The sequence below is a fragment of the Ranitomeya imitator genome, chromosome 3 (assembly GCF_032444005.1).
Source record: "Ranitomeya imitator isolate aRanImi1 chromosome 3, aRanImi1.pri, whole genome shotgun sequence".
NCBI classification, from domain to species: domain Eukaryota; kingdom Metazoa; phylum Chordata; class Amphibia; order Anura; family Dendrobatidae; genus Ranitomeya; species Ranitomeya imitator.
In genome coordinates this window covers 227,130,921-227,203,009 of record NC_091284.1, presented here as the reverse complement: position 1 = coordinate 227,203,009, position 72,089 = coordinate 227,130,921, and the positions used below count along the sequence as shown (strand labels likewise).

At 43.1% G+C, this 72,089-nt stretch overlaps 1 protein-coding gene across 1 annotated transcript; it reads left to right on the top strand.

Moving 5' to 3' along the window:
• The first annotated feature begins 26,956 nt into the window (after nt 1-26,956).
• NUAK2 (NUAK family kinase 2) lies at nt 26,957-51,410 on the top strand. The gene is made up of 7 exons (XM_069756213.1): nt 26,957-27,225; nt 35,720-35,840; nt 37,802-37,953; nt 38,042-38,107; nt 41,899-42,018; nt 47,891-48,023; nt 48,924-51,410. The coding sequence occupies exons 1-7, from the start codon at nt 27,076-27,078 to the stop codon at nt 49,886-49,888; spliced, it is 1,707 nt and encodes a 568-aa protein (XP_069612314.1). The 5' UTR covers nt 26,957-27,075; the 3' UTR covers nt 49,889-51,410.
• Nucleotides 51,411-72,089: the final 20,679 nt, after the last annotated feature.

Here is a 72,089-nt window from a genome sequence, read left to right as displayed (position 1 = left end):
CTCAACATTGGTTTTCTTTGTGTGACCTCATAGCAAGGAGCTCTGCGTTCTCAAGCAGCATTGCCTGAAAATCGTTCTGAGGCACCGAGGGAGATAGATGGGATGTTGTTGGCCTGGCTGCCATGTGCTGTGAGTTAATAATTTATATATAGGATAATGCCTAGTTCTACACTCACTACCATTAAGTGCCCTTAGGGTAGGGGCCCTCATGCAATTTAACCCCTTAAGCCCCAAGAGTGGTTTGCACGTTAATGACCGGGCCAATTTTTACAATTCTGACCACTGTCCCTTTATGAGGTTATAACTCTGGAATGTTTCAACGGATCCTGATGATTCTGACAATGTTTTCTCGTGACATATTGTACTTCATGATAGTGGTAAAAATTCTTCGATAAGACTTGTGTTTATTTGTGAAAAAAAAACAGAAATTTGATGAAAATTTCGCAATTTTCCAACTTTTAATTTTTATGCCCTTAAATCACAGAGATATGTCACACAAAATACTTAATAAGTAACATTTCCCACATGTCTACTTTATATCAGCACAATTTTGGAACCAAAATTTTTTTTGTTAGGGAGTTATGAGGGTTAAAAGTTGACCTGCAAATTCTCATTTTTACAACACCATTTTTTTAGGGATCACATGTCATTTGAAGTTATTTTGAGGGGTCTATATGATAGAAAATAACCAAGTGTGACACCATTCTAAAATCTGCACCCCTCAAGGTGCTCAAAACCACATTCAAGAAGTTTACTAACCCTTCAGGTGTTTCACAGGAATTTTTGGAATGATTAAATAAAAATGAACATTTAACTTTTTTTCACACAAAATTTACTTCAGCTCTAATTTGTTTTATTTTACCAACAGTAACAGGAGAAAATGGACCGCAAAAGTTGTTGTACAATTTGTCCTGAGTACCCAGATACCCCATATGTGGGGATAAACCACAGTTTGGGCGCATGGCAGAGCTCGGAAGGGAAGGAGCGCCATTTGACTTTTCAATGCAAAATTGACAGGAATTGAGATGGGACGCCATGCTGCGTTTGGAGAGCCACTGATGTGCCTAAACATTGAAACCCCCACAACTGACACCATTTTGGAAAGTAGACCCCCTAAGGAACTTATCTAGATGTGTGGTGAGCACTTTTACCCACCAAGTGCTACACAGAAGTTTATAATGCAGAGCCGTAAAAATAAAAAATCATATTTTTTCACAAAAATGATTTTTCGCCCCAAATTTTTTATTTTTCCAAGGGTAAGAGAAGAAATTGGACCCCAAAACTTGTTGTGCAATTTGTCCTGAGTACTCTGATACCCCATATGTGGGGATAAACCACTGTTTGGGCGCATGGCAGAGCTCGGAAGGGAAAGAGCACCGTTTGAGTTTTCAATGCAAAATTTACAGGAATTGAGATGGGACGCCATGTTGCGTTTGGAGAGCCACTGGTGTGCCTAAACATTGAAACCCCCCAAAAGTGACATAATTTTGGAAAGTAGACCCCCTAAGGAACTTATCTAGATGTGTTGTGAGAGCTTTGAACCCCGAAGTGTTTCACTACAGTTTATAACGCAGAGTCGTGAAAATAAAAATTATTTTTTCCCCACAAAAATTATTTCTTAGCCTCCAGTTTTGTATTTTCCCAAGGGCAACAGGATAAATTGGACCCCAAAAGTTGTTGACCAATTTGTCCTGAGTACGCTGATACCCCATATGTGGGAGGAACCACCGTTTGGACGCATGGCAGAGCTCAGAAGGGAAGGAGCGCCATTTGGCGTTTGCAGAGCCCCATATGTACCTAAACAGTAGAAACCCCCCACAAGTGACCCCATATTGGAAACTAGACCCCCCAAGGAACTTATCTAGATGTGTTGTGAGAACTTTGAACCCCCAAGTGTTTCACTACAGTTTATAACGCAGAGCCGTGAAAATAAAAAATCATTTTTTTCCCACAAAAATTATTTTTTAGCCCCCAGTTTTGTATTTTACCAAGGGTAACAGGAGAAATTTGACCACAAAAGTTGTTGTCCAATTTGTCCTGAGTACGCTGATACCCCATATGTAGGGGGAAACCACCATTTGGTGCTTTGTAGAACTCGGAAGGGAAGGAGCACCATTTGGAATGCAGACTTAGATGGATTGGTCTGCAGGGGTCATGTTGCATTTGCAGAGCCCCTGATGTAACAAAACAGAAGAAACCCCCCACAAGTGACCCCATAGTGGAAACTAGACCCCCCAAGGAACTTATCTAGATGTGTTGTGAGAACTTTGAACCCCCAAGTGTTTCACTACAGTTTATAACGCAGAACCGTGAAAGTAAAAAATCTTTTTTTTTCCCACCAAAATTTTTTTTAGCCCCCCAAATTTTTATTTTCCCAAGGGTAACAAGAGAAATTGGACCCCAAAAGTTGTTGTCCAATTTGTCCTTAGTACGCTATGTTGTGGTAAACCCCTGTTTGGGGGCACGGGAGAGCTCGGAAGGGAAGGAGCACTGTTTTACTTTTTCAACGCAGAATTGGCTGGAATTGAGATCGGACGCCATGTCGCGTTTGGAGAGCCCCTGATGTGCCTAAACAGTGGAAACCCCCAATTCTAACTGAAACCCTAACCCTAGCCCCAACCCTCACCCTAGCCTTAACCCTACTCCTAACTCTAGCCCTAACCCTAGCCCTAACCCCAACCCTAGCCCTAACTCTAGCCCTAACCCTAGCCCTAATCCTAACCCTAATGGGAAAATGGAAATAAATACATTTTTTTAATTTTATTATTTTTCCCTAACTAAGAGGGTGATGAAGGGGGGTTTGATTTACTAGTTATAGCGTTTTTTAGCGGATTTTTATGATTGGCAGCCGTCACAGACTAAAAGATGCTTTTTATTGCAAAAAATAATTTTTGCATCTCCACATTTTGAGAGCTATAATTTTTCCGTATTTTGGTCCACAGAGTCATGTGGGGTCTTGTGTATTGCGGGACGAGTTGACGGTTTTTTTGGTAACATTTTCTGGCACGTGACTTTTTTGATCGCTTTTTATTCCGATTTTTGTGAGGCAGAATGACCAAAAACCAGCTATTCATGAATTTCTTTTGGGGGAGGCGTTTATACTGTTCCACGTTTGGTAAAATTGATAAAGCAGTTTTATTCTTCGGGTCAGTACGATTACAGCGATACCTCATTTATATCATTTTTTATGTTTTGGCGCTTTTATACGATAAAAACTATTTTATAGAAAAAATAATTATTTTGGCATCGCTTTATTCTGAGTACTATAACTTTTTTATTTTTTCGCTGATGATGCTGTATTGCGGCTCGTTTTTTGCGGGACAAGATGACTTTTCAGCGGTACCATGGTTATTTATATCCATCTTTTTGATTGCGTGTTATTCCACTTTTTGTTCGGCGGTATGATAATAAAGCGTTGTTTTTTACCTCTTTTTTTTTTTTTTTACCGCGTTCACTGAAGGGGTAACTAGCAGGACAGTTTTATAGGTGGGGTCGCTACGGATGCGGCGATACTAAATATGTGTACTTTTGGTTTTTTTTATTATTTAGATAAAGAAATGTATTTATGGGAACAATATATATATATATATATATTTTTTTTTTTTTTTGTTTAATTAGGGATTTTGGTGTTTTTTTTACACATGTGAATATTTTTTATTTTACTTTCTAACATTGCCCCAGGGGTGGCATCATGCTATAGGGTCAGATCGCTGGCTCTGAGCAGGCGCTTGTAAGCCTCCTCACTGCAGGACCCGGAAGTAGCCCCGCAGCCATTTTGGATCCGGGGCCTGCAGGGAGGAGACGCTCGGTACAAGGTGAGCACATCGCCTTGTACCGAGGGTCTCAGGGAAGCACGCAGGGAGCCCCCTCCCTGCACGATGCTTCCCTGTACCGCCGGAACGCTGCGATCATGTTTGGTCGCAGTGTTCCGGGGGTTAATGTGCCAGGGGCGGTCCGTGACTGCTCCTGGCACATAGTTACATAGTTATTAAGGTTGAAGGAAGACTATAAGTCCATCTAGTTCAACCCATAGCCTAACCTAACATGCCCTAACATGTTGATCCAGAGGAAGGCAAAAAAAACCCATGTGGCAAGAGTAAGCTCCACATTGGGGAAAAAAATTCCTTCCCGACTCCACATACGGCAATCAGACTAGTTCCCTGGATCAACGCCCTAGTGCCGGATGTCAGCTGCGATAGTCAGCTGACACCCGGCCGCGCTCCTGTGAGCGCGGCTGATTGCATATGACGTACTATCCCGTCACTGGGAGTTAAGTCCCAGGTCACCTCGACGGGATAGTACATGATATGGGATTAATGGGTCAAAGGTGATAAAGGGGAGGGGTCCCAATGTAAATTTCTAACTTCCTGTGGGCCCCTCCCCCACTTCTGATTTCATGTGGGCCTTCTTCCTCACTGTAAGGAGGCCCACAGTTAATGAGGTGACACAGTGGGGGAAGGGACCCACAGGAAATTAGAAGTGACAGTGGGGAATGTTGTGAGTTCTGTTTTTGGGCTCCCTCTGGTGGTTACTGATGGTACTGGGTGATTTGTGTTCTGCTGTCTCTGGTGTCCACCTGTTCTATTAGCATTTGGGAGTTTCCTATTTAACCGGGCTTTCTTGTCATTTCCCCGCCGGCTATCAAGGTTATCAGAGTGTTTTGTTACCTCAGCTTCTGGCTTCAGTAATCTTCAGGACAAGCTAAGTTTTTGATTTTCTTGTTCCACGTTTTGCTTTATTTTTGTCTTGTCCAGCTTGCATATAATTGTTTCTTTGCTGCTGGTTGCTCTAGTGGGCTGTAATTGCTCCTCATGTTCCATGAGTTGGAACATGAGTTCAAGTAATTACAGGATGGTTTTTTGAAGGGTTTTTTGCTGACCGCGCAGTTTACTTTTGTATCCTCTGCTATCTAGTTTTAGCGGGCCTCATTTTGCTGAATCTGTTTTCATACTGTGTATGTGCCTTCCTCTCATTTCACCGTCATTATATGTGGGGGGCTGCTATTTCTGTGGGGTATTTCTCTGGAGGCAAGAGAGGTCTGTGTTTCTTCTAATAGGGGAAGTTAGATCTTCGGCTGGTGCGAGACGTCTAGGACCAACGTAGGCACGTTCCCCGGCTATTGTTATTTGTGTGTTCAGGTTTAGGGTCGCGGTCAGCTCAGGTTCCATCACCCTAGAGCTCGTTGGTGCTTGTCCTTTTGTGATTCCCTGCCATTGGAATCATGACAGTATAGCCGGCCCAAAATGTTTGGGCTGAAGTAGGAGGAAAAGTAGTCTGAGGAAGTTTTTTTTTTTTTTTTCTCTCCTCTGAGGTTGCTGCCTAGCCTTAATTGCAGCGTGGCTGATTTTTTTTTTTTTTTCCTCCTCTTAATCCTTGAATGGCTCTGACCTTAGCTGTTTATCATGGACGTCCAGAGTTTAGCTTCCAGCTTGAATAATCTTGCTGCTAAGGTTCAAAATATACAAGATTTTGTTGTACATGCTCCTATGTCTGAACCTAGAATTCCTATTCCAGAGTTCTTTGCTGGAGATAGATCTAGTTTTCTGAATTTTAGGAACAATTGCAAGCTGTTCCTTTCTTTGAAATCTCACTCTTCTGGAGACCCTGCTCAGCAGGTTAAGATTATTATATCTTTCCTGCGGGGTGACCCTCAAAATTGGGCATTTGCATTGGCACCAGGGGATCCTGCGTTGCTTAATGTGGATGCGTTTTTTCTGGCATTGGGTTTGCTCTATGAGGAACCTAACCAGGAGATTCAGGCTGAAAAAGCTTTATTGGCTCTCTCTCAGGGGCAAGATGAAGCAGAAATATATTGTCAAAAATTTCGGAAATGGTCAGTGCTTACTCAGTGGAATGAGTGCGCCCTGGCTGCAAAGTTCAGAGATGGCCTTTCTGAGGCCATTAAAGATGTTATGGTGGGGTTCCCTGCGCCTACGGGTCTGAATGAGTCTATGACTATGGCTATTCAGATTGATCGGCGTTTACGGGAGCGCAAACCTGTGCACCATTTGGCGGTGTCTTCTGAACAGGCACTTGAGACAATGCAATGTGATAGAGTTCAGTCTAGAAGTGAACGGCAAAACTATAGGCGGAAAAATGGGTTGTGCTTTTATTGTGGTGATTCAGCTCATGTTATATCAGCATGCTCTAAACGCACAAAAAAGGTTGATAAGTCTGTTGCCATTAGTACGTTACAGTCTAAGTTCATTCTGTCTGTGACTCTGATTTGCTCATTATCATCCATTTCCGTCGATGCCTATGTAGATTCAGGCGCTGCCCTGAGTCTTATGGATTGGTCATTTGCCAAGCGATGTGGGTTTAGTCTTGAGCCTCTGGAAGTCCCTATTCCTTTGAAGGGAATTGACTCTACACCTTTGGCTATGAATAAACCTCAGTACTGGACACAAGTGACCATGCGTATGACTCCCGTTCATCAGGAGGTGATTCGCTTCCTGGTATTGTATAATTTACATGATGTTCTAGTACTTGGTCTGCCATGGTTACAAACTCATAATCCAGTCCTTGACTGGAAAACAATGTCTGTGTTAAGCTGGGGATGTCAGGGGGTTCATGATGATGCACCTCCGATTTCTATCGCTTCATCTACTCCTTCTGAGGTTCCTGTATTTTTGTCTGATTATCGGGATGTTTTTGAGGAGCCTAAGCTCAGTTCGCTTCCTCCTCACAGGAATTGCGATTGTGCTATAGATTTAATTCCTGGTAGCAAATTTCCTAAAGGTCGTTTGTTCAATCTGTCAGTGCCAGAGCATACTGCTTTGCGGGATTATGTTAAGGAGTCCTTGGAAAAGGGACATATCCGTCCATCTTCGTCCCCTTTGGGAGCAGGTTTTTTTTTCGTGGCCAAAAAAGATGGGTCCTTGAGGCCTTGTATAGATTATCGTCTTTTGAATAAGATTACCGTAAAATATCAGTATCCTTTGCCTTTGTTGACCGATTTGTTTGCTCGCATTAAGGGGGCTAAATGGTTCACTAAGATTGATCTTCGGGGTGCGTATAATCTTATACGAATAAAGCAAGGTCATGAGTGGAAAACCGCATTTAATACGCCTGAGGGCCATTTTGAGTATTTGGTAATGCCTTTCGGACTTTCTAATGCTCCTTCAGTCTTTCAGTCCTTTATGCACGATATTTTCCGTGAATATCTGGATAAATTTATGATTGTGTATTTGGATGATATTTTGTTTTTTTCTGATGACTGGGAGTCTCATGTTCAGCAGGTCAGGAAGGTGTTTCAGGTCCTGCGGGCTAATTCCTTGTTTGTAAAGGGCTCAAAGTGTTTCTTTGGAGTCCAGAAGATTTCTTTCTTGGGGTATATTTTTTCCCCTTCTACTATTGAGATGGATCCCGTCAAGGTTCGGGCTATTTGTGACTGGACGCAGCCTGCATCTCTTAAGAGTCTGCAGAAGTTCTTGGGCTTTGCTAATTTCTATCGTCGTTTTATAACTAATTTTTCTAGTGTTGTTAAGCCTTTGACGGATTTGACTAAGAAGGGTGCTGATGTTGCTGATTGGTCTCCTGCGGCTGTGGAGGCCTTTCAGGAACTTAAACGCCGGTTTTCTTCTGCTCCTGTGTTGCGTCAGCCTGATGTTTCACTTCCTTTCCAGGTTGAGGTTGATGCTTCCGAGATTGGAGTGGGGGCGGTTTTGTCGCAGAGAGGCTCCGATTGCTCGGTGATGAAGCCATGTGCGTTCTTTTCTAGGAAGTTTTCGCCCGCTGAGCGGAATTATGATGTGGGTAATCGGGAACTTTTAGCCATGAAGTGGGCATTTGAGGAGTGGCGTCATTGGCTGGAGGGTGCTAGACATCGTGTGGTGGTCTTGACTGATCACAAAAATCTGATTTACCTTGAGTCTGCCAGGCGTCTGAATCCTAGACAGGCTCGTTGGTCACTGTTTTTCTCTCGTTTCAATTTTGTGGTTTCATACCTGCCAGGTTCAAAGAATGTGAAGGCGGATGCTCTTTCTAGGAGTTTTGTGCCTGACTCCCCTGGAAATTCTGAGCCCACTGGTATCCTTAGGGATGGGGTGATTTTGTCGGCCGTCTTCCCAGACTTGCGACGTGCTTTGCAGGAGTTTCAGGCGGGTAAACCTGATCGTTGTCCGCATGTTTGTTCCGGATAGTTGGACCAGTAGAGTCATCTCCGAGGTCCATTCTTCTGCGTTGGCAGGTCATCCTGGAATATTTGGTACTAGAGACTTGGTGGCCAGGTCTTTTTGGTGGCCTTCCTTGTCGAGGGATGTGCGTTCTTTTGTGCAGTCTTGTGAGGTTTGTGCTCGGGCTAAGCCTTGCTGTTCTCGAGCCAGTGGATTGTTGTCACCTTTGCCTATCCCGAAGAGGCCTTGGACGCACATTTCCATGGACTTTATTTCGGATCTCCCTGTCTCTCAAAAAATGTCCGTTATCTGGGTTGTGTGTGACCGCTTTTCTAAAATGGTTCATCTTGTACCCTTGCCTAAGTTGCCTTCCTCCTCTGAGTTGGTCCCTCTGTTTTTCCAGAACGTGGTTCGTTTGCATGGGATTCCGGAGAACATCGTTTCTGACAGGGGATCCCAGTTTGTGTCTAGATTTTGGCGGACGTTCTGTGCTAAGATGGGCATTGATTTGTCCTTTTCGTCTGCATTCCACCCTCAGACGAATGGCCAGACGGAGCGAACTAATCAGACCTTGGAAACTTATTTGAGGTGTTTAGTTTCTGCTGATCAGGATGACTGGGTTACCTTTTTGCCGCTGGCCGAGTTTGCCCTTAATAATCGGGCTAGTTCTGCTACCTTGGTTTCTCCTTTCTTTTGTAATTCGGGGTTTCATCCTCATTTTTCCTCTGGTCAGGTGGAGCCTTCTGATTGTCCTGGAGTGGACATGGTGGTGGATGGGTTGCATCGGATTTTGAGTCATGTGGTGGACAATTTGAAGTTGTCCCAGGAGAAGGCTCAGCAGTTTGCTAATCGCCGTCGCCGCATGGGTCCTCGACTTCGTGTTGGGGATTTGGTGTGGTTGTCTTCTCGTTTTGTTCCTATGAAGGTCTCTTCTCCTAAGTTCAAGCCTCGGTTCATCGGTCCTTATAGGATCTTGGAAATTCTTAACCCTGTGTCGTTTCGTTTGGATCTCCCGGCATCGTTTGCTATTCATAATGTGTTCCATCGGTCGTTGTTGCGGAGGTATGAGGTACCTGTTGTTCCTTCGCTTGAGCCTCCTGCTCCGGTGCTGGTGGAGGGAGAATTGGAGTATGTTGTGGAGAAGATCTTGGATTCTCGTGTTTCCAGACGGAAACTCCAATATTTGGTCAAGTGGAAGGGTTATGGTCTGGAGGATAATTCTTGGGTGGTTGCCTCTGATGTTCATGCTGATGATTTGGTCCGCGCTTTTCATAGGGCTCATCCTGGTCGCCCTGGTGGTTCTCGTGAGGGTTCGGTGACCCCTCCTCAAGGGGGGGGTACTGTTGTGAGTTCTGTTTTTGGGCTCCCTCTGGTGGTTACTGATGGTACTGGGTGATTTGTGTTCTGCTGTCTCTGGTGTCCACCTGTTCTATTAGCATTTGGGAGTTTCCTATTTAACCGGGCTTTCTTGTCATTTCCCCGCCGGCTATCAAGGTTATCAGAGTGTTTTGTTACCTCAGCTTCTGGCTTCAGTAATCTTCAGGACAAGCTAAGTTTTTGATTTTCTTGTTCCACGTTTTGCTTTATTTTTGTCTTGTCCAGCTTGCATATAATTGTTTCTTTGCTGCTGGTTGCTCTAGTGGGCTGTAATTGCTCCTCATGTTCCATGAGTTGGAACATGAGTTCAAGTAATTACAGGATGGTTTTTTGAAGGGTTTTTTGCTGACCGCGCAGTTTACTTTTGTATCCTCTGCTATCTAGTTTTAGCGGGCCTCATTTTGCTGAATCTGTTTTCATACTGTGTATGTGCCTTCCTCTCATTTCACCGTCATTATATGTGGGGGGCTGCTATTTCTGTGGGGTATTTCTCTGGAGGCAAGAGAGGTCTGTGTTTCTTCTAATAGGGGAAGTTAGATCTTCGGCTGGTGCGAGACGTCTAGGACCAACGTAGGCACGTTCCCCGGCTATTGTTATTTGTGTGTTCAGGTTTAGGGTCGCGGTCAGCTCAGGTTCCATCACCCTAGAGCTCGTTGGTGCTTGTCCTTTTGTGATTCCCTGCCATTGGAATCATGACAGGGGAAGTGGGACCAGAGCAAATTTGAAATTTCATGTGGCCCCCCCGACCTCCACTGTGTCAACTCACCTAAAATTTCCTGTGGGCCTTCTTCCCCACCGTGTCACCTCGAATTTCCTGTGGGCCCTCTTCCTCAGTATGAGAGGGCCCACAGGAAATTAGAGGTGACACATTGGGGGAGGGGGCCCTAAGATAATTAAGTGTGATGTGTGACACTCCTTTTCCAATTTATAAAATAAAAAAAATAAACATATTTGGTATTGTTGCATTCATAAAACCCCTTACCAACATCCGCTGTACATGTACGGAGGCAGCCAATAGCAAGTGTATGGAGCGGGCTCATGGGGTGAGCTCACACCATACACAGCTGGTAATGCCAGGACCTGCCTTTAACAACTACGGGTGTAGCAAAGAGCCGCACACGATTTTTAAATGCTAAATGCCGCTGATAAACTCTGACAACTGCATGAACAGCATGTCGGCATATTGGAGCGTAATTCTATGCGCCCATAGACGCGTCGGTTACATATCTTCCAGTACGCTGTTAAAATGAATGGCGTCATTCAAAAGTACAACTCGTCACACAAAAAAACAAGCCCTCATACGACTATATGGACAGAAAAATAAAAGTTACAGCTCTTGAAAGAAGGGAAGTAAGAAATGAGAGCTCAAAACTGGAAAATGTCCCTATCATGAAAAGATTAATTAACATTAATTAACTATTTTCATAGAATCATAGAATGTTAGAGTTGGAAGTGACCTCCAGGGTCATCTTGTCCAACCCCCTGCTCAATGCAGGATTCATTAAACCAGCCTGTTTGAAGACTTCCATTGAAGGAGAACTCACCACCTGTCGTGGCAGCCTGTTCCATTCATTAAGCACCCTCATCGTCAAAAAGTTATTTCGAATACCTAATATGTACCTTCTCCCTTTCAGTTTCATTTAATTGCTTCTCCTATTTCCATGTGCAAATGAGAATAAGGATGATCGCTCTATACTGTTACATCCTTTCAGATATTTGTAGACAGCTATTAAGTCTCCTCTTAGCCTTCTTTTTTTAAGTTAAACTTTCCCAGATCCTTTAACCATTTCTCATAGGACATGCTTTGCAGTTCGCTCATCATCTTGTGGCTCTTCTCTGAACTTGCTCGTTTATCAAATGTCTTTTTTAAAATTGTGGTGCCCAGAACTGGACACATTATTGCAGGTAAGGCCTGACCAAGGAAGAGTAGAGGGAGATAATTATTTCACGTTATCTAGACTCTATGCTTCTCTTAATACATCCTAGAACTGTTTGCTGTTTTGCCGCTGCATCACACTTTTGACTCATGTGCAGTCTGTGATCTATTAGCATACCTAATTCTGTAGATGTAATTTTCTTTTTCTTGCCCAGATGTAGAATCTTGCATTTCTCCCTGTTAAATACCATTCTATTAAGGTACCGTCACATTAAGCGACGCTGCAGCGATATAGACGATGCCGATCGCTGCAGCGTCGCTGTGTGGTCGCTGGGGAGCTGTCACACAGACAGCTCTCCAGCGACCAATGATGCCGAAGTTTCCAGGTAACCAGGGTAAACATCGGGTTACTAAGCGCAGGGCCGCCCTTAGTAACCCGATTTTTACCCTGGTTACCATTGTAAATGTAAAATAAAAAGACACATACTCACATTCCGGTGCCCCGGCGTCCGCTTCCCTGCACTCCTCCTATTGTTACCTATTCCCCTATGCTTTGCATCATCTGCAAATTTGATTAGTTTACCTTCTGTTCCCTTATCTAGATCATTTATAAAAAAAAAGGTTGAACAACACTGGGGCCAGATCCTTGTCCTATGCCACTTGAACCACTCTTCCAATTGGATTTGCAACCAATTATTACTGGGTACGATCACTGAGACAGCTATGAATCCACCTAACCATAGTCTTGTCAATCCCATAATTGGGCATTCTTTCAATAAGGATAGTATGAGATAGTATATCTTGACTTCAGCAAAGCATTTGATAAAGTATCTCTACCGCATTTCCCTGATACACCTAGTCAGTGATTCCATCATAGAAGGAAATTAGATTAGTCTGGCATGACTTGTTTGCTACTAACCCATGCTGGCTCTGAATAATTACTGCATTTCTATCCAAGTTCTTACATACATGACGTTTAATAATATATTCAAAGATCATCCCTGGTATAGAAGTAAGGCTAACTGGCCTGTAATTTCCTGGTTCCATCTTCTTCCTTTTTGAAGACATTTGCCCTTCTTCAATCTTCTGCGACTTCTCCTGTTCTCCAGGATTTTTCAAAGATACTAGCTAGTGGTTTTGGAATTTCCTCTGCTACCTCTTTCACTACCCTAGGATGTAATTCAGCTAGCTAGCTGTTTCCTCACCATTTCTCTCTTTATAAATAGTGTGCTTCTTTTATTCCTTCCATGGCACCGTGAAGATCAGTTGATGTTACAATAGCTTTCTTAGAACACAGATGCAAAATAATAACTTAAAAGTCTGGCCTTCTCAGCATCATTTTTGACCACTTCACCCCTTTCAGTCTGTAAAAATCCTATAGCATCTTTGGCTTTTCTTTTGCTTTTGACAAACCACAAAATCTTTTCTTTTACTGCTTTTGGTCTCCCTTGTAAGTCTAGCTTTAGATCTTCTAACAATTGCCCTGCATTCCAGCAAACAGCATTATATTCTCTTTTAGATATGCCCCCTCTTTACATTTAATATACATTTCCTTTTTCCTCTTTAGCAAGTGTTTAAGCTCTCTGATCATCCATCCTGGTCTCTTTAAATGCTTCCGAATTGTCCTTTTTGGGATTGTTACCAATTGTTCGGTGAGAATTTCATTTAGAAAAAATCTCCCATCCTGCTTGGATGTTTCTGTCCTTTAGAACATCCAGCCATTGGACCTTTCCTACCTTCTTTCTGAGTCCATTAAAATCTGCCTTTCTGAAGTCCAACCTTAACCCCTTGCAACATGCTCTGTACTAGTACTGCACATGTCGCTTCTCTCCCTTTGATGTCTGCTCCGGTGGTGAGCCCACATCTTTCCTGGGAAATGTCATCCGTTTTGAGCAGTTAAACATATGCCCAGAATAGCCGAGGGTGGAATCATGATCCACCCGTGGCTAATAACCTGTTAAATGCTGCTGTCAAACTCTGACAGCGGCATTTAACGCGCACTTCCGGCCATCGGGCAGGAAATCCACCCACCAGTGACCATCATCAAGCGATCACGGGTCACCAGTGGGTTGGCATGACAACCGGAGGTCTCCTGGAGACCTCTATGGTTGTAACTGCTGGCTTGCTGTGAGCGCCGCTCAATGGTCGGCTCTCATAGCAAGTGAGTAATTCAGCTACATATAGGCAATCTTGTTGAGGGAGGATTTTCAAATTGATCCACAGGGTGTTGCCGGCAACTGAAAATGACCAGACAGAGATGTGTGTCTCTGGGAGGATCGAGCAGATCTCTGGCCCCTGTTTATTGTGTCGCACTTTTCATAATCTTAACAAGTTACAATTCAACCAATCAACATAAGAACACCCTCACAGTTCTTAACCTATAAGAATGCAGGAACAGTCTGTACGTCAAAGTCTCGTAGAACAATACACCCTCAGTCTCATGTCCTGTCCAGGTTGAAACAATCAAGGTCTCATAACAGCTGTGAACTTTACCTAGTAACAAAATGTATCATAAAACAGCAAGATAGAGTGGAAAAGCACAAAATGAAGCTTGCTTTAATTTTTTAGTTTAACCCTTCACATTCCCCCTAGATAAATTTTGTTAACTAATATGCAGCATCAGAGGTACTATCCCGAGCTATAAGCTCGAGGGGTACGGTCTTCACATGGCTGGTGCCATGTTACCAGCCATGGTTGTTGTGGCGCACCCATCCCCCCTGTATGCTACAATTTACAGATAACAATTTTTGATGATGGTGGAGGTCTTTTGAAGGTAGCCATGCACTTGGCTTCAACATCTTCATCAGGTAACTTTGTGAAACCGGTGTAGAGAAGTGCAGGGGTGGCAACGCTTTTGGTATCATCATTAGGTGTCCTAGTGCAGAATTTCCCAATTCATACAGAAATACACCAAAGAACAAGTTTTAGTATTACATACATGACCAGGATAAAGGCAGAGATGTGTAACAAACTTTGCAAGATTCCAGCCATCCTGCCCCCAAGTCCTTTGAACCAATTGGCTGGATTAAGAAAGGAGAAGGTGTCTGCCCACCAACTGTCCTTATTACGGTAATTGTCTTTATCATATTGATCTCTGAGTCTTTGAATGTCTTCTAACTTTAACTTCATAGTGCTATTGGGATCTATATAATGACAGCAAGCGGGTCCAATAACCTGACACATACCACCCTGTGCTGCTGTTAAGTAATCCAGTACTACAGTATGTTGATTAGTGACTATGATATGTTGGTTTTGGACAGCAACAGTAGTATCAAGTATATCCAATATATCCCAAATTTGATCATCTAGATAGTCTGTTGCCTGTTGTGAATTCTGTGGCAGAGCTCCCTCCTGTGGTCACAAGTGGTACTTCGGCTGATTCTCTCTATGAGCTTCCGTTGGTGGAGGAGAGTGGTACTGCGGCTTCTGAGTTTCCTTATGGAAACAGGAACACATGGGCTACTTGCACAGTGAACAAGTCTGTATGATCATGTTCACACACCACCAAGAAACCTGAAGACACAAAAGAGAATAGTAAAACCAAAAACACTCAGTTTGAAAAAATGTTGCAGTAATCCGCAAGTGCTAGTAAAAGATGTAAAAAACAGGGTATTTGGTTGATACGTTTTTTGCAAAAAATGTATACTAAGCTGCTCTACCAATCTTCACGGTATACCCTTATCAGAGCAGTCCTAACTAATGTATGCAATCCCTATCTGATGTATTTAAAAACCTGATCATCTGTATATAACCTGTGTGAACAGGGTTCAGAGAGGAAAAATCCATGTGTGCATACAGGGTAGAACAGCTTTTGTGCAGATAGCCCAAGAGGAGTGGTGGAACTCCCCAGTCTTGTAGACACAAGAGAACAATTATGGAAACAGGAACACATGGGCTACTTGCACAGTGAACAAGTCTGTATGATCATGTTCACACACCACCAAGAAACCTGAAGACACAAAAGAGAATAGTAAAACCAAAAACACTCAGTTTGAAAAAATGTTGCAGTAATCCGCAAGTGCTAGTAAAAGATGTAAAAAACAGGGTATTTGGTTGATACGTTTTTTGCAAAAAATGTATACTAAGCTGCTCTACCAATCTTCACGGTATACCCTTATCAGAGCAGTCCTAACTAATGTATGCAATCCCTATCTGATGTATTTAAAAACCTGATCATCTGTATATAACCTGTGTGACCAGAGTTGAACGGCAAGAACACAGACGTCAGAATGGGCTGTGTTTCTACTGTGGTGATTCCACTCATGCTATCTCTGATTGTCCTAAGCGCACTAAGCGGTTCGCTAGGTCTGCCACCATTGGTACGGTACAGTCAAAATTTCTTTTGTCCGTTACCTTGATCGGCTCTTTGTCATCTTATTCTGTCATGGCATTTATGGATTCAGGCGCTGCCCTGAATTTGATGGACTTGGAGTATGCTAGGCGTTGTGGGTTTATCTTGGAGCCCTTGCAGTGTCCTATTCCATTGAGAGGAATTGATGCTACGCCTTTGGCCAAGAATAAGCCTCAAAACTGGACCCAGCTGACCATGTGCATGGCTCCTGCACATCAGAAGGTTATTCGCTTTCTGGTGTTGCATAATCTGCATGATGTGGTCGTGTTGGGGTTGCCATGGCTACAAGTCCATAATCCAGTATTAGATTGGAAATCCATGTCTGTGTCCAGCTGGGGTTGTCAGGGGGTACATGGTGATGTCCCTTTTCTGTCTATTTCGTCATCCACCCCTTCTGAGGTTCCAGAGTTCTTGTCTGATTACCAGGATATATTTGATGAGCCCAAGTCCGATACCCTACCTCCGCATAGGGATTGTGATTGTGCTATCGATTTGATTCCTGGTAGTAAATTCCCAAAAGGTCGACTGTTTAGTTTATCTGTGCCTGAGCATGCCGCTATGCGGAGTTACGTGAAGGAGTCCTTGGAGAAGGGGCATATTCGCCCGTCATCGTCGCCATTAGGAGCAGGGTTCTTTTTTGTGGCCAAAAAGGATGGTTCGCTGAGACCTTGTATAGATTACCGCCTTCTAAATAAGATCACGGTTAAATTTCAGTACCCCTTGCCGCTGTTATCTGATTTGTTTGCTCGGATTAAGGGGGCTGGTTGGTTCACCAAGATAGATCTTCGTGGTGCGTATGATCTTGTGCGTATTAAGCGAGGCGATGAATGGAAAACTGCATTTAATACGCCCGAGGGCCATTTTGAGTATCTAGTAATGCCATTCGGACTTGCCAATGCTCCATCAGTGTTTCAGTCCTTTATGCATGACATCTTCCGAGAGTACCTGGATAAATTCCTGATTGTATACTTGGATGATATTTTGATCTTCTCGGATGATTGGGAGTCTCATGTGAAGCAGGTCAGAACGGTGTTTCAGGTCCTGCGTGCTAATTCTTTGTTTGTGAAGGGATCTAAGTGTCTCTTTGGTGTTCAGAAGGTTTCATTTTTGGGGTTCATTTTTTCCCCTTCTACTATCGAGATGGACCCTGTTAAGGTCCAAGCCATCCATGATTGGACTCAGCCGACATCTCTGAAAAGTCTGCAAAAGTTCCTGGGCTTTGCTAATTTTTATCGTCGCTTCATCTGCAATTTTTCTAGTATTGCTAAACCATTGACCGATTTGACCCAGAAGGGTGCTGATGTGGTCAATTGGTCTTCTGCTGCTGTGGAAGCTTTTCAAGAGTTGAAGCGTCGGTTTTCTTCTGCCCCTGTGTTGTGTCAACCAGATGTTTCGCTTCCATTCCAGGTCGAGGTTGATGCTTCTGAGATTGGAGCAGGGGCTGTTTTGTCGCAGAGAAGTTCTGATTGCTCGGTGATGAAACCATGCGCCTTCTTTTCCAGGAAGTTTTCGCCTGCTGAGCGAAATTATGATGTTGGCAATCGAGAGTTGCTGGCCATGAAGTGGGCATTCGAGGAGTGGCGTCATTGGCTTGAAGGAGCTAAGCATCGTGTGGTGGTCTTGACTGATCATAAGAACTTGACTTATCTCGAGTCTGCCAAGCGGTTGAATCCTAGACAGGCTCGTTGGTCGCTGTTTTTTGCCCGTTTTGACTTTGTGGTTTCGTACCTTCCGGGCTCTAAAAATGTGAAGGCGGATGCCCTGTCTAGGAGTTTTGTGCCCGACTCTCCGGGTTTATCTGAGCCGGCGGGTATTCTCAAAGAGGGAGTAATTGTGTCTGCCATCTCCCCTGATTTGCGGCGGGTGCTGCAAAAATTTCAGGCTAATAAACCTGATCGTTGCCCAGCGGAGAAACTGTTTGTCCCTGATAGGTGGACGAATAAGGTTATCTCTGAGGTTCATTGTTCGGTGTTGGCTGGTCATCCTGGAATCTTTGGTACCAGAGAGTTAGTGGCTAGATCCTTTTGGTGGCCATCTCTGTCGTGGGATGTGCGTTCTTTTGTGCAGTCCTGTGGGATTTGTGCTCGGGCTAAGCCCTGCTGTTCTCGTGCCAGTGGGTTGCTTTTGCCCTTGCCGGTCCCGAAGAGGCCTTGGACACATATCTCTATGGATTTTATTTCAGATCTTCCCGTCTCTCAAAAAATGTCAGTCATTTGGGTGGTTTGTGATCGCTTCTCTAAGATGGTCCATTTGGTACCCTTGTCCAAATTACCCTCCTCCTCTGATTTGGTGCCATTGTTCTTCCAGCATGTGGTTCGTTTACATGGCATTCCAGAGAATATCGTTTCTGACAGAGGTTCCCAGTTTGTTTCGAGGTTTTGGCGAGCCTTTTGTGCTAGGATGGGTATTGACTTGTCTTTTTCCTCGGCTTTCCATCCTCAGACTAATGGCCAGACCGAACAAACCAATCAGACCTTGGAAACATATCTGAGATGCTTTGTTTCTGCTGATCAGGATGACTGGGTGTCCTTTTTGCCTTTGGCTGAGTTCCCCTTAATAATCGGGCCAGCTCGGCTACCTTGGTTTCGCCGTTTTTCTGCAACTCTGGGTTCCATCCTCGTTTCTCTTCAGGGCAGGTTGAGTCTTCGGACTGTCCTGGTGTGGATACGGTGGTGGACAGGTTGCAGCAGATTTGGACTCATGTAGTGGACAATTTGACCTTGTCCCAGGAGAAGGCTCAACGTTTCGCTAATCGCAGACGCTGTGTGGGTCCCCGACTTCGTGTTGGGGATTTGGTTTGGTTGTCTTCTCGTCATATTCCTATGAAGGTTTCCTCTCCTAAGTTTAAACCTCGTTTCATTGGTCCGTATAGGATTTCTGAGGTTCTTAATCCTGTGTCTTTTCATTTGACCCTTCCAGATTCTTTTTCCATCCATAACGTATTCCATAGGTCATTGTTGCGGAGATACGTGGCACCTATGGTTCCATCTGTTGATCCTCCTGCCCCGGTTTTGGTGGAGGGGGAGTTGGAGTATATTGTGGAGAAGATTTTGGATTCTCCTGTTTCAAGACGGACACTCCAGTATCTGGTTAAGTGGAAGGGTTATGCTCAGGAAGATAATTCCTGGGTCTTTGCCTCTGATGTCCATGCTCCCGATCTTGTTCATGCCTTTCCTATGGCTCATCCTGGTCGTCCTGGGGGCTCTGGTGAGGGTTCGGTGACCCCTCCTCAGGGGGGGGTACTGTTGTGAATTCTGTGGCAAAGCTCCCTCCTGTGGTCACAAGTGGTACTTCGGCTGATTCTCTCTATGAGCTTCCGTTGGTGGAGGAGAGTGGTACTGCGGCTTCTGAGTTTCCTTCCTCAGGTGATGTGGTGAAGTCATTAGGTGCTGCTCTATTTAACTCCACCTAGTGCTTTGATCCTGGCCTCCAGTCAATGTTCTAGTATTGGACTTGCTTCCTCCTGGATCGTTCCTGTGGCCTGCTGCTCTGCATAGCTAAGTTGCTCTTGTGTTATTTTTGTTTGCTGTTTTTTCTGTCCAGAGGGTGTACCTCCGTGCCGTTAGTCGGTACGGAGGGTCTTTTTGCCCCCTTTGCGTGGTTGTTTGTAGGGTTTTGTGTTGACCGCAAAGTTACCTTTCCTATCCTCGCTCTTTTCAGAAAGTCGGGCCTCACTTTGCTAAATCTATTTCATCTCTACGTTTGTCTTTTCATCTTAACTCACAGTCATTATATGTGGGGGGCTGCCTTTTCCTTTGGGGTATTTCTCTGAGGCAAGGTAGGCTTATTTTCTATCTTCAGGCTAGCTAGTTTCTCAGGCTGTGCCGAGTTGCATAGGGAGCGTTAGGCGCAATCCACGGCTGCCTCTAGTGTGGTTGGAGAGGATTAGGGATTGCGGTCAGCAGAGTTCCCACGTCTCAGAGCTCGTTCTATGTTTTTGGGTTATTGTCAGATCACTGTATGTGCTCTTACTTCTATGTCCATTGTGGTACTGAATTACCAGCCATAACAGTTGCCCTAACCAATTTATCCCACATTTGTGTAATCATAGGGTAAATGAAAATAGAACTGACAATTTAAAATATACAGTCACCAATGTTAATATGGAAAATGCGAAAAACCAAAACATTATGTCCCCTTATTTGCTACTATTCTATTTGATCAGCTTGCAGTGCGATGCGTGGCTCGACGTCAGACTTCCGTCCAGATTTACTGACGTAGGAGTGATAAGGAGGACCTGATAGGGACTGTCATGCAAGGGTTCTAGTCCGCGTTTTCTGACATGCCTTTTTACGACCACAAAATCACCAGGCTTCAAGTTGTGACAAGTGTTGGTTTCTGCTGAAATCTGGAAGGGAAGAAGAAACTAGAGCATGGGTGTTAGCAAGATTTTTACTAAGCTGAATAACATATGTGAAACACGGTATACATAATAAAAAGCAAGTACAATAATCTTAATCAATACAAGTCACGACTGGACTGGTACGGAGAGAGGACCCTGCTCGCGAGGGCTCACAATCTATAAGGGCTGGGTGAGGATACAATAGGTGAGGTCAGAGCTGGTCGTGCAGCGGTTTGGTAGATCGGTGGTTACTGCAGGTTGTAGACTTGTCGGAAGAGGTAGGTCTTCAGGTTCCTTTTGAAGGTTTCCATGGTAGGCGAGTCTGATATGTTGGGGTAGAGAGTTCCATGGGGTGGGGGGATGCGCGGGAGAAAACTTGTATGCGATTGTGGGAAGAGGAGATAAGAGGAGAGTAGAGAAGGAGATCTTGCGAGGATCAGAGGTTGCGTGCTGGTAAGTACCGGGAGACGAGGTCACAGATGTATGGAGGAGACAAGTTGTGGATGGCTTTGTATGCCATTGTTAGGGTTTTGAACTGGAGTCTCTGGGTAATGGGGAGCCATTGAAGGGACTGACAGGAGAGGCCAGGGAACAGCGGGAGGATAGGTGGATTAGTCAGGCAGCAAAGTTTAGAATAGATTGGAGGGGCGCAAGAGTGTTAGAGGGAAGGCCACAGAGCAGAAGGTTACAGTAGTCAAGGCAGGAGATGAAGAGGGCATTCACTAGAGTTTTTGCTGATTCTATTTTGAAGAATGTACGGATCCGGGAGAAGCTTTTGAGTTGAAGCTGGCAGGAAGTGGAAAGGGCTTGGATATGTGGTTTGAAGGGGAGATCAGAGTCAAGGATTACCCGGAGGCAGCGAGCTTGTGGGACAGGGGAGAGTGAGCAGCCATTTACTTTAATGGATAGGTTTATTGGGAGAGTCGAGTGAGATGGGGGAAAGATGATGAATTCTGTTTTCTCCATGTTAAGTTTTAGAAATCTAGCGGAGAAGGATGAAATAGCGGACAGACATTGTGGGATTTTGGTTAGTAGGGAAGGGATATCTGGTCCAGAGAGATCTGTGTGTAATCAGCAGAGAGGTGATACTGAAAGCCATAAGGTTCTATGAACTCAGCAGGTGTAAATGGAGAAGAGCAGGGGCCCTAGGACTGAACATTGCTGGGCTTCGACAGATAGGGGGAGAAGTGAGGAGGTGGTGTGTGAGTGGGAGACACCGAATGCCCGGTCAGTTAGGTATGGCGCGATCCAAGATATTTCACCAACAAAAAAGCACTTTATACACAGAATAATTAAATATACCCAATAAAACTTAACATTTAATACATTATTTAATTAAAAATAACAACCACAAAACACATAGACCTTCAGACAATGCCGGTTTGGCTGAAAGATACAGGGTGCACAGTACCCTAATAAACAAACTATCTGTACCCTACTTTGCCACAGAGGTTGGCACCCTAGGTCAAGCACAGTGGCGCCCCCACTCAACGTAGGCTCTCCCTAATTTACCCTAATGGGCCCTGTCGTGTAGGAAAAGACAGCGAATCAAACAGCAGACCATACAAATTCAGACAGACAAAAACAAAAATTGTCATCAATATCAATTGAAACCATGTGCTCAGATATATTGCACATTGCCCCGTGCAATATTGTGTGTTAAGTTATAGTACACACTTGATATAATTGCACTTATTCACAAAAGATGATACACTAAATGACCTGCACTGTACCTAAATTTGCCCTGCCTACCTGCGGAGGTTGACACCCTATATTCCTGCGCAATTGGTGCCCCCGCTCATCATCGTCTGCCCATAGTACACCCCATAGGCATTTATCTGGTGGAGACATTAAGATATGGTGAACGGTATGCTGTTTTATATAATGGTAGAAATGGATGCCAATATACCAAAAAGGGCATCAGATTCACAGTGCAAAAATTATATCAAATGACAATTTTCTTGTAATCTAATATTTCTTAATTAGCATAATTATCAAGCAAATTCAGCTCAACAAATTATCCAGCATGTTTATCTCGACGCGTTTCCCCGAGGTCGGTTCATCAGGACACATGCTTTACATTAAATCATACGAAACTTATCTGAACTTCAAGTTAGCAGGGTGAGGCCCACACTGGATAGGAGTGTGCCCTATGTAAACCGCCGGTCTCAATCAGCCTTGTGTTCCCAATGCCTATCTCAGCCATATATACACTAACCTCCTCGTGATTTCTGGCATATCGGCGTTCTGTGCAGCGAGCTCGTTTCACTACTTCCGGTTTCATACACTGAGAGGTCCCGCAATGTACCATGGTAAACCACTTCTTGTATATGAGGCGAAGCTGCATTCCACACTGCGCATGCGCAGATAGAATCCTCCAGCCGCATACACGCTGCGTTCCATAGCAAAAAATAGAGGAGTGGAACGCAACTACGTCAATGGTAGGGTGGCGAAACACAATAGCTTCAAGGCAGGAGATGAGGGCATGTACTAGAGTTTTTGCTGATTCTAGTTTAAAGAATGTATGGATCCGGGAGATGTTTTTGAGTCGAAGGCGGCAGAAAGTGGAAAGGGCTTGGATATGTGGTTTGAAGGATAGATCAGAGTCAAGGATTACCCCGAGGCAGTGAGCTTGTGGGACAGGGGAGAGTGAGCAGTCATTTACTTTAATGGATAGGTTTATTGGGAGTCGAGTGAGATGGGGGAAAGATGAATTCTGTTTTCTCCATGTTAAGTTTTAGAAATCTAGCGGAGAAGGATGAAATAGCGGACATTGTGGGATTTTGGTTAGTAGGGAGGTGATATCTGGTCCAGAGAGGTAGATCTGTGTGTAATCAGCAGAGAGGTGATACTGAAAGCCATGAGGTTCTATGAGCTGTCCCAGTCCACAGGTGTAAATGGAGAAGAGAAGGGGCCCTAGGACTGAACATTCCTGGACTTCGACAGATAGGGGGAGAAGTGAGGAGGTGGTGTGAGTGGGAGACACCGAATGCCTGGTCAGTTAGGTATGGCGCGATCCAAGATAGCGCCAAATCTGTGACAAAAAAAGAATGTCCAGCTCCACTGAATCTGTGAAGATAAAATTTCTTTATTCACAAACTTGTAGCATAGATACAAACTTCAGCACAAACCATGTGGGTGTGAATCTCAACGCGTTTCTGGAGACTAAGCTCCCCTGAAGCTCCCCATTCAGCCTCAAAGATATCTACACAAAGCAACCAAATTGCAGTTGTTCATTTAAGCAATATGGTTTAATGCTCTTCATGTGAAAAATCTATTTTGCTTCTTTTTGGAGAATTAGACGATCCCAATCCCCACCTTGCACTGATGGTGTCACCACTTCCATCACAGAAAAACTGAAACAGTTCAAGTCACCTCCATGTATACCCCTGACATGGTTTGAGATAGGGGTATCATGACCATTTAGTATATCCCCTATGTGCTCACCCACCCTTCTACGTAGCTCCCGTTTCGTCTTGCCCACATAGTCCATTGGGCAACTACACAGAAACAGGTATATAACCCCCTCAGTCCTACAGTTGGCAAAGTGTCTCATATCATAAACCTTACTTGTATGGGAGCTAGTGAAGGTGGTGTGACCCCTGGAGACATACTTGCAAAACTTACATTTTCCACATTTGAAAGTACCATTATGTCTATTCACCAACCAAGTAGGAGACGTTTTAAGAGGCGAAAAGGCACTATGAGCCAATTGGTCATGAACTGACCTCCCCCTTCTATATATACAGTCATGGCCAAAAGTATTGACACCCCTGCAATTCTGTCAAATAATACTCATTTTCTTCCTGAAAATGATTGCAAACACAAATTATTTGGTATTATCTTCATTGAATGTGTCTTAAATGAAAAAACACAAAAAGATTTGTCCTAAAGCCAAATTGGATATAATTCCACACCAAACATAAAAAATGGGGTGGACAAAAGTATTGGCACTGTACGAAAAATCATGTGATGCTTCTCTAATTTGTGTAATTAACAGCACCTGTAACTTACCTGTGGCACCTAACAGGTGTTGGCAATATCTAAATCACACTTGCAGCCAGTTGACATGGAGTAAAGTTGACTCAACCTCTGTCCTGTGTCCTTGTGTGTACCACATTGAGCATGGAGAAAAGAAAGAAGACCAAAGAACTGTCTGAGGACTTGAGAAACCAAATTGTGAGGAAGCATGAGCAATCTCAAGGCTACAAGTCCATCTCCAAAGACCTGAATGTTCCTGTGTCTACCGTGCGTAGTGTCATCAAGAAGTTTAAAGCCCGTGGCACTGTGGCTAACCTCCCTAGATGTGGACGGAAAAGAAAAATTGACATGAGATTTCAACACAAGATTGTGCGGATGTTGGATAAAGAACCTCAACTAACATCCAAACAAGTTCAAGCTGCCCTGCAGTTCGAGGGTACAACAGTGACAACCCGTACTATCCGTCGGCGTCTGAATGAAAACGGACTGTATGGCAGGAGACCCAGGAAGACCCCACTTCTTACTCCGAGACATAAAAAAGCCAGGCTGGAGTTTGCCACAACTTACCTGAAAAGGCCTAAAACGTTTTGGAAGAATGTTCTCTGGTCAGATGAGACAAAAGTAGAGCTTTTTGGGCAAAGGCATCAACATAGAGTTTACAGGAGAAAAAAAAAAGAGGCAAAGAAAAGAACAAGGTCCCTACAGTCAAACATGGCGGAGGTTCCCTGATGTTTTGGGGTTGCTTTGCTGCCTCTGGCACTGGACTGCTTGACCGTGTGCATGGCATTATGAAGTCTGAAGACTACCAACAAATTTTGCAGCATAATATAGGGCCCAGTGTGAGAAAGCTGGGTCTCTCTCAGAGGTCATGGGTCTTCCAGCAGGACAATGACCCAAAACACACTTCAAAAAGCACTAGAAAATGGTTTGAGAGAAAACACTGGAGACTTCTAAGGTGGCCAGCAATGAGTCCAGACCTGAATCCCATAGAACACCTGTGGAGAGATCTAAAAATGGCAGTTTGGAGAAGGCACCCTTCAAATATCAGGGACCTGGAGCAGTTTGCCAAAGAAGAATTGTCTAAAATTCCAGCAGAGCATTGTAAGAAACTCATTTCGGCTAAAGGTTGTGCAACCAAGTATTAGGCTGAGGGTGCAAATACTTTTGTCTGGCCCATTTTTGGAGTTTTGTGTGAAAAGATCAATGTTTTGTTTTTTGCTTCATTCTCTTTTGTGTTTTTTTCATTTAAGACAAATTAAAAGAAGATAATAATAGCAAATAATTTCTGTTTGCAATCATTTTCAGGAAGAAAATGAGCATTATTTGACAGAATTGCAAGGGTGTCAATACTTTTGGCAATGACTGTAATTAGTGGGGAATCAGTAATGATATCGCACAGGTCCAGATCCATTTTAAGGACACCCCAATATTTCCATATAGCATTTTTAAGCTTGTATGAATGATCGTCAAAAGTACCCACGATCCTAAGATCATTACCTTCCTTCTTTATGTCCCTGAGCTCCTCCCTAAAACGAGGGCTTTATAGGGCGTATTAGCGTGAGACGACGATGAGCGGGGGCGCCATTTGCGCAGGTTCATAGGGTGCCAACCTCCGCAGTCAGGTTGGGCAAACTTAGGAACAGTACAGCTGTATTTAGCTATATTCCCCATTGTTTACTTTTTTATGGGAATATGTGCAATAATCTGGGAAGTGTGCAATGTATCTGAGCACACAATACTGATTATTATTGTGATATCACCTCATTGTTGACAATTCTACTTATTGTATCTGTCTGAATTGTGTGGTCTGTTGTTTGAATTTCTGTCCTCTCCTTCACGACAGGGCCCAATAGGGCGAAATAGGAAGAGCCTACGTTGAGCAGGGCGCCACTGCGCAGGTTGCCAACCTCTGCGGCAAGGTAGGGTACAGATAGTTTGTAACTAGGGATATTGACCACTGACCACTCCTGCCAGCGATTCTGAGGCTTTCGCTAACGTCAAGTTGACAAGAGCAGCAGCTTCCTTTCTGCTGATGTCATGATGATTGGCAGCCGGCTCCTTGATTATGTCGGCAGTAATGCCCCCTGACATGGCAGCCCGGAAGAAGAAGAGCTGCTCTGTTGACGTGGAGTAGCAGTCAGTGATGGCTTTGAGCCGATGCCGAATAGAACAGGCAGGAAGTTGATAACTAATTTGTGACTACCCGCTTGTTAGTTTTTTGGCTCATAGTAAGAAAATAATTTAGTCCTGGACAACCCCTTTAAGAGTTACAAGGTATCCGTACGGATGTTCCATATGGGACATTTTTTACGCAGCCATAGCCTTGAATGGCCGAGTCTCATCCAAAATCCATGTGGAAACACTCATCTGAAGAACATTCTCCAAGTGCGCTCAGCTTTCTCCAGCATCTGCACCGACAATAGTTGTGTGTACAATTCATGGCCTATAATAAAGACCCTTTATCTTATTCAGTCATTAAATGATTTGCTAAGGACCCCTCATGTACTGCAGTTTGGGGGGCGCACAGTAGAGCACATGGCGTGTGATATTAGCGGAGCAGGTACACATTTTTCATCAATGCCCAGGGGTTGCCAGCTGTGCGTGTGTTGCTCACCAAGCAGCACAAGACACCAGTAAGTAACTGCAATATAACATGGAGCTGGCCCTTAGCGCCTGTCGCCGCCATGTTGGCGCATGCTGCACAGGGCTCGGCCGTCTGCCCGGCGGCTTCCTCCTTCTGCGCCGCTCACCAAACACCTGCTGCTTTTCCCGTAAAGGTGCAGCATTTACTACATCTGGACGAACAACCAATCACGTGGTGGAAGAGGCGGGTCGACAAGCAGTAGGTGACCAGCCCAGCCAATCAGCATCAAGTGGGCGTGGAGGAGGTGAGAGCCGGCTGAGCGCTGTGCATTACCTAGTGTTAGTTGTGTGTGGAGGCGGGAGGTGCGCTGTGCTGCTGTTACCGCGCCCTGTTATCTGCTGTACAGAGCTCGGTGCAGTAACGTCCTGGTACATTGCAGTCTCCGCCGGGATGGAGGTGAGGGAAGCCGGGCTGCGCCGCCAGGCCGTCAAGAGGCATCTTCATAAGCACAACCTGAAGCACCGCTATGAGTTCCTGGAGACTCTGGGGAAAGGCACGTACGGAACGGTGAAGCGAGCCCGGGACAAGCAGGGGAAGGAGGTGAGACCGGGCCCGGCATACTCTGGTCTGTGCGGTGGCGGGGATACTGCCGGTGTTCTGTGCTGGCACATGCGCAGTGTGTGGCCTCCCTCACCACCTGTGCCCGCGGCTTCACTGCTCATCACATGTGCCCAAGTGTATAGAACATAATTTGTGCACTGTGTTTTATTATTATTATTATTATTTCTTACTATTTTTATGAAATAATGTAGAGGCGCTTATACTGCTGATCACAGGGGCAGGGTTCACACTTGCGCTTTGGTTTTCCATTTGTCTTTTCCGCTATAAAGTACAGATAAGTGGAATTAAAAACTGCAGCATGATAGATAATATATAAATATATATAAATAAATAAATATATATATATATATATATATATATATATATATATATATATATAATATTTTTTTTAACTCATTTAATTGAAATAAAAAAAAAGCATTTCTTTCCGGCGCTGCTTTTTTTTCATGTGGAGAAAATGCTGCAGAAACGCCCTGCGTGAAGGGCCCCTGTAAGGATCCGTTAACATGGGTCCATCTACAGCCATGTTCCTGAACTTGGAGATCCAGTCTGATCAGAGCGCAGCGTGTGTTCTATGTAGCTGCAGCTAATTTGCATAAAATATTACTAAGTGGCATAAAACGAGGATTCTGGTAATGGTGTTTCAGTGAATTGTTATTCCCGTGATACCTGAATATTTGCTTCCGGCCCAGACCAGCAGCCTTTGCCTTTGCAGACGGTTGTTTGTAGGTCTCTCTCGTTTTGTTCCTCAGACATTACAGCCCTACTTGGCATTGCCATGCGTCTTGCCCTTGGGACTTGTTGGCAGACATATCCGCTTAGTAAATGAGAATTTTTGAGATCCTACTTCCTTATGACTCGAGCTAATGAATAGCTAGGGTTACAGTAACTTACTGGTGGTGTCCTATGTGACTTTTTTTTTTTACATCAGGATTATTGGGATTAATGTAGTTACAAAATTTTGGCTCATCAAAAAAGACTAATTCCTTAAAAGATTCCTATGTGAAACCTGTATATACCAGGTTCTCTTGGCACAACATTTTTGTAAAGAGTGGGCATTTCTACATTTTCCATATTTCTTGATATTTTTTTTATTTATTGCTTTTTATACTTATTAGTAAACATGGGAACAGAACTCTGTTATGGTTTTCAATGGGGAAAATACTGGCAAAATAGGTTGTGAGAATGAAATGGCTTTATATGTGTGTATGTATATATGTAATATTGTGCATTGCTGTACTGATTGGCGTGGTCGGGACTCTCCCAATACAGAGACCTAATGGCAGAATATGTGTTGTGCGGTGCCATGGTGCTGATAGCTGCATGTGTAACCACTCTGGTGATGGTGGATTCGGGGATGGCATTCCTCTTCGCACGCTCTTTGTTGTTGCACGGTTACGCACAATAGCCGATTTGCTTGCAAACATTTGCACTAGCTGGTAATCTGTGGATAAAGGCTCAGTCTCTTTTATGGAACAAATTCCAGGCTGTGTCCTGGCCTACAGTCACACGCTCTCTGCTCTTAACCCCTTTTCACTATCACCGTATTATATATACGCGCACAGGTGGCTATATATCCCTGATGCCAGAACAGGGGGAAAGCATAGTGGTTATAAGACAGTGCTGATGGCTACCTTTTGTGGATAACTCTTCTCCTGATTGGATGTCCTCCTACGAAGTACAAGGGGTGATCTCATCATGTTTAAGGATATCCTTCCTATACAGAACATCCTTTGTCATCTGCCCCCTATCTGTCTCATGATCGTTTGCCTGAAATTCCCCCATGCAGTTGTGTCCATTCCATCAACACAATGACACATTGCAGTTCTGGGAAGCGGCCAACTCAAAGCAAGTGAGCTGTGCAGAGCGTGCGTGGGTGCAGACGACTTGTTAAAAATAGCCGTCGAGTTTCGTGATTCCTGTTTTTCTTTGGGGTTATTTCTCTCTTGCTACTGTTGACTTTTCAGTGGTAGATGAGCTCACAAATTCAGGATTTTTTTTTTTTTTAGCATCAGTGACAACAGGTGCCACTCTGGAAATTCCTAGATTTGTTTTTTCTCCCTAAGCTTTCCAGTTTTCAGATAGAGACAAACCTCCCATAAATTATAAACCGGTTGAAGTGTATTTTTGCTCTTGTTGGTTGAGTTTTATTTACTTGCTGGTACTTATCTACTAATTGTTTCATGTAATCTGAGGCTATGTGCACACGTTCAGGTTTTTTCGCGGTTTTTCGCGGTAAAAACGCTATAAAAACTCATTAAATCCCATAATCCTGTAGAATGTAAGCCCGCAAGGGCAGGGTCCTCGCCCCTCTGTATCAGTCCGTCATTGTTAGTTTGTTTACTGTATGTGATATTTGTAACTTGTATTTGTAACTTGTATGTAACCCCTTCTCATGTACAGCACCATGGAATCAATGGTGCTATATAAATAATAATAATAATTAAAAACGCATACATTATGTATTCTATCATTTAGAATGCATTCTGCATGTTATGTGCACATGGATGCGTTTTTTCTGCGAAAAAAACGCATCGCGGTAAAAAAAAATCAGCATGTTCATTATTTTTGCGGATTTTCTGCGTTTTTCCCGCAATTCTATGCATTTGGGAAAAAACGCACCAAAAACGCGGTAAAAACGCATGCAGATTTCTGGCAGAAATGTCCGGTTTTTGTCAGGAAAATTTCTGCAAGAAATCCTGACGTGTGCACATACCCTCAAGGGGTTGTCAAAGATTAGAAAAACATTCTTTCTTCCTTTAAAATATAAAAAAAAATTAAAAAAATTGTGCTATACCTGTCCATAAGCTACTTCTGTTATCACAGTTTCGCTCCATTGACTTCAGTGAGCTTTAACATCACATTTCTTAGTGCTCGCCATTATTAGTTTGGTATATGCATGAAGAAGCATCGTTATTTATTTTTTTCCTTTGTAAGGTGTTCTTTTTACACCACCATGACTAATAAGATAAGTGTTGTTCCAGATTACAGAATTCTACGCCCATATATTTTCAAAATGGGTTTTGTATCCCCCATTTCTCCCTATCTAAACCTTGGCAAAGAAGAGTTGAATGGAGCAGGTGATCAGAAATACGCTGTGCCCTCAAATATACACTGTGTGCAGAATTATATTAAGCAAGTTGTATTTTGATCACATGAACCTTTTTATACATGTTGTCCTACTCCAAGCTGTTCAGGCTTGAGAGCCAACTACCAGTTAAGTAAATCAGGTGATGTGCCTCTCTGTAATGAGGGGTGTTGTCTAATGACATCAAAACCCTATATAAGGTGTGCTTAATTATTAGGCAACTTCCTTTCCTTTGGCAAAATGGGTCAGAAGAGAGATTTGACGGGCTCTGAAAAGTCCAAAATTGTGAGATGTCTTGCAGAGGGATGCAACAGTCTTGAAATTGCCAAACTTTTGAAGCATGATCACCGAATAATCAAGCGTTTCATGGCAAATAGCCAACAGGGTAGCAAGAAGCGTGTTGGGCAAAAAAGTCGCAAAATAACTGCCCATGAATTGAGGAAAATCAAGCGTGAAGCTGCCAAGATGCCAGTTGCCACCAGTTTTGCCATATTTCAGAGCTGCAACATTACTGGAGTAACAAAAAACACAAGGTGTGCGATACTCAGGGACATGGCCAAGGTAAGGAAGGCTGAAAAACGACCACCTTTGAACAAGAAACATAAGATAAAACGTCAAGACTGGGCCAAGAAATAACTTAAGACTGACTTTTCAAAGGTTTTATGGACTTATGAAATGATTGTGACTCTTGATGGGCCAGATGGATGGGCCAGAGGCTGGATCAGTAAAGGGCAGAGAGCTCCACTCCGACTCAGACGCCAGCAAGGTGGAGGTGGGGTACTGGTATGGGCTGGTATCATCAAAGATGAACTGGTGGGACCTTTTTGGGTTGAGGATGGAGTGAAGCTCCACTCCCAGACCTACTGCCAGTTTCTGGAAGACAACTTCTTCAAGCAGTGGTACAGGAAGAAGTTGGTATCGTTCAAGAAAAACATGATTTTAATGCAGGACAATGCTCCATCACATGCTTTCAACTACTCCACAGCGTGGCTGGCCAGTAAAGGTCTCAAAGAAGAAAAAATGACATGGCCCCCTTGTTCACCTGATCTGAACCCCATAGAGAACCTGTGGTCCCTCATAAAATGTGAGATCTACAGGGAGGGAAAACAGTCCACCTCTCGGAACAGTGTCTGGAGGCTGTGGTGGCTGCTGCACGCAATGTTGGTCGTAAACAGATCATGCAACTGACAGAATCTATGGATGGAAGGCTGAGTGTCATCATAAAGGTGGCTATATTGGTCACTAATTTTTTGGGGTTTTGTTTTTGCATGTCAGAAATGTTTTTCTAAATTTTGTGCAGTGATATTGGTTTAGACTGACAAAGATAGCAGAGTGTGGTGCGCATGCCATGTACCATAGATTTAAGGCCCCTGTACAGGTTAATCTAGCTTCAGCGGATCCAGTCCATATTGAAGGCCTCCGGTGACTGTCTAATGTGTATGGAGACTTCCTGATTGTCCCCTGAAAAGTTGTTTGGGTAGAGAAGAATCTGGCATGTCTGATTTCAGACTGCCGATAATTTTGTTCTCTAAGCGCTAATCCACCTTCAAAGTAGTCTAGCAGCGGCTCTCATAAAAAACATTGGAGCGCTCGATCAGCGAAGTTCAACTCTATGGGACAGTCGGAGAAGATGGCTATAGACTAGACAAACGTTTTTCCAACAGCTATCTAAAGTCTGGGGCCAGAGGGCGGTTAGAATAGCAGGAACATGCCAGGTGATAGGTGATAATTATACCATGGTGGTAAGGGATCCAGCATGTGTGAATGGATAAAATCAATGTTTATTCCCAACTTATTAAAAAACCTCTTCATCAGCGTATATTCCATAAAAAGGATAGACAAGCAGTCTGTAAGACATATGAGTTATTACGCGTTTTGGACCTTTGAACTCCCTGTTTGTCATATGTGATAAGTATTTTATACTGAAATGCCCCTTTAAGGCCACATGCATACGTTCAGTTTTTGGTCCGTATTTTACCTCAGTATTTGTAAGACAAAACCAGGAGAGGAACAAATAGAGGAAAAGTATAATAGAAACACGTCACCACTTCTGTATTTATCACCCACTCCTGATTTTGTCTTACATATACTGATTTAAAATACTGAACGTGTGAACATGGCCTAATATCCATCAATCCCTAATGCTTCTGTAGAGGACCCCTTAGGCCAAGTTTACACCATGTTTTTGTTCCAAGTGCAGCAGCATTCAGACCAATGTTCCTCCATAGGGCAGACCAAATGAGTGATTTTTATTTCTTTTTTTTTTCTTTTTCACAAGCCCAATCTATAAATGGGGGGGAAAAAAACATTGAATGCAATAGTACCTTACTGTAAGATTAGACTGGCCCATTTAAGTCTATGGGTGCACAAAAAAATGAATTTCATGCAGAGCCACCATATGGCATCCCATTTTTATGGACACATTGTAAGTCATTGACAGGGAAAATTGTAAGGGTATGTGCACATGTATCTGTGAGGGCTGCGGATTTTTCTGCAGCGGATTTGATAAATCCGCAGTGCAAACTTCTGCGTTTTTTCCTGCGGTTTTATCGCAGTTTCTATTGCGGATTCCGCTGCGGGTTTACACCTGCAGTTTTCTATTGGGGAACCACTGCATTTCCGCTCGTTTTTTCCGCAGCATGTGCTCTGCGGATTTCATTTCCCAAAGGTTTACATGGTACTGTAAACTCATGGGAAACCGCTGCGCACCCGCAGCTGCGGAAACGCTGCGGATCCGCAGCGTGTGCACATACCCTAAATGGTGTTGTAAATTTTTATTAACTTCTGCTCTATAAAAACTGTACTTTTTTTTTTTTTTTCTGGACAAGTCTCTTGATTTATCATTTTTTTTTTTTTTTTGATTACCACTCGTTCCAAGGAAAGAATCGAACATGCACAGCCCCATTGAGTATCATGTGCACAAGCCCAAATATGTATTTATCCGTAGATTGGAAATGGGGATCTGTTTGTGGATGACCATAATAAACTGAACCCACACATACGCAGCCTCAGACTGATAACTATCGCTCAGTGTGACTATACGTGATATCAATTTAATAAGTACGAGAAGCCATTATGATTATGTTGTCACCTTTATGAGTTTTTATTAATGCACTATGTATTTAGCACCCATTAACAAGGTATTATCGTTATATAGAGACTTAACAGCTTTCAGTTCACCAATGTATATTACAATGTTCCCACGTATGGAAAAGCCCAGAAACCAGGAAAGCTAAAGAATAATATTTGTGTTTTGCGTGAAATATATATAATAGAGCCATGACTGGCTTGTCATGCTTATATTACCTGCTTTCTTGTTTATCTTTAATAATTACACGGTTTACACTTACTGTATAACTGAATGTCATGTGTCATCTATATACCTTACATTACCAATCAGTTTCTGAGCTCTGTTGTGTGCACTTCTACGTGGGCTTTTTGCTTGGTGTGCGATGAAAAGTCTAATCGTTTTAGATTGATAATGATGGGATCATTTACTAAAAGCATAGGTAGTCATCAATGTCGCTCACATGTTATAAGTCTTGTCATTGGTTTGTTGGACATGCTGGTCATTGAGTCAGACTCTGCCCAGATATATTGGGCAGTTTTGAGGGTACGTTATGAGACCACCTTGCCCAGAAGCAGCCCAGCTTGTGAATAGAGTAAGGCTCAAGCCTCAATATACACAAAGCCTGTAATTCAATCCTATGAGTGATGCAACACATTTTCCACTGCTGCACACCCAGCGAACGCCCACCTGAAACAACAAAAAAAGCATGTCTTTACCAAATGTTGTCACAGCCCTTACATGCTCCAAGCACCCAGATATAAGAGATAGGAACACTTGGGGTCAGAATCGCCTCCCACCCCCATATGTGACACATCCTCTGTCCTTGTCTGTCTGTCCGTCTGGTTACTTCCGCATTCTTGCTCCTACAATAGATTTGGAGTGTCTTTGTTTTCCTTTGTTCTGTTTTTCTTTATATATGAGGTATGCCCCCCTCCCAGCCGAAGAATTCCAGGGGAAGGAGGAAACATTATTTTAAAGATTTGCGCTGCAGAGCATTTCGCCAGAAGTGTAATATTCTGCTGGTTGTCCTCATACATAAAATAGTAAAATGAGTGTTTGGTTTCTGAAGAAACTGTGTAAGCCTGAGGAGCATATCTCTGCTTCCTTCATAAAGCTGAGACAGATGTTCATATCAAGCTAATGCACGTATACACTGCCCTCTGTTTATGTGCTGTTTAATTGAAGAGTTTTATGCTTCACCGCTCTCAATAAACATTATCTTTTGTGCTAAAAAGTGTAAAGCTCCTTTTTTGGCAGCCCGCCACAGTCTCGTCTTCCAGTGGCATGACCCGTACTATGGAGAACTGTGAAGATCAGGTTCTGTTGAATCTGGCCGATGATGGAAACAAGGAGCAAAAAATAAATACATTGCTGGAGTGCTACTTTAAGTTCTTTGTGGGCATTCAGTTAGTTTAACTCTTCACTGCTCCTAAAACGTTTTATGTTGGCTGTGGTGTTGGACGTAATGTATTGTTCCCATTCTAGACGGAGACGTGTGCGTCTAAGGTTGTGTTTGGCTCTGTCAGGAGCCATGACAGAAACTAGAGGGGATGGCCCCATTATAGTCTTTGGGGTCTGTAAGCTGATGTTTTCACTCCTGGTCTAGCACCGCCATCATTTGTGTTTCAGCTCCTTTTATTCAGCAGAACAATGGAATAATGATGTGAACAGAGCTCTGTTCGTTATAAGAATCACTCACAGGAAATATCTATTCTGTGATCACCCTTTTAGAAAAGAATCAGAACATTCAGATATATCTGTAAAACACATTTTATTGCGATTAGGACTATATTTGCATAAAGAATTTGTTCTCCCCATCCTTGGGGTTAGTTACTCTTGTTTCCTTCAAAAGCCTAATCGGTTGCCCCAGCCGGGCAACTTTTTGTCATATTCCCTGTTGGGACATTATCAGAAACTAAGAGGTAGGTCCCACATTCGCCAGCTTCTTTGGTAGACATGTCCTACTGGAAAGCATAGCTTCCTCGTCTTTTAAATGGGCTCCATATCTCGAAAATGGTGGCCTTCCATAACTTCTAAGGCTAAGGACCTCTCAAGAGACCCTCTTTTAAGTCCATTAGGTCACGTCATAAATGTGAACACAGCCCAACAGGCGACCCTTAAATCTGCTGCCTGTGGGTATATGAAGTAGGGAACATTGTGAACTCGCTGGGGGTAGCACTGTATATACATGAATAAATCAGCGCTATGCAGGCAAAAGATAACATGACAATCAGAATCCTTGTGAATAATTTGCTCTAAGCTGTGTTCTTTGGTATAATGTGGTGTTTAATTCTTCCTTGTCATTGTGTTACCAGGTGGCTATTAAGTCAATCCGGAAGGACCGCATAAAAGATGAACAGGATATGCTACACATTCGAAGAGAGACGGAGATTATGAGTTCCCTGTGCCACCCTCATATCATTTCTATATATGAAGGTAAGAAGAACTAGGTGTGCATTTGGAGTACCCGTCCATAAACCCTGCAGCCGTATACAGGCTGCCACGTGAGCACACCGATTGTAGTTGTGATAATGACGGTCTATAAGCCCCGCGGCTTCAGAATAAAGACTGTGTAATTAACACTAATGGAGCACATAAGGTAACACATAAATAATGGTATGAGTAAGGAGCTTTCGTATGCTTCATATTTATATAAAATTACCAAAAAACATCCCCACCCACACACATTGCATCCTGCAGAGTGGCATGCTGGCACAGGCAGGCTAGCTGCGGGGTACGGGGCAGGCCTGTACAGGTGGACTGAATCATCTCCCAGCATTTACTATGAAGGATGTCTGTCTTGGGAAGAAAAGTAAAGACTACAGATGACTGTACGAGACAGACTGATGACCTGCAGGCAAACAGCACAGAGATTACTCATAGGGACTCTCTTAGCGCGTAAATGGGACTTTTGCTGCTTTTTCACAGTCTATAAAGTGAAAATAATTTATGTAACATTTGTGAATTTTGGGGTTTTGTGTATCAATAATACTTTACACAACACCTCTCAGCTTATTGTATTTTTTTTTAATTTCCCACTGTGCTTTAATATTCTTCTGTTTTTATCTGGTGGATCTCGATGAACTTTTTGACAGAGATCTGTTTCTTTTAATAAGAGAAGTATCATTACTATGAAATAAATGAACTCCAGCACAGTGAAACCAAGTGTGAGGTTTCGGTTGCTGTGCCGTGCTCAGAGCGAAAGTGCACAGGGCAGAAAAAACCCAGGACGGCTGCTTATCAGCCCAGGGAGATAACACGGCTGTAAAGACATAAAGCAGGCCAGCCACCTGGCACAAGTACACAGGAGGCTGCCACTTTACTGCAAATGGACCTGCTGTCATTTTCTGTCCTTTCCTCCTAAAAGCTCTCCGTGTATTGTAAGGCGCCCGTAGATCCGTATACTGTATGCAAATCGGAGTCAGACATACTTTTTCCATAATTAGTTGTAAGCTGCAGACTTTAAGGTTTATAGTAGTTTTGTAGTGTTTCCTTACATGCGTTCGGGTATATGCATCTATAGTCGGGGTCACATCTCTTCTAAGCAGGGTAAGCAGATAGATGGCGTACGTGAAAAATGGACACCTGAATGAGGCCATGATTTCAGTTTTTTAGGGATTGTTTGGTTGGCTAAAAGTGTTACCTTGCCTTTGACGGTTGCACTCAGGTCAGAGCCATATGATTTAATCACATAGTTTAAAATTGGCTTACTGTACATATCCCGAAGCTAAACGCACATCAGAAGAGGACATGAAAAGGTTAAGAATTAGTCTTTTAGATACCTGACACTTATCACTTGCTACAGAATGCCCAGCTAAAGGTAGATGGCCACCGTATCGTCTTGTATTGTAAGGTTGGATGTTTTTGATATTGGAACATGCTGAATATATATATTAGGTGGAGTGGGCCTTTCACTACAGATCTACTTTTAAGCCACACTGTAAATGTTGTTGTGTGTTTTAGATGTCTGTGATTATCACATTATGTCACTTAATCTGCATTAAAAATTGTTACATGTGACCACACACCCATGGCAATTAGATCCACCTCTGTCTGCTTTCTCCAAACTTGTTATTGGGAAATCAGGAGGAATCACACCCTGAACGTTTGGTTCTTCATAGACGCTCACGTGGATCTGCTCCTTTTCTGCCTGTGGCATTAGTATATTTAGTGGGGTTTGAGGGCTCTCATATACCATGCATGTACAAGATGTAAGATTTCAATAATACTTTAAGATTTGGCGTCAGTCTAAGCTTGCAGATAATGGTGGTAGATGTTGTTTGCATCAAGTTTTTTAATTTTAGGTTATTGATTTGTGTTCTATATTAGGAGCTGCATTTCTTATATCTTCAAGTTCATAGACCTTTAATAACATTCATTATTCTTATCTGCTACAGTGTTTGAGAACAGCAGTAAAATAGTCATCGTAATGGAATATGCAAGCCAAGGCGACCTATATGATTATATCAGTGAACGGCAGCGACTTGGTGAACAAGAGGCGAGGCGATTCTTCAGGCAGATTGTATCTGCTGTCCAGTACTGTCATGCGGTATGTAGGAGTCTTAGGTCAAGCATAAAAATGTTGTGTTGCTGCTTCTTTTTCTAATCACAAGTATGCTAATCTGTTTTTCTTTCAGAATGACATTGTGCATCGGGACCTCAAGCTAGAAAACATTCTCCTGGATGAAAATAAAAATGTGAAGGTGAGCCTGCCTAGAGCACCTCGCAACCATGCAGGTAGTGGTTATCGAAACTCACTGGTATTGCAAGCCTACAGTGCTATCCTCTGAGTCTACATACCACTCACATTTTGAGTAAACAGTTGAATTGTTGACGTGTTACTTTCTATAGTCTCACAGCAGAATAGGTGGTGGTATTAATGGACTTGTGAAGGACAAGCATGCTTGAATTATCATTTACTCTCCATTTACTATGGAGTTTAATTCAGGTATGTGTCTTACAAGTAGAAAATTTAGGCTGGGGAGTAGCTGACTATTGCGATGAAGTCTAGCGTTAGAAAATGTCTGCTCACCCATGGTCATTACATTTTCTAGCTAGATATGTCCACTTCCAAGAACATCTTAGATACCTGTGACATTTGCAGTCCTTAGAATTACTCAATATCATTTTTATACAGTAGAGCAGCTATGCCATCAATTTTTGACCAGTGGTGGTCTAACCTCTGGGTCATCTATGATGCCTAGAATGAGGGGGTGCAGGTACAGTGGCCTATTGTGATTGGTACACAGCCTTGGTAAAGGTAAGGCTAGACGGTACTGTCACGACAAATGCGTGATTATGTAAGGGTGTCTGTTTAACGAACAAAAACTAACAGCTGATTACAATTCCTACAAAATCAAGTGATCCAGTTGTCGGCTGCACAACGGCTGTGACCTGGCCACTCTGTCTGGCCTTACCCTAAAGTCAGTGCACCTGCACTGAAAGTTCAACACATGAGTCATGGGAAGTCCTGTTTATGACCGATTTCTGTATCCAGCATAGAAAGAGGTCTGCAATGGTGCTATTTCGGGAGGAGCAGAAAAGGAGGCTGTTCACTAACAAGTCCTAAAATTCTATTCTAGCCACTGAAACAAAGGGTGTGGAAGTGATCGTCTCATCCTTAAAGGGAACCTGTCACCTGAATTTGGCGGGACTGGTTTTGGGTCATATGGGCGGAGTTTTCGGGTTTTTGATTCACCCTTTCCTTACCCGCTGGCTGCATGCTGGCCGAAATATTGGATTAAAGTTCATTCTCTGTCCTCTGTAGTACACGCCTGCGGAAAGCAATCTTGCCCTGCACAGGCGTGTACTACGGAGGACAGAGAATGAACTTCAATCCAATATTTCGGCCAGCATGCAGCCAGCGAGTAGGGAAAGGGTGAATCAAACACCCGAAAACTCCGCTCATATGACCCAAAACCGGTCCCGCCAAATTCAGGTGACAGGTTCCCTTTAAACATCAAGCGTACCTGTATATGAACTCTTAATGACTCGAGTATAAGCCTAGGATGGAAAATGCAGCAGCTACCAGTAAATATAGATACCAATAAAAGTAAAATTAATTGAGACATCAGTAGGTTGTGTTTTTTGAAAATCCATATTGAATCAGGAGCCCCATATAATGCTCCATAAAGTTCATAATGGGCCCCATAAGATGTTCCATATTAAAATATGCCCCATATAATCCTGCATAAAGGTTAATAATGGCCCCATAAGATGCTCCATAGACACATTTGCCCAATACAATGCTGCACAAATGCTGATTATGGCCCCATAAGATGCTCCATAAAGATATTTGCCCCATATAGTGCTGCACAAACCTTGATTATCGCCCTATAAGATGCCCCATACAGACACTTGCCCCATATACCGTAATGCTCCACAAACGTTAATTATGGCCCCATACAGACACTTGCCTCATAGCGCTGCACAAACGTTATGGCCCCATAGATGCTCCATACAAACACTTGCCCCATATAGTGCTCCACAAACGTTAATTATGGCCCCATACAGACACTTGCCTCATATAGTGCTGCACAAACGTTATGGCCCCATATAGTGCTGCACAAACGTTATGGCCCCATAGATGCTCCATACAGACACTTGCCCCATTTGCTGTTGCTGCGATAAAAAAAAAAAAATCACATACTCACCTCTCCGTCGCTCAGGCCCCTGGCACTTTCAATATTCACCTGCTCCTTGTTCCGGCGCCGCTCCATCTTCAGCGTCTTCTGCACTGACGTTTAGGCAGAGGGCGCGCACTAACCACGTCACCGCGCCCTCTGACCTGAGCGTCACTGCTAAAGACAGCGGCGCCCGGAACGGGGAGCAGGTTAATATCGCGCAGCGCTCCCCCTCCCTGTTATACTCACCTGCTCCTGGCGCTGTGCAGTCCCTGCTTCCCCGACGCCGCAGCTTCATCCTGTACTGAGCGGTCACCGTTACCGCTTATTACAGTAATCAATATGTGGCTCCACCTCTATAGGACTTTCCTTTCTAATGAGACGCAGCACAGCCGCCACTCCTGGCTTGTTCGCGCCGGGCACCGCCTCCTCTTCCTGCATTATAGTTCCTGGCGCCTGCGCTGTAAGTACAAAGGGCAGCGCAACTGCGCATGCCCGGAAAAAAAACTTAGAGCAGGCGCCAGGAACGATAATTCAGGAAGAGGAGGCGGCGCGCACAAGCCAGGAGTGACGGCTGTGCTACGTCTCATTAGGAAGGAAAGTCCCGCCTCTCGGACGGATTCAGGGTATGTGGGGGCACATTTTATAAAGGGTTTATTTCAGCATGTGCAGGCATTTGTAAATAAAGAGCCACCTTGTCAGAATGCCGCTTTTGTGCTGCACAAGGAGGCTCTTTTAGTTACAAACTCCTGAGGGGGGGTGACAGGTTCCCTTTAAGTATAAATAAAAAAAAAATGTTCCTTAAGGGACACACAACTTAATATAAAGTGCTAAAAGAACAGCTAATATTTCTTACAAATGTCTCCAGCTCTTCCACAATGCATGTCTTACTTTGTCAGTGACCTGAGATCTCAGCTACTCCTTGCATATGGACAAAAGTGAGCGACTGACGGCCTCTTGATTGCTCCAGTCGGTAGTGACTTTTATTGGTTTAAAGCACCCACTGTATTACTGAAGTAATAACTTCTCTTGTAGGGAATAATGAGGAACAAAACCTTGCTGGCTCTGCTGTAAAATATGCAATTTGCTTTAAGCTGGGAAGTCCCCTGTAGTCTTTATCTCTCCAACATGGTGAACTATGATAGTACACCAAGGTCATTTGTATCATGCAACAGAGATGTTACTGGTCCCAGCCCATAACTTGTGTAACACTACTGTGTATTGACCAATAGCTTCTAGTATTTATATTGAAAAAGTGTGTTCATTTTTGAGCAGGACTTTGGAACAAATCTAGCAATTCTAACATGCCAGATACAAACCTCAAAAAATGGTTTAATGAGTAATCCAGTATTTCTCCACACATGTTGTTTTTGTTTTTTTCTGTATACGGTTATTGGGTTAGAGATGGCCTTGTCCTTTAGCCAATACTCAGCATCTTTTGAATGCTGGTCTGCCGTTTGTGGACTTTATCCTCCAGCAGGCGAGCTGTTTGAATGTTCCATGCTGGCAATAGTCCAGTATATCTATGCAAACACAGGAGGGAGGGGAGCGAGAGAGAATGTTCCTCATTCATTTACATACAGGATCCTGAGCGCTGTGAATGATCACCCTTCCTTGTATGTACCTGCCCAGCCGCGTATTTAACCTTTTCTTTCTCGTGCATTTAAAGCCATAAGTTTGTGCTTCAGCTGAATATAAGCAAAAACAAAAACTTGAGTAGCCATTAACCACCAAATAGAGAAAAAGCCAAAGCTTATTAGACAAACGTGAGAAAAAAAGATAGAGATAGATCATCATAGTAAGCGAGGGGTCTTTTGTGATTTTGAGTATAGTAGCTAACCACAATAATTAATACATTTTTTTCATTTTAGATTGCAGATTTTGGCCTTTCCAACATTTACCACTCAGACAGCTTTCTTCAGACCTATTGTGGTAGCCCACTGTATGCATCTCCAGAAATTGTCAACGGCAGGCCGTATAAAGGACCTGAGGTGAGAATACATTTGTGTTTTTCTCCTTGATGTGCAAATACAATGAAGCCTCTAAGAAGACCACCCAAAATTTCATTTAGAAGTACCGTAGTCTACTAGGATGGTGGCATTCTCCAAAACTATGGCCAATGTGCATCACACACGGTGGAACTAAAGATCTGTCTTATTGAATCTGGTACTGAAAAAAGAGGGTGGTCTTATGTAGATAAGAGAAATGATCCAGCTGACGGGGGAGGTGGTCCAAACTTTGTGAGACTTTATTAGACAACTAAAACGATATATCGTTCTTCAAAAAAGTCTTTGCATAGCAAACACCTGGCACACCAGCAAGGAGGATCAACACGTTTCAACTATGAAGTCTTAAGGTACCGTCACACTCAGCGACGCTGCAGCGATATAGACAACGAGCCGATCGCTGCAGCGTCGCTGTTTAGGTCGCTGTAGAGACGTCAAACACAGCAGCTCCAGAACGATGCAGGAGCGATCCAGTGACGTAACGGTGACTCACTTATCGTTCTCGCTGGTTGTTAGCTCCATGTAAAACGTTGCTGGCATCGTTGCTTTTGCTGTCAAACACGACGATACACGCCGACCTGACGACCAAATAAAGTTCTGGACCTCTAGCTCCGACCAGCGATATCACAGCGGGATCCAGATCGCTGCTGCGTGTCAAACACAACGAGATCGCTATCCAGGACGCTGCAACGTCACAGATCGTTGTCGTTCTCGTTGTAAAGTTGCTGAGTGTGAAGGTACCTTTACTCATGATCTACCTAATAGTGCAATGAAAACATATACAGTGGGGCAAAAAAGTATTTAGTCAGTCAGCAATAGTGCATGTTCCACCACTTAAAAAGATGAGAGGCGTCTGTAATTTACATCATAGGTAGACCTCAACTATGGGAGACAAACTGAGAAAAAAAAATCCAGAAAATCACATTGACTGTTTTTTTATCATTTTATTTGCATATTATGGTGGAAAATAAGTATTTGGTCAGAAACAAAATTTCATCTCAATACTTTGTAATATATCCTTTGTTGGCAATGACAGAGGTCAAACGTTTTCTGTAAGTCTTCACAAGGTTGCCACACACTGTTGTTGATATGTTGGCCCATTCCTCCATGCAGATCTCCTCTAGAGCAGTGATGTTTTTGGCTTTTCGCTTGGCAACACAAACTTTCAACTCCCTCCAAAGGTTTTCTATAGGGTTGAGATCTGGAGACTGGCTAGGCCACTCCAGGACATTGAAATGCTTCTTACGAAGCCACTCCTTCGTTGCCCTGGCGGTGTGCTTTGGATCATTGTCATGTTGAAAGACCCAGCCACGTTTCATCTTCAATGCCCTTGCTGATGGAAGGAGGTTTGCACTCAAAATCTCACGATACATGGCCCCATTCATTCTTTCATGTACCCGGATCAGTCGTCCTGGCCCCTTTGCAGAGAAACAGCCCCAAAGCATGATGTTTCCACCACCATGCTTTACAGTAGGTATGGTGTTTGATGGATGCAACTCAGTATTCTTTTTCCTCCAAGCACGACAAGTTGTGTTTCTACCAAACAGTTACAGTTTGGTTTCATCAGACCATAGCACATTCTCCCAAAACTCCTCTGGATCATCCAAATGCTTTCTAGCAAACTTCAGACGGGCCCGGACATGTACTGGCTTAAGCAGTGGGACACGTCTGGCACTGCAGGATCTGAGTCCATGGTGGCATAGTGTGTTACTTATGGTAGGCCTTGTTACATTGGTCCCAGCTCTCTGCAGTTCATTCACTAGGTCCCCCCGCGTGGTTTTGGGATTTTTGCTCACCGTTCTTGTGATCATTCTGACCCCACGGGGTGGGATTTTGCGTGGAGCCCCAGATCGAGGGAGATTATCAGTGGTCTTGTATGTCTTCCATTTTCTAATTATTGCTCCCACTGTTGATTTCTTCACTCCAAGCTGGTTGGCTATTGCAGATTCAGTCTTCCCAGCCTGGTGTAGGGCTACAATTTTGTTTCTGGTGTCCTTTGACAGCTCTTTGGTCTTCACCATAGTGGAGTTTGGAGTCAGACTGTTTGAGGGTGTGCACAGGTGTCTTTTTATACTGATAACAAGTTTAAACAGGTGCCATTACTACAGGTAATGAGTGGAGGAAAGAGGAGATTCTTAAAGAAGAAGTTACAGGTCTGTGAGAGCCAGAAATCTTGATTGTTTGTTTCTGACCAAATACTTATTTTCCACCATAATATGCAAATAAAATGATAAAAAAACAGACAATGTGATTTTCTGGATTTTTTTTTCTCAGTTTGTCTCCCATAGTTGAGGTCTACCTATGATGTAAATTACAGACGCCTCTCATCTTTTTAAGTGGTGGAACTTGCACTATTGCTGACTGACTAAATACTTTTTTGCCCCACTGTATATATATAGTGTGCACAAGACATTGATTGGACAAACAATTAAAAATGCAAAGAAGCATATATAAATGTATAAAGAAGTAATCACCGGTTAAGAATATCATAGAAATGACTTAAATTGACATAGTAAATACCCTTAAGGAACATTGCTTGAACATTACTTAAACATTAATTTTGTAATTAGTCTATGTTTATTAATGACGAAAAATTATAAATCTACTTATAATAGTCCACAGAAAAGCAACAATAAGGTAGTATTCAGTACCCCATATATAGCTCACAATATAGGCAGATTGTGGATATTGTCAAAAATCATTTACCCATGTTAAAACAAGATGACAAATTAAAACGAATTCTAACACAGAACAATATCAAATTTGTTGCTAAACGAGCACCCACTTTGGGCTCGATCCTGTCCCCAAGTCTATTCTCTAGCTCTCTACGGGATACTAATAGAGCTACTTGGCTCAACGCTACAGGGTTTTTTAGATGTGGAGCCACTCGCTGCAAAACATAACTATGTGCATAAAACAAACAAATTCTCATTTTTTCATAATCCTAAACAATTTGATATACATGATTACATTAATTGCAACACTGAAAATGTGTATCTAATAGAATGTATTACACGTAAAGTTCAGTACGTAGGCTGCACCACATGTCCGCTAAAAGTACGGGTGAGACGGCATCTATTGGATGCCGTAAATTCTAAAGCCCTTTCTGCTTCAGCTGTGTCCAGACACTTTTACAACGTGCATAAAGGTAATTTAACAAGTCTCAGATTCTGTGGAATATAGAAAAGGTTTACAAACCTCCAAGAGGAGGTAATTTACAGCAGAAGCTTTTCAATCGGGAAACTTATTGGATGTTTATGCTTGACACACGTATTCCCTATGGCCTTAATGCTAGACATGATTTAATAAAGCAATACTAATTAATTAAGTAATGTTCTGTTCAAGCAATGTTCCTTAAGGGTATTTACTATGTCAATTTAAGTTATTTCCATGATATTCTTAACCGGTGATTACTTCTTTATACATGCTTGTTTGCATTTCTAATTGTCCAATCAATGCCTTGTGAGATATATATATATATATATATATATATATATATATATATATATATATATATATATATATATATATATATATATATATACATATATACATATATACATATATACATATATACATATATACATATATACATATATACATATATACAATTTTTTTTTTTTTTTTCTCATTGCACTATTAGGTAGATCATGAGTAAGGCTTCATAGTTGAAACGTGTTGATCCTCCTTACTGCTGTGCCAGGTGTTTGCTATGCAAAGACTTTTTTGAAGAACGATATATCGTTTTAGTCTAATAAAGTCTCACAAAATTTGAACCACCTCCCCCTTCAGCTGGATCATTTCTCTTCTTATCTCCATTTGCTGTGGGCGCTCACCCCGATCCGTGCAGGGCGGCAGGTCTGGGGATTCCTTCTAAGATCGGTAACCTGACTACATTCCTTTTTTTTTAATTATTATTATTCACGGTGGCCTTATGTAGACTAGGCTGTTGTCTCTAAGGCTGCGTGTCCACGTTCAGGATGACCGGCGGTATCGTCGGAGCGGCAAACCCGCTCTGCGGTAAGCCCCGCCCCCTTTCTGGGATGCGCAGCATGTCCGGAGTCGCAGGGCCGCTGGGTGCGTGTTACCACGCATAGTGGAGACGGGATTTCATTAAATCCCCTCCACTATGCTGTAACATCTGGACGCTGTGTGTTTGACGCTGCGTCCCTATGCAGCGTCAAACGCGCAGCGTTTACTGCACGTGGACACATACCCGTATTCTCCATCAGAAAATACAGATATTAACAATCTGTTCAGTGCTGAAGAATTTAATTTCCCAATCATGTATGCTCATATTCAGTTTCTTTGGAAGATGATAAACCTTTTAGTGCAAAGGCCCCATACACAATAGACTAACATCTGTCGAATAGACTCCTCCTTCTTCCCCAATAGATGATATTGGGGGATAAGGATCCAGCATGTCGTTTTTTTTTTTTGTTTTTTTTTATCAGCGAGATTAACTAGAGGAGTTTGGCAGCAGCTCTCTTAGAGAGCACTGGAACTCTCCCGTATGTGGAGCATTTGGGAGAGAAACAACTGCTAGCTACACCATCATTCATCAATGGCTATCTATTGTGATAAGTATCTGTGAGAAACCACAGAGAAAACATGGAGCAGATCTCCAGTCCTGCTCTGGTGAGCCATTGTTAAAGGGACGTGATTTAATTATTTTGTATGGGTGAAAACTCGTTTTATTAGGCTAGAAATTCAGGAAAATGCACAGAATAAAATGTCAACACTATCTGCAGCTGGGAGCTTAGTTCATTAGGGTCATTTGCACTTGAGTGTTAGAAAATCCTTATAAATAGCAGTACTTGCCAAATGTCTGGGAATCTTTCAACCCTTTTAGGATTTAAGCCATAAATATAGTGCTTTTGGGAAGGGCTTCTCACCAACCACCATATATGTAAATGGCACATGGTAGTAGCACAGGGCGCACCCATACCAAATAGATAAATGCAGTGGTTTCCATCTGGAAACTAGACTATTCCAGTAGCAGCTTTGTGGATGAGACTTTAGGGAATCTCATTTGACATTGTTGCATGTCAACCTATGCTACGGATGTTCACAGCAATTACACCCTTTGTGATACGTCACAGCAGATTACACCCTTTGTGATAGGTCTGTGCCAGAAATGGCAGCAATGTCCTCACAGTTGTATGTGGATATTACCACTGTTTTGCTGTGCAAGTTCCTCATCAGATATTTCCCATATAAACATCCCCTAAAACTTGTGTAGAGTTGAACTTTTTTTTATTGTTTTAACTACTTGTGGTGTAAACTGGTATGGATCCACTGTGATTTTCAAAAATATGAAAGATCAATAAAACTCATTCCATCCAGCAGAACTCTAAAATAATGTTGAAGCAGAAGACAGGCCAGATATAAGTAGTGATATAATTCCTCTTTAAGGTTCTCTACTAGAGATGAACAAATCTCCCCACATTTGTTTCAGATTGATTAATTTGCCCGTCAGATTTAATTAGCCTAAATAAAATTCTGTCTGAATTGAAAGTTGTTTTATTATACTCTCAAGTCTCTACGGACTGCAAAGAATAGTAAACTGGGAGGGAAGGAGTTTAGAAACACCAGAAAATGTAATTCAGGAAACTTGTAACAAATTTGGCTTCTGAATTGATTTGCTCATCTGTATTCTCTACTCTTCCATGGTGCATTCATATGATGTCTTAATAACAAATTCTTCATTTTTGATTGTAGAATTTTTATTTTTTACTTAATCCATGAAAATGTGGCATCAGTCTGGTCTTACTGATGACCTCTTTGCCCAATTGCGATATCGGCGGTGCATCAATTTTTTTCCTATTCATGATTGCAACTTGTTGTTCTTTTTCAGGTTGATAGCTGGTCCCTAGGAGTTCTGCTCTACATCCTGGTCCATGGATGCATGCCCTTTGATGGGCAGGATTACAAGAAGCTAGTGACTCAGATCAGCTGTGGTGCTTATAAAGAGCCAAGCCACCCCTCTGGTAAGCAATGACTGCTTTCTGTTTCTTGGAGTAAAGGCCCCTTCACATTAAGCGACGCTGGATACCGACAACGATCCGGATCGCTGCAGCGTCGCTGTTTGGTCGCTGGAGAGCTGTCACACAGACAGCTCTCCAGCGACCAACAATGCCGGTAACCAGGGTAAACATCGGGTAACTAAGCGCAGGGCCGCGCTTAGTAACCCAATGTTTACCCTGGTTACCATCCTAAAAGTAAAAAAAACAAACACTACATACTTACCTACAGCCGTCTGTCCTCCAGCGCTGTGCTCTGCTCTCCTCCTGTACTGGCTGTGAGCACAGCGGCCGGAAAGCAGAGCGTCACCGCTCTGCTTTCCGGCTGACCGACGCTCACAGCCAGTACAGGAGGAGTGCAGAGCACAGCGCTGGAGGACAGACGGCTGTAGGTAAGTATGTAGTGTTTGTTTTTTTTACTTTTAGGATGGTAACCAGGGTAAACATCGGGTTACTAAGCGCGGCCCTGCGCTTAGTTACCCGATGTTTACCCTGGTTACCAGTGAAGACATCGCTGAATCGGTGTCACACACGCCGATTCAGCGATGTCTGCGGGGAGTCCAGCGACCAAATAAAGTTCTGGACTTTCTTCCCCGACCAGCGACAGCACAGCAGGGGCCTGATCGCTGCTGCCTGTCACACTGGACGATATCGCTAGCGAGGACGCTGCAACGTCACGGATCGCTAGCGATATCGTCTAGTGTGACGGTACCTTAATCCCATTCAGACTTAGTTTGTTTGTATTTGTACAATGGCTTCCTAAGCTGGTTGGTGTGATCAGCAAATAATGTTATATTTACATTTCAGGTGTTTCTCTGCTGTTTACACCATCCTGTTCCCACTAATAACCTGTCTTTCTGCTTGCAGATGCGTGCGGACTTATTCGATGGCTTCTAATGGTTAATCCTGAAAGGAGGGCCACTCTAGCTGATGTGGCCTCTCACTGGTGGGTGAACTGGGGATATCAACAACCGCTTAGTGAACCAGAATCAACCAAAGACTCTCCATTTTCAATTGTTGGTGGATGGCTTCGCAAATCTTCACGTCCTTTGTGGGATAATGGCTCGAAGATGCGCTCGTTTTTACGCCAGCATCTTCCAGGAGCAACAGTTACCCGCCAACGTTCACTGAAACGATCCAAGCGAGAAAATATGAGTCGGGGAATAGCACCTCAGGACTCTCAGGAAAAGCCCTCTGCTGTTCCACCTGCTCCTAAAAAAGGTATTTTAAAGAAGCCTCAGCAGAGGGAGTCTGGCTACTACTCTTCTCCTGAACACAATGAAGGCTCAATGATGGGAGAGAATGATGCACCCTCATCTCCTGTGTTTGTTGAGCCTACAAGTATGGAAGGTTTGAATAAGGATGTACATGGACTACAAGAGCCAGCTACTAATGTGGTTAGAAAAGGAATTCTGAAGCGCAATGGAAAGTTCTCTTCTGCTGGAGCAGCTCCAGAGTTGTCTTTCGATGCTGTAGACTGTGCTTTAGGGAATGAAAAGTTACCTATAGGCACACTAGCTTGTGACAAAGTACTGTCTGCGGTTAGCCAAGAAAGCATTCTTTCCACCGAATCATTTGAATTATTGGACTTTCCCACTCGGTTCAGAGACCGTCACAGGGGCAAAAATAGATCTATGAGGGCTAGTGTCTCTGCAGAAGATCTTCTGAAATTAAACCACAATGAGGACAATGGAAATGATGGTCCCAGGCTCTGGGATATGGGATGCTATCGGGCCCGAGTAGCCGAGAGCTGTCTATCCTTAGGAGTGGCAGAAGAAGAAGCAATGCAGGTTTACAGGACTGCGGTGCTCATTGGTCGAGAGCTCAGCTGAGCTTATGTACTGTGTATACTTACTAGGAGCCTTCTGAGGGAAAAGATAGCAGTCACAGCAGCCTTATGAGACTCTGTGTTGCCTTACATATGATGATCTAAGAATGTGATGACAATAATGGTATTGTAGAATGACAAGAGTTTGTAATACTTTTTTTTTTTTTTTTTTTAAGTATATGTGGCAACATTGGTGGCATCCTCTAATGTTTGCACTGGGAGGGCACGTGGTGTGCTGCATAATTCAGGTTAATCCTTTTACAAGCTGCTGCCTTATTGTGCGCTTACTATACAAGCAACATACTGTAATTGCATATTTAATTGTGCAGGTGCACACCTTATATGTCCTTATTCTGCTGTGTACTACAAAACGGTTATTAATCCATAGTGGATGACCGAGACTTGAATTGACTTCAAGATACTCTGGTTCAAACTTTTCTACTTGAAAATACTGCAATTTTCCCCAGTCTACATCCAAATACAAATCAAATGAATAAGAAAAAAAATCATACACGGGTTGAGGATTTGAATAAAAAGATAACATTGATAGATAACATTGACACTAAAAACTTGAAAAAGGCTGGAAAATACACCACATTTAGTGCACTGGTTTGAGTCATTTTATTTGCCCAGTTGGCCAGTAGTACAGAGCAAATTCTGGTGGTATATATACGGTACATATATAGTCACATATAAAGCTGTGCACGCACCAAGTGACCTTGAGACTTGATGTGTATAGTTTTTTTGTTTTGTTTTTTTTTAAGGGATAGAGAAAAATAAACTTTAGACTACAACGTAATAAGTCAGAAAACCACAAACATGCCAGGAGCAAAACTACTCAACCCAAAATTTTCCCTTCAAATTTTTTTACTTAACGTTATTATATTTATTTTTGTATTTGCTTTCTGATAATTTTTTTCTTGCCAAATTTTTTTAAGAATGTACAGGCAGTGACACCATTATTTTATGCATTGTCGTGGTTTTTTTTTTTTTTTTTTTATCAAAGTCTTAATACTGGCAACAAAAATAAAATATGTTTTAATTGTCAGGTGTATGCATTACCGTTCACCTGGCAAGCAATGTATTTTCCCAGTAGAAATATGTAAATAAAGTGGATTGCCTAGCAGGCAGGCCCTTTTTGTTAATGGAGAAGTATGATGGTTCTTGAGCCCCTTTTACATCACTTTTAGAAGGTACATTCATCCATGCGTTTTTAGATGGAAAAAGGGAATGCTTGGAATGCAATTTAAGGGTTATAATATATTTTTTAGGGAAGGTTTCAATTCCATCTTGAGCTGCAGTTTGATCCTCATATAAAAAGCAGTATGGGAAAATCTATCTTCTGGATGTGACTTGAAAGGGGTCTTGTGCTGAAAAAAAAAAATTGATTGTGGACGAGCGCATGACGTGAGGAGAGGGCATTTCAGAAGCGTCATTGTCTTTTTGTAATCTTTTTTTGCTTCTATATTTTGGTCCAGATATTTTCAGCAACTTTAAACCAAAATTAAAACAAATGTTAAAACGTATTGTGTATTGTTTTTTTTTCATTGGTAATAGAAAAATTTAAAACGATGTTCATGTAAATAAAAAGAATAGTTTGAGGCGTTTTGGTGGGCATTTGGGTCTTTCAACAAACTTCTCGACATGGCCAAAAGTTTTTTTTCTTTTTGTTTTCTTCTCTTCTTCCCCGTCTTCCAAGAACCATAACACTTATATTTTTCTGTCCACATAGACATATTTGGGTTTTTTTTTTTTTAACGAGAAAAGTTGTACTTTAGAATGACCACATTTGTTTTACCACTTGGTATACTGGAAAATCGGGGAAGCAAATTCCAAGTGTGATGAAATTATGGGGGAAAAAAAAACCCACAATTCTGATAGTGTTTTTGGGAACTGTTTTCTATGGTGTACATTGTGTGGTGTAAATGACCTGGCAGTATGATTCTCTCATCAGTATGATTACAGCAATACCAAAATTGTTCAGTTTTTTTTTTTAATATAATTTTAGTCGTGATAAAAAAATCAGAAATTTGAATAAAATATTTTTTTCAATTTCGCCATTTTCCGAGACCTGTAATACCCTTTTAGTCAATATAACTGTCAGATTATTTTTTGCGGGCGATACAGTATTGATATAATTTTAGGAAAGCTATGACATCTTGATCGGTTCTTACAGCATTTTTTGCGGTATTGCGGCAACAACAAAAAAAATCGCAATTTTGACTTTTTATTTTTTTTATTTACCGATCGGGTTAATTACTTTGATATTTTGATAGGACTTTTCTGGATCCAGCAATTGTCTGATTGCACTATGTACAGCAATACCGCAGTATTACAGCCTATGGTAATAATCAGTCTGCTTTTAAGCTCTGCTACATGCTGGGTTTCAAAGGAGCTCCATGATGACAGGCTACAGATCCCCAGCTGTCATAGCAACTCATCGGTGTGTCCTGTGATCAGGTGACGGGAGCACCGATGGAGACACAGAATGAAGCGTCCCTATGCCGGCGCACAATGCTGCGTTATATTTGGGCAGTATTGTCCTCCAGTTTGCTGTCAAATGTGGTCATGGAATGACTGGTTTCTCCACTTAAGTTGCAGGAGGTGGCTGCTGCATCCATGACTGATGGGACCCCAAGGACTAATGTCCTTATTAGAATTATAAAAGCAATATGGGCACATTTATGTAGTAAAAAGTAGCAAAAGGAAAGCTGCTTTATTTAAAACAAACCTTTCATATTGAGTAGAAAAGAAAATTTTGGCAATGTAAAAAAAAGACTTTCAAATTGAACGACTCCTGAATATTGGATCTGATACTGCTCTACTTGTAAATAAGAGTATGGAAAGTCCATATAATAAAGAATAGTGGCACTCGCCATCCGTAAAACACCTATATCATAAATCACCGTTAGAAATGCATAGCTGTAGGATTAGTGTGTACAGACAACATCCATTTTGTGCTCTGGCAAGTGCTTCTACGGGTCACACCCAACACAGTGTGACTTATGGGCTTGACTGCCCCAATCTAATGCTTATCGCTGAGGAAGTCCTGAGTTTGCAGTTCCTAGTTGATATGAGCCTTGCCATGGTGTCTTCTGATATGTAGGACATCAAGAATTTCAGCTTTGCACAATCTGAGAACTTCATAGTTCCGTATGCATTGCTCCAGAAACCCACGACACTGCTTTGGATCCCCATAGTACTGTGGCGGGTCAGTCAGGACTGGTTCCACTCCGGAGGCATAAGTTTTATGTTTCTTTAGCACAGCCGTAGGTACTTGCTACTTGGGCTAAAAGCAACTGACATCAGGGCTTCCAATCTGGCATCTTGGGTCTGCAGATGGTAGAAAAAATTTTCCTGACTGTCCCACTAGTAGCTCAGCTGCCGACACAGCTCAGAGCGCAGGGAGGACTGGGGATCATCGGGGCCCATGGTCGAAGCAAACTGTTATGACCAACAGTGGCGCACGTGGATTTGTTGTCCCATTGTGTCACAGGACCAACCTTCCTAGAAAGGGGAGTAGCTAAGCGGCTACCTGGTGTTCACTAGAGCTCCTGTTGGTGGAGACAGACTGGGCTGCAGGCAGACGCCAGGTACCACTCCTAGACAGATCCTGATACTGCAGCTGCTGACCCCAAGGGTTGGATTCGCTGAAACAGACTAGGGCTACATTCAGACATATCAACCTAGGATACTAAATCAGGGACAGGCTACACACAGACCAGGGGACAATATTCAGGACACTTACCACATGGTGGCCAGGAATTCGGTTCACGACACTGGCAGCATCGGAACCAGCGGAGCAGGTACATCTCTAAACTTCCCTCAGTGGGGTGCCGATAGTCCAAGAAAGACAACGGCCTATATCATAACAGAATCTGGTTTAGTGGCTCTTACCCATATGAAGTGAACTGCGATCTCCAGGGGTCACCGCCGCAGCCCCAACGCACGTTTCGCGTTGGCTTCGTCACACCCTGCCTACGGAGGAGATACGGACCACTATTTTGGGGACTTTTCTCCATATTACGGCCCTAAATTACGGACTGTATTTCTGTATTTTTATACTCTGAGTGTGACGCCAGCCTAAGACTGAGAGTTCAGCATTATTACTCAGCTTGGATGCAGAACAGGCATTTGACTGTCTGGATAGGTCATTTATGTTTGAAAATCTAACCCAATTTGGAATCACAGGACCATTTGCCACTGTCTTAAAAAGTCTTTATTCACAGCCTTCGGTTACAGTTAAGGTATCGTTACACTAAACGATTTACCAACAATCACGACCAGCAATACAACCTGTGACTGTCAGCGCCGGCCGGCCGTAAAGCAGAGAACAGCGGTGACGTCACCGCTGTGATTTACGGCCGGCGCTCACAGTCAGTGCGGGAAGCTGACGGTGAGGGACGTGACAGACACCGGAATGTGAGTATGTAGTGTGTTTTTTTTTTTTTTTTTACATTTACAATGGTAACCAGGGTAAACATCGGGTTACTAAGCGCGGCCCTGCACTTAGTTAAGGATATCGTTGCAACGTCACGCTTTTGGTGACGTAGCAACGATCCCGCTAACGATCTCGTTATGTGTGACAGCGACCAACGATCAGGCCCCTGCTGGGAAATCGTTGGTCATTGGGGAATGATCAGGACCATTTTTTGGTCGCTGATCACCCGCTGTCATCGCTGGATCGGCGTTTGTGACGCCGATCCAGCGATGTGTTCACTTGTAACCAGGGTAAATATCGGGTTACTAAGCGCAGGGCCGCGCTTAGTAACCCGATATTTACCCTGGTTACCATTGTAAAAAGTTTTTAAAAAAAATAGTACATACTCACATTCGGATGTCTGTCACGTCCCCCGGCGTCCACAGGATTAAAACTGCTTTCGGCAGTGTCAGCGCCGGCAGTAACAGCGGTGACGTCACCGCTGTGCTCTGCTTTACGGCCGGCGCTGACACAGTGCAGGGAAGCTCTCGGCAGCAGCGCGTGCATTAGCAGCGCTCTTGCCGAAAGCGGTTTTAACCCTGTGGACGCCGGCGGGGGATGTGACAGACATCAGAATGTGAGTATGTAGTGGTTTTTTTTTTTTTTTACTTTTACAATGGTAACCAGGGTAAATATCGGGTTACTAAGCGCGGCCCTGTACTTAGTAACCCGATGTTTACCCTGGTTACCCGGGTGCTGCAGGGGGACTTCGGCATCGTTGGTCGCTGGAGAGAGCTGTCTGTGTGACAGCTCCCCAGCGACCACACAACGACTTACCAACGATCACGGCCAGGTCGTATCGCTGGTCGTGATAGTTGGTAAATCGTTTAGTGTAAAGGTACCTTAACCCAACTATATGATCTGCTATGACAATTTAGTTACCTATCAGGTTACAAAGTCAACAATAGTTAAACAAAAGGGCTCACTATTAATACCTCTAGCATATTATTATATTAATTAAAAGAAAACTATAATTATAGATGGAAAGACACCTAACATACCTGGGAGATCAATTGGCTCCTATCTATAAATCACAATATCAACAAAACTACCCCCAGTTGTTCATTGAACTCAAATGGTTACTTAATCAATGGAGCAACCTTCCACTATCTCTATTTGGAAGAATCTCAGAGGTCAAAATGATTATAGTGCCTAAAATTTTATGTTTCTTTGAAACGCTATCAATCTGTGTCCCATATAGGGAACTGAGAAATATTCAGTCATATTTCCTCCAATTTATTTGCGCTTATAAAAGGTATAGGATTAAAAATCAAATCTTACAGACGATCAAATCGAAAGGTGGTCTTGGCATATCAGATATTGTTAAATATCATTGGGAAACAAACTTATACATTGGGGAAAAGGGTATTTAGTCAGCCACCAATTGTGCAAGTTCTCCCACTTAAAAAGATGAGAGACCTGTAATTGACATCATAGGTAGACCACAACTATGAGAGTCAAAATTGAGAAAACAAATCCAGAAAATCACTTTGTCTGATTTGGCAAGATTTATTTTTCAAATTATGGTGGAAAAAAAAAGTATTTGGTCACCTAAAAATATGCAATATTTCTGGCTCTCAGACCTGTAACCTCTTCAAGAGGCTCCTCTGTCCACCACTCATTACCTGTAGTAATGGCTTATATGTACAGTATATTCAAATGATATAGATGGGTAGGTAGTGGCTAAATTTGTGTTATGGAGGTGCATTTTCTTCATTTTTGAAGGTGCCGTCTTTTTTCCTCCTCTTGTTTAGGTCTCTAGTAATTTACGGTACGTCCAAAAAAGGTGTAACCTATCAGGGTTAACCTGTACATACGTGTACAGTATGTGGTGCATGAATGTACCTGCTTCCATGGTATAACCGGCGCAGGAAGTATAGGTACAAGTTTTTCTCACCTGAAGTACTGGGCCGTGCCCTGCATGAATCCCTGCTGCCACCATATGAGATACGGTAAGCAAGGGATGGGGTGTGTGCATGCGCGGTTTGTATGTCCGTGAGCGCAGGCGCAGAATGAGTTACAGGTGCTTGCGTTCAACGGTACATTTCCAGTCAGTTCGAGCAGCCCGGAAGTAGGATACAACGCCGCGGCTTGGCTGGAAACACGTGCATAATTGAACACAAGGTATTTATTTAGGAGCGTGCAGCGCTAAAGGTTATACACGCATTTACGGCATCTCACATATGGCATGACTATACCAGCACCAAGCTTATCCCCTGATGAGGACAACGAAACGTGTCGGGTGAGGAACCACCACTTATTCTGGGATGGAGGACGTCTATGTTAAAGGGACACTGTCACCTGAATTTGGAGGGAACAATCTTCAGCCATGGAGGCGGGGTTTTGGGGTTTTTGATTCACCCTTTCCTTACCCGCTGGCTGCATGCTGGCTGCAATATTGGATTGAAGTTCATTCTCTGTCCTCCATAGTACACGCCTGCGCAAGGCAATCTTGCCTTGTGCAGGCGTGTACTACGGAGCACAGAGAATGAACTTCAATCCAATAATGCAGCCAGCGGGTAAGGAAAGGGTGAATCAAAAACCCCGCCTCCATGGCTGAAGATTGTTCCCTCCAAATTCAGGTGACAGTGTCCCTTTAAGCGCAGTGAGAAAACTGGCTTGACCCGGGAGTACTAACATACGCTTGACTTTTTATGACCTTATGACATGCTAAATTAAAATCCTGATGAATAAGTGATGGGATAAAAGGCATAGGGCTAAACTTATGTAGACATCACAATTTGTATGATTGGTCTACTTTAAGCTGTAACATTTGTGACATGTGGAAAGGAGTTAATATGGGCAGTATAAGTGAACAGCCCTTTGGAGCCAAACTATAGTGCACCAATTGATGTTCATTGGCGGTTGAAAATGGCTGATTCTATAATGGGGGCAGCATAAGTGTACAGTCCCTTGGAGCCTAATTATAGTGTACCAATTCATGTTAATTTTTGTTTGGAAATGGCTGATTTCATAATTGGGGCGGTAGAAGTGTACAGTCTCTCATAGCCAAAACTATAGTGTACCAATTGATGTTCATTAGTGGTTGGAAACAGCTGATTTCATAATGGGGGTGGTATAAGTGTACTGTCCCTTGTAGCCAAACTATAGTATACCATTTGATGTTCATTGGTGGTTAGAAACGGCTGATTTCAAGCATACGAGTAATTGAAGGGTGGAATACCCCTGTATGCATATCCGCTCCACTGTCTGGAATAACTTTTACTGTTATACGTTATGCACTTTGTATATTGTGTTTTGGGGTTATATGGTTTTTATCATTATTTATATTAAAGGTTAATTTTTAGTCCAGTTCGCTGATTTAAGCTGATCTATGATTGGATAATACCACAGGCTAAAATATAGTAATGGCACCTGTTTGAACTTGTTATCAGTGTAAAAGACACCTGTCCACAACCTCAAACAGTCACACTCCAAACTCCACTATGATGAAGACCAAAGAGCTGTTGAAGGACACCAGAAACAAAATCGTAGTCCTGCACCAGGCTGGGAAGACTGAATCTACAATAGGTAAGCAGCTTGGTGTGATGAAATCAACTGTGGGAGCAATAATAAGAAAATGAAAGACATACAAGACCACTGATAATCTCCCTTGATGTGGGGCTCCACGCAAGATATCACCCTGTGGGGTCACAATGATCACAAGATGGGTGAGCAAAAATCCCAGAACCACAGGGGGATCTAGTGAATGACCTGCATAGAGCTGAGACCACCGTAACAAAGGCTGCCGTCAGTAACACACTACACCAACAGGGACTCATCCTGCAGTACCAGATGTGTCCCCCTGCTTAAGCCAGTACATGTCCGGGCCCATCTGAAGTTTGCTAGAGAGCATTTGGATTATCCAGAAGAGTATTGGGAGAATGTCATATGGCCTGATGAAACCAAAGTAGAAATGTTTAGTAGAAACAAAATTGTCATGTTTGGAGGAGACAGAATGATGAGTTGCATCCAAAGAACACCATACCTACTGTGAAGCATGGGGGTGGCAACATCATGCTTTGGGGCTGTTTCTCTGCAAAGGGACCAGGACGACTAATCTGTGTAAAATAAAATAATTATTGGGACCATGTGCAGCGCCCCAGAGTCCTGGTCGTTGCAGTAATGTCGCTCTGCCACTAAGGGGAGTGATGTTATGTCTGATTGCACTAAAGGAGTTCACCTGACCAGGTATCACAGTCACACATTACACTTCACACTCCGGCCACCAGGGGGAGCAAAAGGCACTATGTATTAGGCCACTCCTCACACTTTGGTAAAACTGGGGGTTGGATAGGAAGTTAGGACAGAACACAGCCTGGGAGAGCTCCAGGGAGGACCTGTCAGGGGTGGGTTCCTGGCAGGTACCTAGCAGAAAGGACAGAACGTACGGAGCCGCGCCTGCACTACCTTGCGGCGGCATCCTAAGGAAGGACACGAAGCGAAGGATATTGTGGAGAAGTGAGAAACGAAATCGCAGCACAAGGAGATAACCAGTAGGAGTCATGCCCCGAGATCGACAACATCCTACTGAGGCACGTAGCCGATGGCCGGAACGCCGAGGAAGTAACAGACTTCAAGCATTACTTCAAACAGCGGCAGGACAGTTGATTTTAGGTTGGCTGTCTACCTTACATCACCTAAGCAGACATAGAGGGCAAAGTTGGAGAGGGGCGTCTCTAGGGTCCCAGAATAGCTCCGAGCCTTCCCGTCAAACGGGTGCGTCCTAGCCAGATAAACTTGGGGGACGGAGAAGAGAAAGAACGAATACAAAAGTTGTGAGGACTATCCCGAATGCTCAGCAGGGAAGGACTACAACACACAGGCGCTAGTTGGTAGGCACTGATTTCCACCTGCAAAGGGAACTCTGGATGCGCCTTCGGACCAGCCGGACTCAGCCAGCCCTGTTAGCAGTGCTCTGGATTGTGGATCCCGAAGTCTTCAGTAAAAAGGTAAAGAGACTGCAACCCTGTGTCCTCGTTATTAACTGGGCCTCACATCATTGCCACCTACACTACTGGGAAGCCCTGGGGATATACTTCACCTGTGGTAAGGTATACCATCTAGCTGCCATTCCATCACCCCAGCGGACCCCCAAGCAGCGTCGGTCACCCTGACCGAAGACCACAGGTGGCATCACGAACCTTTGACAAACTTTCATCACCCCTTTTATTGGATGCCCCTTAGCAGGGTCACGGACCGGGTCCAGCCACCGTGACAACCCCAGCACCGAGACAGAGAGGACCGGTACCGAGTACCCCACAGCCCTGCATCTGGGGGTGCTCCAACTTGGCGTCACGAACAGGATCGTACTTAAGCCTGACGAATCAGGTCATGTGTGCCTTGGAACTGTGATTGAATTGTGCTTGAACTGTGATTTATTGCAAAGACTGTGTATTGCTAACTGCCGCCAAGATTCCCGCCAAAACCGCCGCCATTGCCGCGCCACGAGGAGCGCAGGAGAAGAAGGAGGGCGTGCCATGGGAGGAGATCGGGAAAGCGGTGCCAAAAGTAGCGACCGCCCTCTCCGACTACAGCTGCAGGATGACGAGCTCAGGGATGCAGGAGCTCCAACCCCAGAAAATGGAGGAGCAGCGTGTGTGTGCCACCGCAGATCAAGGAGCAGAGATGATGACCAGCGGGTACCTGAACGACGACGAAGTGACCCAGGACCAACACAGCCCATCGGAGCCGAACCAGGGCTTGCCGCCACTGGAGGAGCCAGACTTCTTGGAGCCACCGGAGGAGGCATCGAGCTGTCCACTCCCGGGCGCAAAGCCGACAGCGGTGAAGAAGTGGAAGGCGGAGCTGTGCAGGAAGGTCACACTGGATGAACCGTGGTCCGTGCCGCAGCCGACTCCAGTGTCCTCATCAGCGGAACAGATCACCATCGGTGGAACCACATCAGACGTAGGTACCAAAAACGACCCTGCCCCACCGATCAACCCAGCTTCAATGACCGCTCCCCATCCCGTCTATGACCGGTCTTCCACTGCAGAGATTGTGGTGGCCGCCCTTTACGCCATGAAGGGGATACTGCCCCCGCTACCGACATCTATGGGTGAACTGAGTCACGAGGGGGTGGCTATGCAAGAGAAAACAAGCATGGAACACCTTATGACATTGACAAATTGATGCAATTTGGAACCCTTGGAACATTTACTGGATACAGAGAGACTGGTCATGGCCATGAACACACAAGAAATATTTGGAACAATCAGTACTGAATTAGAAGAATTCACATCCATCCTCTATTTGTGTGGACTTTTCACTGTTGAGTTCACCCCTTCCTGAAGAGTGCTTTGTTAAGCTATTTTATTATATATTGTATACCAATACCTAAAGTTTTACTTCAAATTCTGGAAATGTTATTTTAAAAGTTCTATAAAAACTCAGTTAAAAAAAAAAGTGACATGAAGGCCATGTTCATACGTTCGGTATTTAGTCATTTTTTTACCTCAGTATTTGTAAGCCAAAAGCAGGAGTGGGTGATAAATACAGAAATGGTGATGTGTTTCTATTAGGCCATGTTCACACAGTGCGTTTTTTTCTGCGGAACCGCAGCGTTTTTGCCGCTGCGGTTCCGCAGCTGTTTTCCATGCAGGGTACAGTACAATGTACCCTATGGAAAACAGGAACCACTGTGCACATGATGCGGGAATCGGGAAAAAAAGCCGCGCTGAATAGCCGCGGTAAAAAAGAAGTACCATGTCACTTCTTTTTTCGGAGCCGCAGCGGTTCTGCACCCATAGACCTCCATTGTGAGGTCAAACCCGCAGTAAAACCCGCAGATCAAAAATATATCTGCGGGTTTTATTGCGGTTTGTGGTGCCGAACCGCTGCAGCAGGAAGTGCGGGGAAGCGGGCGGAAGTGCGTGGGCGGAGTGTGGCTGCCCCGATCCCACCCCCCCATGCTCCGATGCCCCACCCCGTGCTCCGATGCCCCCCCGTGCTCCGATGCCCCCCCGTGCTCCGATGCCCCCCCCGTGCTCCGATGCCCCCCCGTGCTCCGATGCCCCCCCGTGCCCTAATCTCCCCCCCTTATACTTACCCGGCCTCCCGGTGTCCGTCCGGCCGTCTTCTCCCTGGGCACAGCCATCTTGCAAAATGGCGGGCGCATTCGCAGTGCGCCCGCCGAATCTGCCGGCCGGCAGATTCGTTCCAAAGTGCATTTTGATCACTGAGATATAACCTATCTCAGTGATCAAAATAAAAAAAATAGTAAATGACACCCCCCCCCCCCCTTTGTCACCCCCATAGGTAGGGACAATAAAAAAATTACGAATTTTTTTTTTTCCACTAAGGTTAGAATAGGGTTAGGGGTAGGGTTAGGGGTAGGGGTAGGGTTAGGGTATTTTCAGCCATTTTAACCCTAAAAAACTTTCTAGAAAACACACAGACTCTGCATAGAAAACTGCATAAAAAAACGCATCAAAAAACGCATCAAAAAACGCACCAAAAAAGCACCAAAAAAAGGACCTGCGTTTTCTGCAAAGAGCTGCGGTTTCAGTCCTGAAAAAAAAAGGATGGAAATCAGGAACGTGTGAACATACCCTTATACTTTTCCTCTGATTGTTCCACTCCTGGCTTGGCTTACAAATATTGAGGTAAAATAGTAACCAAATACTCAACGTGTCCATGTGTCCTAAAAATGCGTAAATGGAAAGTTTCATATGGAGCAAATAAAAAATCTGCAAAACACTTAAAACTCAACAAAAAACTGTTGTAAATCTATAATGAGTTACTTCCAAAAATCCCCTGATGAAAGCTAAATCCCCTCCATGGGACTTAAATCTGGTACTTTCGAGATTATCTCAATCTCCAGTTATAGATTATATACTCATTAATATCCTACATCATGTAGGAGAGTAGGCGTGATCAGTAATTTATTTCCCCATAAACTAACATTCTGGATGCCAATAAGTGAACACTTTTTTCTGCATAATCTTTTGAGTGCCAAGTTTTTCTACTAATTCTGGAGGACAGTGTCATAATCAGACAAGATCCTGCTTTTTGCCTAAAATAGTCTCGTCCTTCCATAGGTCTAAAGATATTGTGTTACCTTCCCTCTGCCAATCTCCTCAGCACCCTGAAGAAGCCACACCTGAGTGTCTGTATGTTAAGGTCTGTTTACATGGACCGACAGGCTGTACAATATAACCACCGTTTGGTAAACTTTCTGATTGACGGTTATCTGACTGTCTGTTTTACACAGGCATAGAAAAGCAAGTGATGTCCACTAAAGGATCTAACGTAGATCGCTCAGTGCCCGTAGGCTGCTGTGGTTTTCAGCAGCGCAAATTCTGCTTACACAAGATGACACGCCGTGTAGTGTTATTTTCTTTTGCGCTGCACAAAATATTATTTTGCCCTATAACCGATTTTGCTCCTTCATGAGGTGATCGGTAGCCTGTTTGCACAGCAAGATAGTTGTGAATAGGTGTTTTTACACTCGCGGTTATCTTGTAGTATAAATGCAGCTTTCTGGATAAATATCTTGAGTTTTTTATGGAGTGGAGGAAATCTTCTCAACTCTTTGTTGAGCTTGTTGAGTTGCAAGATGATAAGAAAGGAGACAAGGTCTCTAGCAGAACCATAGCTAGAAGGATTTTGAAAATCATTTCTCTATACCATACCTGGGCAAATTCCAGACCTTTGGCTATCACTGCTCAGCGGCCCCTCGACAGAGACTGCCAAATGGACCTGCATTGTGCATCTGACCTGTGTAGACATGTGCAGATGCAGGTCAGGTGCACAGGCTATGCTGTACACTTCTGTCTGTAGGCAATTCTCAGAGTGTGAGCCTGTTGCCCCACCTGAGCAGCCACCAAAAGAATACATGCTTGTGCTGCCTGAGCATCACATAGGGAACCCCTGCATCCTGTGAAGAAAATTTATAGGGTGAACCATGTATATGGATACACCTAAATAAAATGGGAACGGTTGGTGATATCTACTTCCTGTTTGTGGCACATTAGCATATGGGAGGGGGAAAACTTTTCAAGATGGGTGGTGACCATGGTGGCCATTTTGAAGTCGGCCATTTTGGATCTAACTTTATTTCTTCCAATGAGAAGAGGGTCATGTGACACATCAAACTTATTGAGAATTTCACAAGAAAAGCAGTGGTGTGCTTGGTTTGAACGTAACTTTATTTTTCATGAGTTATTTACAAGTCTCTCTTTGTTTACAGCCATTGACATGTCGCAGAAGTTAACACGTGAGAAGCGGATAGAAATTGTGTTGTCTGGTGAATGCAGTACCCGGGTCATTGAAGCAGATTTCAATGCAAGACACCCTCCACAAGAAAACTGTCACCATTCCCATGTTATTTAGGTGTATCAATATAAATGGCACACCCAAAAAAGTTTGCCTCATCACTGAACATAATGTTCTGTGTAAACTGAGGGTCCTGTTCCAATTTTTGTTTTGCCCATTATGCAAATTCAGCGCTCCAATCTGGCATCAGTTGAACATCCTTTTGGCGGATATTAGCTACTCACAAATGGCAGCCTTACAAAATCCAGCTGCTGCAGCATCTCAACAAGGATGACCCAGATTGACTTTTTGCCTATCCCCTTCTTCCAAGAGCCATACATTTTTTTTTCTGCTGACATAGCTGTATGAGGGCTCTTTTTTACAGGACTAGATGAAGTTTTGAATGACATCATCCATTTTACCATACAATGTGCAGAAAAATAGGGAAAAAAATCAAAGTGGGATGAAATGGAAGAAAAAAAAATGCTAGTCTGCCATTGCTTTATGGGTTTTGTTTTTATGGCGTTTATTATATGGTGTAAATGATTGGGTAGCAGGATTCTGCAGGTCAGTGTGACTACGCAGGTAAGACATTTGCATTTTCTCTTTTTATTTAAGTGATCAAAAAAGTTTAAAAGCTTGAAACAAAATTTGTCGCCATTTTCATTGTTACTTTTTCGTCTGTGGAGCTATTGATACCGATTTGGGATACAATGTTTTGATTGATTTTGTTGATTCTGTTGTATTTTTTGACCAATAAGCTGCAATTCTGGCTTTTTTTTTTTGTTTACAGTGTCTACCACATGGGTTAAATTTAAATATATTTATATTTTGATGAATCAGACTTTTACAAATTCGGCAATACCAAATATGTTTACCGTATATTATTTTTATTTATTCTTGTTTTGAGGAAGAGGGGTGTAGTTCAAGTTGTTATTTTTTGTAATTTTTTTTTAAGTTTTTTTTAGTTTTACTTAATTTTTTAGTCTCCTTAGGGGACTTGAATCTGTGATTTTCTGTTCGCTTGTACTATACGCATCACAGTATTGCAGTATATAGTGAATATATGGCTGAGCTTCACAGGAGCACAGCCTTCAGTAGGTCCTATTGGTGTCCACGATTGCGTCGCAGTAGGCCGCAATTGGAGCTATTTCGGCATCCATTCCAATTAAAAAGCACGTTTAGAGATTGACAGCTGCATTTTTAAATAGTTAACAGCAGCAATCAAAGCTCAGCTCTGGCCTCCTCTGTAAGACACAAATGCTAGTTATGTAATATCTACTTACGCGCAACCCAACAATGACGTATGAATACTTCATTTTGCATTAAGTCAAGCTTAAAGAGAATTTGTCAATAGGTTATTGCTATCTAGTCTGAGAGCAGCAAGATGTAGAAACAGAGACCCTAAATCCAGCGATGTTTCACTTACTGGTCTGCTTGCTGCAGTTTTGAGAAAATCACTGTTTCATCAGCAGGAGATTATCGCTAAAGGACTAGTGAACCTGCTGCTATGTAGTCCTCAGTATTCATGAGCTCTCTAAATGTCCTGTAGGGGAGAGGCTGGGACAATGAAGATGTTGTGGCAAGAAAGGGGTTGTTAACAAATTTTTATATATTAATGTTATGTATGTGATAAAAGTCATGTTATGTTTTATCTCTATGGCCGGTGTTGTGGTTTCGATTCTCCTACCCGCTATGTCATCCCTGGGAATGCAGGAGGTCTGTCCACTAGGGGAACCATACTGTAGATAGGGAAACAGTTTGCACTACACTAGAGATTAGATAGACAATAGAGTTGGGATTAGCCCACAGTTTGGGAGGGGTTAGACCAGTTTTTATAAGAAAAAGATTCTGGGTTAGTGAGTCAGTTAGTCGGAGTCTAAGACTCAGTAAGTACAAGTTCTGGGTGGAGAAAAGAGCAAGGCTAAACATATTAGAGTTAGCAGGTTCTAGTGGAGTGAAGGTGCAGCAGAAGAGAACGAGTTCAGTCAGTGCAAGTTTCCTAGAAGAATGAGGGCACATCTCCAGTTACATCTGGATGCCGGGACAGTCTTGGGCGTAAGGTCCAGAAGAGGTATAGAGAGTCATGCTTCTGTCTCCCTGATGAGGAAGATGTCAGACAGGTTGCGGAGTGGGGGTGGAGATGGTGGGTCTCGGGACAGGACGGGAACAAGGACTGATTGATCACAAAACCAAGGGAACATCACTAAAAAGAGACTTTGTCTTAATTTGTACATGGCAGTCACGGGAAGGTAATGAGGACTGCCGAAACAAAAGTGAGTAAGCAACGTACTCCATCACACCACACGCTCCACCCAGACTTCTGCTTAGAAGAGGGGGTTCAGGGCAACCAGAACTCAGCTCCAGCCTACAACAAACTGGCCCTGGGCCCTCCTTCTCTCCCACCACTGATTGGTAGCTATCTGTGCATAGACAGAAAGCTGCCAATCAGTGGTGTGGGCGGGGTTATAGAGAGATCAGCATTCAGAAAACTGGTAGATCTGCTGCAGATAAAGCGGTGATTTTATCAAAACTGCAGCAAGCAGCCCAGAAAATGATGCATCACTGGAATCAGGGTATCTACCCCTACATCATGCTATTCTCAAAAGGGGTAACAAAAACCTGGTGATATAAACCTTTTAGTCACGTTCTAGAAAATGTTTTTTTTTCCCTTCCATTCTATTAATAGAATCTAAATATTTATAAAGATTTATAATTCTTAAGAAAAGGAACTATGAAGTTTGGTGCAGAAAATATATCTGAATGGTCATAACAAAATGTTTAAAAAAAATTGGCCAGACTTGCATGGAAGGGTTTTGTTTGGACGGAGTAACTAGGTTTGCAAAAGCATGGACATTTCATTTTCTCTTAACCTATATAATTATGTATTTGTTTTAACGAGTCCTTCAAGGTAGAACTTAATGGACATTTTCTTTAACCTACATTTGTGTTTTATTATTATTATTATTTATTGTTATAGCGCCATTTATTCCATGGCGCTTTACATGTGAGGAGGGGTATATAAGTATATAATTCCACATGCGTTAATACATAGTTTTTGATGCCTTCAGTGTGAATGTACAATTTTCATAGTCATGAAAATACAGAAAAATCTTTAAATGAGAAGGTGTGTCCAAACTTTTGGTCTGTACTGTATATAATTTATAGAAATGTCTTCAGTAATAACCATACAAGTTAAATTGCTTTCAACCTCCTTTTGGGGCTTGTGCAAATGAAGACCCTTAGTTGTTAGATACAGAACAATTCATCCAACTAAAGTAAATACAGGAAGATATAAAACACAAACATGGATTAAAGAAAATGTCCATCAACTTCCACCTTGAAGAACACGTTATATCAAATATACAAAAGCGTAATTATGTAGGTAAAGAAAAAAAACAAATGTCCATCTTGTCTAACGTTTTACGTACTACATATGGGTTTACTCAATGACAAAGGCGATACATTCAATATGCTGTAATAGTTTAATAGATTATTGAAAAGGTGTCAAATTAATCAGGAAACAAAGTTAAAGTGACTTTTAGACAATATAAAGTACACTTTGCTCTTTGATATACTCCCAGGAGAGCACCAGTACATCCACTTAACACTCTCACATTGTAATGGCCTTTCCATTGTTCATGTAATTGAAGTGTAAATGAACACTTTGGGATCCCTGGCCAACACTCATAACTTTGTTAGCACTACATAATTTACCAGCTATAGCAATAACAGCTTTGGACACACATTTATTCTGCATGCCAGTACTAGTTTATCTAGCCTCTAGAATTGACACCTCAATTGGAACTCCAGCATTCATCAGATTGTATGGCAGAAGTTGCCAGACTTGTGGCTGCATATTTCAGTGTAAACAGTCAAAACTCTCGTTCCAGCGAAATTATTTTTTATCAAGCTTAAAATTCATCATTCTCGGCAGCAAATCGCCCTCTTTAAGAAGAACTTAAGGTACCGTCACACTAAGCGACGCTGCAGCGATATGACAACGATCCCGATCGCTGCAGCGTCGCTGTTTGGTCGCTGGAGAGCTGTCACACAGACCGCTCTCCAGCGACCAACGATCCCGAAGTCCCCAGGTAACCAGGGTAAACATCGGGTTACTAAGCGCTGGGCCGCGCTTAGTAACCCGATGTTTACCCTGGTTACCAGCGTAAACGTAAAAAAACAAATGAGGAAAGAAAAAAAAAGTCATTCCAGCTCCATATTCTTAAAAATCCAGGCTTGAAACTTTATTGTGCCAATGTAAAAACAGTGGATACATGCTCTCCGGCCGCACACCGGGACACAGACAGCGACGCGTTTCGATCCCTAAGGATCTTTATCAAAGCTGCATACATGTAATTGTGTGCTCATTATATAAGACCTAGTGACCAATGCAACACCAGCAAGTGGTCACATGATCCAGCACAAGGTCCTTCAGATGAAAAAGGACTCCAGATCATCACACATAACTTAACAAATTTGACATATAATAAAAGAAATAAACAAGAAAAATTAATTCTTAAAACCATACCAAAACACATGCAAATAACATTAATAATGAAACATCAGTTCACTACGTTTGTTGAGACCTGCAGGAAACCGGGTGTTGAGGTAATAGATCCAAAAAGCCTCAGGAGTGTGAAGCAATCGTCTCATGTCTCCACCCCGTGTTGGTTTGTTAACCCTTTCAATTCCCTGTACTCTAAAGAATTGAGTGCTGCGAGCATGGACTGAAATAAAGTGCTTCGAAGCCGCAGAAATAGTGCGAGTTGAATTGCCAGTGTGACCAATGTCATACAAATGTTCACCTACCCGAACTTTTAATCTGCGTGACGTGCATCCCACATATGATAACTGGCACATGGTACAATCGATTTTATAAATAACAAAATCGGTGTTGCAATTAACCCCTTCATGACCCAGCCTATTTTGACCTTAAAGACCTTGCCGTTTTTTGCAATTCAGACCAGTGTCCCTTTATGAGGTAATAACTCAGGAACGCTTCAACGGATCCTAGCGGTTCTGAGATTGTTTTTTCGTGACATATTGGGCTTCATGTTAGTGGTAAATTTAGGTCAATAAATTCGGCGTTTATTTGTGATAAAAACGGAAATTTGGCAAAAATTTTGAAAATTTCGCAATTTTCACATTTTGAATTTTTATTCTGTTAAACCAGAGAGTTATGTGACACAAAATAGTTAATAAATAACATTTCCCACATGTATACTTTACATCAGCACAATTTTGGAAACAAAATTTTTTTTTGCTAGGAAGTTATAAGGGTTAAAATTTGACCAGCGATTTCTCATTTTTACAACGAAATTTACAAAACCATTTTTTTTAGGGACCACCTCACATTTGAAGTCAGTTTGAGGGGTCTATATGGCTGAAAATACCCAAAAGTGACACCATTCTAAAAACTGCACCCCTCAAGGTACTCAAAACCACATTCAAGAAGTTTATTAACCCTTCAGGTGCTTCACAGCAGCAGAAGCAACATGGAAGGAAAAAATGAACATTTAACTTTTTAGTCACAAAAATTATCTTTTAGCAACAATTTTTTTATTTTCCCAATGGTAAAAGGAGAAACTGAACACGAAAGTTGTTGTCCAATTTGTCCTGAGTACGCTGATACCTCATATGTGGGGGTAAACCACTGTTTGGGCGCACGGCAGGGCTTGGAAGGGAAGGAGCGCCATTTGACTTTTTGAATCAAAAATTGGCTCCACTCTTTAGCGGACACCATGTCACGTTTGGAGAGCCCCCGTGTGCCTAAAAATTGGAGCTCCCCCACAAGTGACCCCATTTTGGAAACTAGACGCCCCAAGGAACTTATCTAGATGCATAGTGAGCACTTTGAACCCCCAGGTGCTTCACAAATTGATCCGTAAAAATGAAAAAGTACTTTTTTTTCACAAAAAAATTCTTTTAGCCTCAATTTTTTCATTTTCACATGGGCAACAGGATAAAATGGATCCTAAAATGTGTTGGGCAATTTCTCCTGAGTACACCGATATCTCACATGTGGGGGTAAACCACTGTTTGGGCACATGGTAAGGCTCGGAAGGGAAGGAGCGCCATTTGACTTTTTGAATGAAAAATTTCCATCGTTAGCGGACACCATGTCGCGTTTGGAGAGCTCCTGTGTGCCTAAACATTGGCGCTCCCCCACAAGTGACCCCATTTTGGAAACTAGACCCCCCAAGGAACTTATTTAGATGCCTAGTGAGCACTTTAAACCCTCAGGTGCTTCACAAATTGATCTGTAAAAATGAAAAAGTACTTTTTTTTCACAAAAAAATTCTTTTCGCCTCAATTTTTTCATTTTCACATGGGCAGTAGGATAAAATGGATCATAAAATTTGTTGGGCAATTTCTCCCGAGTACGCTGATACCTCATATGTGGGGGTAAACCACTGTTTGGGCACACGGCAGGGCTCAGAAGGGAAGGCGCGCCATTTGACTTTTTGAATGGAAAATTAGCTCCAATTGTTAGCGGACACCATGTCGCGTTTGGAGAGCCCCTGTGTGCCTATGCATTGGAGCTCCCCCACAAGTGACCCCATTTTGGAAACTAGACCCCCCAAGGAACTTATCTAGATGCATATTGAGCACTTTAAACCCCCAGGTGCTTCATAGAAGTTTATAACGCAGAGCCATGAAAATAAAAAATAATTTTTCTTTCCTCAAAAATGATTTTTAGCCTGGAATTTCCTATTTTGCCAAGGATAATAGGAGAAATTGGACCCCAAATATTGTTGTCCAGTTTGTCCTGAGTACGCTGATACCCCATATGTGGGGGTAAACCACTGTTTGGGCGCACGGCAGGGCTCAGAAGGGATGGCACGCCATTTGGCTTTTTAAATGGAAAATTAGCTCCAATCATTAGCGGACACCATGTCACGTTTGGAGAGCCCCTGTGTGCCTAAACATTGGAGATCCCCCAGAAATGACCCCATTTTGGAAACTAGACCCCCAAAGGAACTAATCTAGATGTGTGGTGAGGACTTTGAACCCCCAAGTGCTTCACAGAAGTTTATAACGCAGAGCCATGAAAATAAAAAAAAAAATTATTTTCTCAAAAATGATATTTTAGCCTGCAATTTTTTATTTTCCAAAGGGTAACAGGAGAAATTTGATCCCAAAAGTTGTTGTCCAGTTTCTCCTGAGTACGGTGATACCCCATATGTGGGGGTAAACCACTGTTTGGGCACATGCCAAGGCTCGGAAGTGAAGTAGTGACGTTTTGAAATGCAGACTTTGATGGAATGCTCTGTGGGCGTCACGTTGCGTTTGCAGAGCCCCTGATGTGGCTTAACAGTAGAAACCCCCCACAAGTGACCCCATTTTGGAAACTAGACCCCGAAAGGAACTTATCTAGATGTGTGGTGAGCACTTTGAACCCCCAAGTGCTTCATAGAAGTTTATAATGCAGAGCCGTGAAAATAATAAATACGTTTTCTTTCCTCAAAAATAATTATTTAGCCCAGAATTTTTTATTTTCCCAAGGGTTACAGGAGAAATTGGATCCCAAAAGTTGTTGTCCAGTTTCTCCTGAGTACGCTGATACCCCATATGTGGGGGTAAACCACTGTTTGGGCACATGCCAAGGCTCGGAAGTGAAGTAGTGACGTTTTGAAATGCAGACTTTGATGGAATGCTCTGTGGGCGTCACGTTGCGTTTGCAGAGCCCCTGATGTGGCTTAACAGTAGAAACCCCCCACAAGTGACCCCATTTTGGAAACTAGACCCCGAAAGGAACTTATCTAGATGTGTGGTGAGCACTTTGAACCCCCAAGTGCTTCACAGAAGTTTATAATGCAGAGCCGTGAAAATAATAAATACGTTTTCTTTCCTCAAAAATAATTATTTAGCCCAGAATTTTTTAATTTTCCCAAGGGTTACAGGAGAAATTTGACCCCAATATTTGTTGTCCAGTTTCTCCTGAGTACGGTGATACCCCATATGTGGGGGTAAACTACTGTTTGGGCACATGCCGGGGCTCGGAATTGAAGTAGTGACGTTTTGAAATGCAGACTTTGATGGAATGCTCTGCGGGCGTGACATTGCGTTTGCAGAGCCCCTGATGTGCCTAAACAGTAGAAACCCCCCACAAGTGACCCCATTTTGGAAACTAGACCCCGAAAGGAACTTATCTAGATGTGTGGTGAGCACTTTGAACCCCCAAGTGCTTCATAGAAGTTTATAATGCAGAGCCGTGAAAATAATAAATACGTTTTCTTTCCTCAAAAATAATTATTTAGCCCAGAATTTTTTATTTTCCCAAGGGTTACAGGAGAAATTGGACCCCAATAGTTGTTGTACAGTTTCTCCTGAGTACGCTGATACCCCATGTGTGGGGGTAAACCACTGTTTGGGCACACGTCGGGGCTCAGAAGGGAAGTAGTGACTTTTGAAATGCAGACTTTGATGGAATGGTCTGCGGGCGTCACATTGCGTTTGCAGA

Excerpts from the sequence above, each read along its gene's own strand:
- NUAK2 (XM_069756213.1), top strand. The coding sequence starts at position 27,076 with ATGGAGGTGAGGGAAGCCGGGCTGCGCCGCCAGGCCGTCAAGAGGCAT. Across the intron at positions 27,226-35,719 it reads GGGACAAGCAGGGGAAGGAG|GTGGCTATTAAGTCAATCCG; the intron begins GTGAGACCGGGC and ends TTGTGTTACCAG. Across the intron at positions 48,024-48,923 it reads AGAGCCAAGCCACCCCTCTG|ATGCGTGCGGACTTATTCGA; the intron begins GTAAGCAATGAC and ends TTCTGCTTGCAG.